Source organism: Harpegnathos saltator, unplaced genomic scaffold, assembly GCF_003227715.2.
Source record: "Harpegnathos saltator strain DR-91 unplaced genomic scaffold, Hsal_v8.6 scaffold50, whole genome shotgun sequence".
In the NCBI taxonomy this organism is placed as follows: domain Eukaryota; kingdom Metazoa; phylum Arthropoda; class Insecta; order Hymenoptera; family Formicidae; genus Harpegnathos; species Harpegnathos saltator.
In genome coordinates this window covers 677,043-749,131 of record NW_020230316.1, presented here as the reverse complement: position 1 = coordinate 749,131, position 72,089 = coordinate 677,043, and the positions used below count along the sequence as shown (strand labels likewise).

The 72,089-nt window shown below is 45.3% G+C and overlaps 3 protein-coding genes across 3 annotated transcripts; all 3 read right to left on the bottom strand.

The window, feature by feature from the left end:
* Window positions 1-15,578: 15,578 nt before the first annotated feature.
* LOC105190293 (uncharacterized) lies at window positions 15,579-17,290 on the bottom strand. Its single transcript, XM_019844690.2, has 3 exons — window positions 17,221-17,290; window positions 15,896-16,091; window positions 15,579-15,744 (listed from the first exon to the last, which is right to left on the bottom strand). Exons 1-3 carry the CDS (start codon window positions 17,288-17,290, stop codon window positions 15,579-15,581), a joined length of 432 nt encoding a protein of 143 aa, XP_019700249.2.
* A 4,151-nt stretch (window positions 17,291-21,441) lies between these two features.
* LOC112589413 (uncharacterized) lies at window positions 21,442-41,251 on the bottom strand. The gene is made up of 8 exons (XM_025302592.1): window positions 40,432-41,251; window positions 39,603-40,379; window positions 38,606-39,507; window positions 38,013-38,509; window positions 37,597-37,972; window positions 22,157-22,339; window positions 21,769-21,879; window positions 21,442-21,606 (listed from the first exon to the last, which is right to left on the bottom strand). Exons 1-8 carry the CDS (start codon window positions 41,249-41,251, stop codon window positions 21,442-21,444), a joined length of 3,831 nt encoding a protein of 1,276 aa, XP_025158377.1.
* Window positions 41,252-48,336: 7,085 nt separating this feature from the next.
* LOC105190291 (uncharacterized) lies at window positions 48,337-50,193 on the bottom strand. Its single transcript, XM_011152992.1, has one exon. It carries the CDS (start codon window positions 50,191-50,193, stop codon window positions 48,337-48,339), a length of 1,857 nt encoding a protein of 618 aa, XP_011151294.1.
* Between the last annotated feature and the right edge of the window lie 21,896 nt (window positions 50,194-72,089).

Here is a 72,089-nt window from a genome sequence, read left to right as displayed (position 1 = left end):
GGGGTGCACAATCGTCATTGTAACTTCAACGTGGTAACATCTTCAACGCCCACGAGACAGCCATATCAATGATGAATAGTAGCGTGAAGATCGAGAGTCGTGGAAAGGTAGCGGAAGAGATTGCGAAAACGAGCGAATAGATCCGCAAGAAGTATTGCGCTTTGAAAACCAGTAGAATGGTGGAAAATGCTGCATTGGAGAGACACTTTGATCCTATTATTGAATCTCTCAAGCAATTTTTTTTGTTCACGCAGGGGAAATCCATCATGGATACCCTCTGCCCTTGGGGGGGCCGAAAGTTATGTCGGACTCCTATCGACTAAAACCCCTGCGGGATGCCTACCGCCGGACCGTGGTGGGGGGGAGTCAGGGGCTCACTACCTAAGCCCGGGGAGCGCCGCCCTCTCCGCCGCTCCCTGCGGCGGACTCCCGGGCGACGCTCTCTCTCGGCGGCCTTCTTTTTGGACATTACGTCCTTGCCAAAGTAGGCCGCCGCTCCCCACCCTTCCTCGCTCCCGCACATGGCCTTGACCATGCGCGGGAGCTAGACTTCACCCTCCCGGCACCCCACCGCCCGGGCGAGGACACGGCGCTCTGGAGCCCAGGCCTGGCACTCGGCCGAGGTGTGCTCCACCGTGTCCTCAAGCTCCGGACAGTGGTGGCATCGGGTAGTGGATTCCTTGCCAATCCAGTGCAGGTACCGAACGAAGCAACCATGCCCGGTCAGCACCTGCACCAGATGGAAGGCGAGTCCACGTCCCGCCCTGCCCACCATTTCGGGTAGGCGGACAGCCTCGGCCGTTCGGAGCCCGAACCCACCGGGTATGGGACAACATGTCCGACCACTTCTCCAGAAGCCGGGCTCTGGCCTGGGACCTCAGGGCCCTCAAGCCCCTGGCCGATAGCTCGCCCTTCTCGCGGAGCTCCCGCACTTTCCAATAGAGGATACACCTCTCTTCTGCGAGGAGCTCCACGGGAGGGGAACCGGCCAGGGTGGTCGCGGCCATATTTGAAACGGTGCGGAACCCTCGGATGGCCCGCACGACCACCGGTCGCATCGCCTGACGCATCGGGTTTACGAAGCGACCGGTGGCTGCGAGCTGGGGTGCCCATATGGGCGCCCCATACAGGGCCATTGAGAGAACCACACCAACATATAGGCGGCGAGCCCTCCAGTCTGGGTCCCCCTGGGCGCGCATCAGGCTGGCCACTTTTAGACCTGCCTTGCGCACCCGGGGGGCCAGCTGCTTGAAATGAGCCCTAAAATCCCAACGGCCGTCCAACGTCAGGCCCAGATACTTCATCGTGGGCCCAACGCGGACGCGGACTCCATCCACCAGCATCCGGGTCTCCGGCGGCGCCCCACGACTGCCGTCGGCTTCAGTCTTATGGGGCGCCACCTCGAGACCCAGGTCTCGGATGGTGCCCACCATCGTTGCGAGTGCCGCCTCCGCTAGGAGGCGGGCTTCCCCCCAGGCCCTTCCCCCGGCCAGTACTAATGTGTCGTCTGCATAGCAGACGACATAGCAGTCCAAGGGAAGGGGAGTGCGCAGCACCTGGTCGAACGCGATGTTCCAAAGCAGGGGGCCGAGGATGGACCCCTGCGGAACCCCGCGCTCCATAGCGCGCTGACCTTGGATCCCGCCCTCCGTCAGGAAGGCGAGGTCCCTGCCCCCGAAGTAGGCTGACAGGATGCGCCGGAGATAAGCGGGCACCCCATGATACTCGAGGGCCCGTCCTATCTCTGGCCAGGGCAGGGTGTTGAACGCATTCTTGATGTCGAGCGACACCGCGAGCAACATCCCGCGCCCTTCCTCCACGACCGTCCGGGTCAGGTCCCGGACCCACTGGATTGCATCCATGGTTGAGCGTCCGGGTCTGAACCCGTATTGACGCTCGTGGAGGTTCGGCCCCTCCAAGGACATATGCTGGACGAGGCGGTCGGCAATAATGCGCTCAAGCATCTTGCCCACCTCGTCCAGCAGGCATATTGGCCTATAGGCCGACGCGCTCCCGGGCGCTTTACCCTCTTTCGGAAGGAGAACCAAATTGACCTCCACTCTGGGGGGAATACCCCCTCCTTGAGACACCCGTTCATGACGGCCCGCGTGGCCTCGAACTGGTTTCCTTCACCGAGGGCGAGAGCCCAGGCGTGGCCAGGAATGCTATCGGGGCCGGGGGCGTTCCCCCTGTCCCCGAGTCTCTTCCTGACCCCAGCGAGTTCCTCTGGATTGACCTCCAGGCTCTCGTCCCACTCGCCGTTCCGTAGTTCGGGAACGAGGACCTGGGGGGCCCCCTTCCACCTTCGGAAAGAGGGTCCAGGAGCCCCTCGAGAGCCTGGCGGGGGCGCCCACGGACGGAGCTTTCCCATGGTCCGTTTATAAGGGTGCCCCCACGGATCCTCATCCAGGGAGCTCACTAGTTGCTCCCAGGCTCTTCGCTTCTCCTCGGCGGTGGCGGTCTTGAGGGCTTCCCCCTTATTGAGGTAATCCTCCTTTGCCATTGTGGCATCCCCATCTCGTCGCCAGGCCCGGGCGACACCCTCTTAGCGTAGACGCAGGAGTCGCGGAGCTCCGCGAACTCCTGCGTCCTCCAATAAGCGGCCCGGCGCCGATGGGGATGGGACCGGGGCATCGCGACGTCGCACACCGACGCGACGAAGCCCGCTATCTCCCTAGCTCCCTCCTGAGGGCTAGGGTCCCACTCACCTCGCACCTCGTCGAGATGTCAGGTGGCCACAAGGACAGCCGCCTGAAACCTGTCCGAGTCGAGTCGACTGAGAGCCCATTTCTTGAGGAGGGGAAAGTCCCCCTCCCCAGGGCGGCAGTCCAGCACCCGCGCGAGGGCGGGGAGGCGGAGGGCACACACTACATGTCGGTGATCCGACAGTGTTTCGTCCTCCGCATCTACCGTCCATTCCCGGAAGAACCGGGCGGCCGAGGGGGAATCCCAGGTCAAATCAATGACCGGCTCCCCCCGGCCGCACACAGGTGCTGCTGGACCCCCTGTTCATCAACAGGAGGTTCAATCCCGCCGCCCAGTCGATCACGACCCTGCCCCGGGGATCCCCTTGCCGAGGACTGCAACCCCACCCTACAAAGTTGGCATTGAAATCCTCGGTAATGACTACGGGTCGGGGGTGGCACTGCCGTACCACATCCCTGATCCTGTCAAGGATCCCCTTGATTGGGGCAGGATTGCTGAGACCGGCCTTATTCCTGTGATGGGGGAGATACACCCCCACTACAGTGATGGGACTCCAGTCGACCGCCACATACGAGGCACCCGCCTCCCTGAGAGAACAGGGAGGGGACCCCGTTGCAGGCTCGACCACCATGGCCACCGAGCCATCCGGGCTGCCAAACCATGGATTGTTGGGCGGCATCCAATGTGGCTCAGTGGCTACCCCTAGCCCGGCCCCCAGTTCCAGGATCCTATGTACCTATAGGTCCTGGGCTTGGTGGCGGCCGAGGTTAGCTTGTAAGGCCCGGAGTAGCGTGAAGGCTAGGCCTTTCACGTCTCCTCCGGGCTGCCTGCTTCCATCCCCTCTTAAGAGACCTCTGACAGCATCGTCGCTTCAGTCTCCCCGAGGGGGCTTCAACCATGGTGGCGTCAATCACGGGCACCTCAGCGGAGGAGTAGGGGGGCCCTACCTAAGCCGCCTCCTTCTCTGGGGGGTACGAGGGGTGGCAGCTGTCGGGGGTGCCGGGGGTGGCGCGCTCACCGACTCCCTTATATCTAGGGCCGTTGAGGTTGTGTCCTCCGACACCACCCGCCTCATCTTCCTTCCTGGCCTAGGGTCCGGAGACCCCTCGTCCGTAGAGTGAGGGGACTTGTCCTCTGCCCCCCTCTTCGCCCTTTGTGGCAGCGCCATCTCCTCGGGCGTAAATGGGCTCTTCTCCTCGAGGTCCGAGTCCTTCACGGGAGTGAAAACTGATCCTGGAGTGGGGGTCTCCTCCCACTCCAGGTCCCCCGTTGGGGAGGAGACCGGCCCGATCCCCTCCCATGCAAGGTCCCCCGTTAGGGAAGAGACCGGCACGATCTCCTCCCTCCCAGAGTCCAGCGTTGGGGAGGAGACTCTCTCGGTCACCTCCCATTCCTGGTTCCCCTTTGGGGGGAAGACTGGTCCGGTCTCCCCACTTCCTGGGTTCCTCGTTAGGGAGGAGATCGGTTCGATCTCCTCCCTTTCGGGGTCTCCCGCTGAGGAGAGGACCGAACCGATCCCCTCCTTGTGTTGCGCGGGGCCTAGTGTATTGGCGGAGGTTCGGGCCTCCCCCGCCTCAGTCTCCAGTTCCCCTGCTGGGGGGGAGGCCGGACCAACCTCCCCCTTCTGCACCTCCTGTCCTTTCCTCCTTGCTCCCCTCTTCCTTTACCAGGGAGGGGGGGCTTGCAGGCAGACCCTCCTATCTTATGATCAGAGGGCCTGCCCGCCTCGGCGCACACGAGGCAGTGCGCCGCCCGCCGCCTTGCAGCCATTAGCAAGGTGGCCGGTTTTACCGCAGCGATAGCAGCAATCGCTGCGGTCGACGGCGCTCGTACACCGCTCGCGCGCATGACCTCGCTCCACACAGCGAAAGCACAGTTGCGCGCGAGCAGGCAGCGCCGTCACCCTGGCGCGGGTCCACCCCACTGGAACCCGCTCCGCGGCAGCGACCTTAGCGGCTACCGCCAACGGACACCGCACCACAACCGCTGCTGTCCCTCGCTGGGAGATGTTCATCTCACCCACGGAAACTTCCCCGGATGAACATCCCTCAGCGAGGGCCACTGCGGCCGTCACTTCATCTGCCCCGGTCGTCGCGTCCAGGCCTGTGAGTCGCAGTGATGCAACTTTCGTTGGCCTCTGGACACGGTAACCGGGGCCTTTATCCGCCGTCAGCTTGCGGAGCTCCTCCGCAAGCCGGTCGGCGGACGCCCCGTGTTGAGGCCAGGCACCTCGATCAGGATTCCGCCTTTCAAGGTCTGGCGGACCCTCAGGGAAGATTTAATTCCCAGGTCCGCCGGCCTTACACGGCTTACACGGCGCCTGGCCTCTACCATGAATTCCTGGTACTTGTCACGGGGGCAAGTGATGCTGACGGCCGGCGATCTCGGCGGCTTCGGTCTCGCCTACCTCGCAACCTGCCCCCCTTTCCTGGGACCGGGAGTCGGTTTGGAAGGAGGAACATTCTTCTTCCTCTCCGCCTCCTGGTTTCTTCTCTTCTCCTTCCTCCCCACAACCCGTGTCCACAGCTCCCCGCTGCTGTTCCCTTGTTGTGGGGATTTGCCAGTAAGGGACTCCAAAAGAGCTGCCGGCAACGGGTCCAACGCCACTCTCCCCAGTTCCTGCGCCGGGACTTTTATCACCTTTGTCCCTTGGTTGTTCCTCGCCTTCTTGGGGGGAGCCATCCCAGGTCCCAGCCGAGGTCGCAGCCGAACTCTGGTTGGCTCCTGCGGTGGTTCAGCCGCCTGTGTCTGCTCTCTCCTTCTCTGTCGCCTCCTCCTTTATCGGTCCTCCTTCCCCTTTGACTTTCCCTTTCTCCTCTCCGTGGCCGGCTCCTGCCCTGCTGGGTGAGTGTGAGTCGGTCGCTGGGGAGTCCCAGGTACCGTTGATATGGCCCTCGTTCTAGGGGTCGACGTCGGAGTCTCCAGTTTCCTGGTTGGAGCCGCCCCATGTTGGCCCTTTCCTCCACCAGGCGACCAACCCGCCCAGTGAACTCATCATGAGCAGCTTGTCCCATCGGGATCCTCGCCCTCTCGTCCACAAGACGGACGATATGTCCCGTCAGGAGGTCGTGGGAAGCCTGCTGCTCCGAGATGAGTTTGGAGCTGGCCAACGAGTTGCCCAGCTCCTTCCTCACCCCTTGTACAGCAGGCCTCCAGGCCGAGGTGGGGGCTGCTCCGGCAGGTTATCGTCAAAGGAATCCTGCCGGAGGAAGCCCCCCTCCCGATTTCCACCGATGAGCTGGAAGAAGACTTGTAAGTAAGTAAGTATTATCTTCCTTCTCTTCCCCCGAGCCGCTCTTTCCTTCCTTGGCCTCGTAGTTTCAGCCTCCTCCGCAGACGAGCTGCTCCCAACAGCCTCTGCGTATAACCTCCTCTTAGGAGGCGAGGGGGACGAGGGAAGGGGGACAAGAGTGGCCCTGACGGAGGTCGCCTTGGCTGCCGCCAGTTCCTCCTCAAGCCGCCTGATCTCTACCCTTTGCCCCCTCGCCTCCTCGCGGAGTTCCTCTATCTCCCTTTCGTACTCCTTCTGCAGTTCCTCTCCGCCGCCTCTAGTCGCAGCCCTAACGATGAGCGTTGACAAGGCGATCTGCGCAGTGGTCAGGGCGCGGTTTATAAGGCCCAAATATGTGCCCTTTAAGTTCTTCGACCTGCGTACCGAAAGGCGGATCGCACCCAGCGCTCTGCCCACCTCCTCAGCCAGTTGCGCTGGTCTGGCCGACCTCAGCTCCGCCTTGCAAGCAGGATCCCTGTAAATTTCTTCGGCAGGGCGACCGTCCTTAAGGGAACGGAAGTACCCTCTGTCAAAGATTTCACGAGCCTCCCGCTCGTATCGATCCAACTCTTCCTTCTTCTTCTGGAGCCTCTGCCTCTCTAATTTATCATTAATGCCTACCCCCTTGAACGTGGTGGCAGGCCTCCCCCTCTTCTTTCCTTCGTTCCAGAGCAGGCACCTCCACGATCGAGGAGCTTCCGCTACTCATCGTGGTGGTGCCGTTAGCCCTTTTCATCCCGCCGGTGTTATTGGCGGTGGCCTTGTCCCCGCTGATGACTTTGGTGGCCTTAGGCGTCGGCTCTAACCTCCGCAGCACTACGAATCACCGGTCTCCCGGCGACTCACCCAGACACATCTCTCTTCCCCACAGCTCGCGCTGCAGCACCCTCCTCATTCCTGCCTCCTTTTCAGCGAGGGGACCCTCATTTGGGGCTCCCCTGGATGGGGGGCTATTTTTGCTGTTCCGCGCCCCCTTTTTACAAAGTGGGTCAGACCTACTTACCCCCGATACTTGACTTGCGTCAAGATCCCAGGAGTCTACGTCTCTCGATGGGTGGCCGCTCTTATCACCTGTCGTGCTCACCGCGCCCGCAATCGGAGCGGCGCTCCTGGCTACGCGCCAGGGAGGACGGTGGTGTGTCCTCTTTAGACGGTCCCCCAGTGGCTAGCCCACTGGGGTCCGCCGCTACTACCTCCCCGGGGGTGGGAAGGTGAGCATCTGCCTCTCTCAAGCAAATCGCGGGAAGCAGCGCTAATGTGGAAAGTAACGTTGATGTTAAAACTGAGCCACTATCAATGAGTATAAGCGAAGAAACGAAGAGTATAATATTAAAATCCGAAAAAAGATAAAGCGTAAGGCAAAACTTTCACCAGCCGCATTGACTCCGCTGAAACGGAAACTATTAAAAGATCCTCCGATAGTTCCTACATCGACGGGAGCTCTACAATATGAGGAACCACATGAACCTTCATCGATCGACAATCTATCCATTGATGATGATGAGAATGTTTTCGAAACCTCCGATGATCCGGTAGTAATATCCGTTAGACGTCAGTTGCAAACGTACAAAGGACAACAAACTTTACATGATTATTTTGGTCCGCTGGGTCAAAAATATATGGGAGCTGTGCTAAGTAGTGGAAAAGATAACACCATAGATTATGTTTACGATGTACGTCTTAGTAACGATGGAGCGATGCTCGATGATAAACGTATTGTGACGTCGCGACCTCTCTTCCCGGACGCGCGTCATCTTCGCTCTCTCGCGGGGGCTGCTCGCGAGCGCTCGCCGATTTACTGGCGCTGGGCGAGCTGGCTTGGACGCGCGTCCTCCTCGCGTCATTTTCGTTCGTTTCTGGTGTGGTTGATCGGCGCGCCCTATCGTCAGTGAACGCTCGGTCGTGCGTGTCGACGGCGGCGACTGGCGGGAGAGGCAGGTTCTATTTCACGAAATGATTCGCGATCTTTTCCAGTGAATGGTCGCCGGCCGACGACCGTTTATTCTCTTTTGTACACTTATTCCTAAATCCGACTTGTAACCGGTGAAAACACAGAAACTTAATTGTAGAAATTCTACTCGCCGGTGACGAAGACGTCGTCGGACCGAGCGAATCTGGACGATACACTTATCCTAGCGGTAATACGGACCAATTTGTAGCCGGTGACGGCACAGAAACTTGATTGTAGAAATTCTACTCGCCGGTGACGAAGGCGTCGCCGAACCGACAGAATCTGGACGGTACACTTATCCTAGCGGTAATACGGACCGACTTGTAGCCGGTGACAACACAGAAACTTATTTGTAGAAATTCTACTCGCCGGTGACGAAGACGTCGCTAGACCGAGAGAATCTGGACGATACACTTATCCTAGCGGTAATACGGGCCGACTTGTAGCCGGTGACAACACAGAAATCTACTTGTAGAAATTCTACTCGCCGGTGACGAAGACGTCGCTGGACCGAGAGAATCTGGACGATACACTTATCCTAGCGGTAATACGGACCTACTTATAGCCGGTGACAATACAGAAACTTATTTATAGAAATTCTACTTACCGGTGACGAAGACGTCGCCGAACCGAGAGAATCTGGACGATACACTAATTCTAGCGGTAATACGGACCGACTTGTAGCCGGTGACAACATAGAAACTTAATTGTAGAAATTCTACTCGCCGGTAACGAAGACGTCGCAGGACCGAAAGAATCGGGACATTACACTTATCCTAGCGGTAATACGGACCGACTTGTAGCCGGTGAAAACACAGAAACTTATTTGTAGAAATTCTACTCGCCGGTGACGAAGACGTCGCAAGATCGAGAGAATCTGGACGATACACTTATCCTAGCGGTAATACGAACCGACTTGTAGCCGGTAAAAACACAGAAACTTATTTGTAGAAATTCTACTCGCTGGTGACGAAAACGTCGCCGGACCGAGAATCTGGACGATACATTTATCCTAGCGGTAATACGGACCGACTTATAGCCGGTGACGGCACAGTCGAAATTTTCTACTTGTCGGAGACGAAGACGTCGCCGTCTCGAGGAAATCAAACCGAATCGCGTGCCTGTTTCCTCCTGCTGTTCCTTCCTCGGTCGCTATTCTCGGGGATGCTGGTCGAGGATGCTTCTAGACTCTCTCGGTGATACTGGTCGAAGACGACTAAACTCTCTCGGTGATACTGGTCGAAGACGACTAGCCACAATCTCCCGATTCCGGCGAGAGCGCGGAATTTATATCTTATCTCTCGTAATCGGGGGAGTCGACTCATCCCCCAGATTCTGCGTAATCGCGCGCGATTCGCGCCCCGATGATTCGGCGGACCGTCTGGGACGAATCTCCCCGAGCGCCTACGGCCGGCTCCGGGTCGCTTCGGCGGCTTGCCGCTGCCCGGATCGTCGGGCTAATCGTGGGGGGTCGCGGCAAGGTTCCTCGGGCGACGATGGCTCGACGGTCGCCGACCCGATTGTAACGGAGGAGAATCCGTCACCACATTATCCTTCGCTACAGTATCGATGTGGACAGAGACGATAATATAATCATAGACGAAACAGGATACATTGGAACACCCGGTCTTTACGAGCTAATATTCAAAAGAATCCCCGACGATTCTGTGTACACCGAGGCTGATGTGCAAAAATACAAAAGTATACTATTGGCGACGAATGCTCACAGACGCAGGTACCTCCCGCAAAATCCGATACTCGGTAACAAAGGGCACAAATATAAACATATAATCGCGCCCCTAGTGTCACATGCGTCGAGCGATAAAGTGGCCGGAAAAGGTTTATACGCATCGCAAACTATGATGACCTTAAATGACAATATCGATTACGTGCATTGGGATGATCCCAACAAGCTGATGGATCGTCTGCGATTGCTTGACGCTTCGCGCCAAGTTGGCAACAACGCTCATGACAACGAAATTTTATCGATTATCGAAGAACTCCGCGAAGCTGGTCTTATTATAAATTAAACACCGCTGCACTGACACGAGTCAGTCAGTCAGTCAGCCAGTCGGTACAGCATCGGCACAGCTTGCTCCGAAATGTCGATGCATAATTTTGGAATGTTGCCAGACAGCAATAGTTCTCCGATCGAAGCGCATCAATGGAATGAACACGTAAAAAATTACGTACATAAAAATGCCCTTCGTTTAAACGATGCCAAAGTTTTTGATGCAAAATCGCGCAAGAGAAAACATGTAGCGCAACCTGAAGCCGACAGTGACGTTGCAACCAAACGATATGTGGAAGAATATGTTGCAGGTGTGAAATATCATTTAAACAACGTTGCAACCAAATGATATGTATATGAAAATGCCCTTTGTCTAACCGCCAATAGTAAAGGTTTTGATGGCAAATGTTTTGATGCAAAAATGCACGCGATACATAATGTACCGCGGCCGGAAGCATTCAATGATGCTGCGCACAAATATTATATGGATGAGAGTATAAAGTCTGTAAAACTTCTGTTGCATGAGAGTAACGTTGAGAAGAAGCAGTATATTGATGAGAATATAAATGCTGTAAAGCTTCTACTGCATGAGAGTAACGTTGAAAAGAAGTAGTATGTAGATGAGGATGTTAAAAAATGAAGGATTGGCTGGAAGACTACCGAAAGAAAAGCATACAGAGCATAAATAGCATTCATGAGAACATAGACTAAATTTTAGACTTGACACGTTCAGAGATAAAGCAATCAAGGGAAATATAAAAGTAGAATATTACAGAATATACAGTTAAATTGACATATAGTATCGACATAAGCGAGAGATGAATCATCACGAGCTGCAATGTCGAAGCAATCATCAAAATTTAATAAAAAGAAGAAAAGTTCAGAGAAGCCGCTCATCAGTAACGAAAAGCATCGGTTGGTAGAGGAGTTGCACGCTCCAGCGAGAAGATATTTTCCCCGTAGACGCGTCATAGTGCGCGGATACGATGAGCTTTGGCAAGCTGATTTGGTAGAGATGCGTCCTTACTCGCAATTCAATGGAGGCTACCACTATATACTCACTGTTATCAATGTGTTAAGCAAATATGCGTGGGCTGTACCGATGCAGAACAGGAGCAATAAAGAAGCAGTCAAAGTATTCGCCAGAATATTTCAAGAATCTGGAAGATGTCCGAAAAATTTGCAAACGGACCACGGAAAAGAATTTTATAATGCGGATCTGCAGAAACTCCTTACAAAATATGGTATCAATCATTATTCTACGTACTCGGTAATGAAGGCATCTGTTGTGGAACAATTCAACCGCACGTTAAAGAACGGCATGTGGAAAATGTTTACGTTGAATGGAACATACAAATGGATCGACTCGTTACCGCGCCTTATCGCGGAGTACAACACACGGAAACATCGAACTATCGGCATACGTCATATCGACGTGACACCCAAGATCGTCGATAAGCTCCTACATACAGTCTACAACAATGTAAAGATCGCGGCACCTGTGAGGTTCAAAGTGGGTGACTCGGTACGCGTGAGTAAATTCAAAACTATCTTCGAGAGAGGTTACACTCGGAACTGGACCACCGAAGTGTTTAAGATCATCAAAGTACAGGCGACCAATCCGGCGACCTATCTGCTTGAGGATTCTCGCGGAAAGTCTATTGCCGGAGGATTTTACGAATACGAACTGCATCGCACTGCTAATCCTGACGTTTATCTCGTGGAAAAGGTGTTGCGAAAAAGCGGCGACAAGGTTTTAGTGAAATGGTTGGGATTTGACGACTCGCACAACACTTGGGTACACAAAGAAAATGTATTGTAACCAATTCTTTATGATTAACATTTTTTATTACAATATCCTATTATAAACAGCTTGTAATAACCCATCTCTTTATTATAGTTAATAATATTTGTTACAAACAAACAAATATATGTACAATGATCGCTTTTCATTTGCAATATACATATATGTGCAATGATCGCTTTTTTATTTTACAACGGTATCCTGTAATGACCCCATGGTAAAGTGTCTGTTGAGTCTAGTACGATATACCGCTTGTCATCATGTGGACTTGGAGCAGTTTTCAGTTCGGATGCGGTGTAGACTTTATGCATTTTGGATCGTATGCATGACTGACGATGTCGCATTTCGACCTCGTCCCTCAGACACCGCATATAATCATCAAACGTTATAGTTCGCGCTACGACGTTGGTCTTGACGCCTTTCGCCTTCTTCGTGTCCTTTTTGCTGTCTACTTTTAGCGCGTACATCTTTGCTTTGAGTCCGACGAATTCCGTCATAATCGCTCCGTTTTTCATCTTTGATCAGACTCGGCACCTTCTTGTTGACAAGCGGTATACCGTACGCGTTATCAGCGGGATAATTACTCGTATCAAACTTAGAAATATCACGTTTCATGTGCTCGAAAATACCATCAGATTGGATATGGTAAATTAAACTGTCAGTATTGGTATACATTACTTTACATCTGTTTTGATATAGGGGAGACATGTATTCGTGATGAAATTCGTACAAGCAAGTCTGGGATATGTCAAGGATACACATACCCACATACATCGGCTTATTGAATTTCACTTCAAGTTTACGCAGCTCAACGGCGATTAAATTTTCCGAGAAGACACTTCTGCTGTGAAAATTTGGTTTTACGATCATTGCCTCAGCACTGCATCGTCCGTCCCATTTTGTTAACAATTTTACGTCTACGTGATTGCGAACGTTTTCCATGGTTTTGCCGAATACTGCGTTGTTCATCAATTTGTACAAATTTTTTTCGAAATCGTTTGTCGCGCGTGTTCTAAACTGCGTGTTAAGTTCGATATAATTGCGGAGCCATGGGGATTGAGAAAATTTGAGTATGCGGTGCATCTTTACAATACGAAGACCATGACGCGTGCACTACTGCAGGTTGCGATAATGAATCTCATAACGCTGCTTATCGCATAAGGTTATGAGAAGCTTATCCTGTTTTTTGTTCGGCGGTTTGTCCCGCGTCGGACAGAACGGTAGATCAGCGTGCGCGTCGTGCAGGTTGCGAATACTCCAAGTCGACTTCCAGAATGTAATCTATGGGTGAATCTAGAGCGATTGATGATACGTCGAAATTCGATATATTATCAACCCATCGAAATTCGGCGTATAGCAACTGTTGACACATTGCTCAACCGTGCAAGTTATTTACATCGAAGTACATCAAGTATGATGATGGCCGCAATGGATCATAAGACTGCATGTACTTGTTATTGGCCTTTGCGTATTTACCGGAACATTGACTGAGACCACCGCGAATACCGCGCTCGATGAACATGACCATATCGATATCAGTGAGCAGTTCGAAATTAACACCCGTATGCTTCAATATAACATCCCACGTAAAACCAGGCAAAGTGTAATACGAGGGTTGCCTTTTATATTTCGGGAATAGAGAACAAAGAAAGGAAATTAATTATCGTACAGGGGTTTATTGTTTTTCAAAATATTCTCCATGAAGGTCAATACACTTTTGCATGCGCTTGAACCAATTTTCGAAGCACTTTTTCCACTCCGATTGAGATACCTCCAAAACATGCATTTTGAACGCATCAACCGCTTCTTCAGGCGTCGAAAAACGTTGACCTCGTAATTTATTTTTGATTTGCAGGAATAAAAAGAAGTCATTGGGTGCCAAATCAGGGCTGTACGGCGGATGACCCATCAATTCGACTTTTTCAGTTCTCAAATGTCTCTTGTTTGAGCCGATGTGTGAGAGCTCGCATTGTCCTGGTGGAGAATGATGTGTCTTCGGCGGTTGGTTTCCCTTATTTTTCCGAAGACTTCTGACAAACAAATGGTTGTGTACCATTCAAAATTGACCGTCCGACATTGCACTAATGGTACAGTTGCCACGTGTCCGGTTTTTCCGAAAAAACAGGCGACCATTTGCTTCGTAGTGCTTCGTGCGCGAACAACTTTTGTTGGATTTGGCTCATCTTGAAAGATCCATACAGTCGACTGCTGTTTACTTTCGGGCTCATACGCATAGATCCATGATTCGTCACCTGTTACGATATCATAGACGTGTTTTGAAGCACCGCAATCGTATTTCTTGAGCATTTCTTTCAACCAATCGACACGAGCCTTTTTCTGAACGATTGTTAAATTATGTGAAATCCAACGCGAACAAATTTTTTTGACAGCCAAATGTTCATGCAATATTGAATGTATGCTGGTCCCACTAATGCCCAAGGATGCTTCAATCTCACGATAAGTCACATGACGATCTTGCAATATCAGTTCACGCACAGCATCAATGTTTTCTGGAACAACAACCGATTTTGGACAACCTTCACGAAATTCATCACTAAGCGAACTACGGCCACGATTGAATTCTGTATACCATCGATATATAGTGGTTTTTGATGGTGCTTCATCGCCAAAAGTCGAATTAAGTTCATCGGTGCACTGTTATTGAGATAATCCACGTCGAAAGTTGTAAAAAATAATCGCACGGAGATGTTCACGACTTAATTCCATTTCTTGGCCGACATCAATTTTTCATGTCACTGTAAACAACACAAATTGCGCATGGACATCAAAACGTTCTGAGTAAGTATATTAACAAAAAGTCGAACTTTACGTTAGGGACGTCGGTTGTCAGATGGCAGCACCTAGATCGTCCATTCCCGAAATATAAAAGGCAACCCTCGTAATACGCGGGATCAAACCCATAACTTTTGATGCAACTATTGCGGAAATTTTCAAAAATATCAGCCAGTAACAAGACATCAATCTTCAGATACAAGTCGCTATATTCGCTCAAAGTTTCAATGGACAAACGCTGCCAGATGTTCGTAGCGTGCGCGTAATCGCTCTCGGATACCGTGTCACCTGTCAACGAACTGTAAAATGACTCGCGCGGCGGTAAATACCGATCCTGCAGCTTGTCTGCATAATCAAGGTATTCGTACGGAAAGACACCCTTTCGCGTCAATAAATCAAAGTCCTTGCCGGACAAATTTAAAAATTCGGATTGAATAATTTTTAATTTGTCGTTGTCGAGAAAAGACGCCAATTTATCGAGACTAGTACTGAGAAAATTGTACGAATCGATGAACCGCAATTGTATACAATTTTTCCATTTATTCCTACTATCCGTCATGTTTCCTACAGTCTTTGTAAACGAAATATATTTTTCTTTGGTTATCGGTAGTACAGTGACTGAACCTTCGAACGCGGTTGCTATATCTTTGATGATAAAGTACGAATCATAACTGGATAAGTTGTGAAAGACCACAGGAATGCAATAACTGTGTCGGTAATTTAGATTGCAATTGGAATGCGCAGGACCCCTGTACCGTTCAGTCAGGTGGCAATGATCAGGCACGCGTGTATCGTCCTCCGGGAATGATTTCTCACAAACATGACACAGTGTAGCGTTCCGAAATGTCTCCCACTGTTCTTTCGACAAAGTTTCTATGGGGACATTTGCGGACAAAATACCCTTTAGACGATGTGTCAGTTCTTCAAGTTCTTTGACAAACAATGAGATGCAATTCGGATCGCGGCAACATCGATACGCATATAACGACTCATCGTAGGAACATCGCACGTAATACGCTATGTTACTAAATATGTTATGACGTTAATACGCATACGAACTCGTTTGTTCTTCCCTCGGTGTCTTCTCCAGGATGCATTCCAAGTCGGCGTAAACTACAAACGGGATCTGCTCTTTCCTGCAGTAGTTGATGAAGCTGAGCCATTTGTTGTCATAGTTCGGCAGTATGATGGCGCAGTCATTCAATTTACTACAGTCTATAGTGTGACATTACAGTTTTTCGTTTGTATAAAAATAATGTAAACAATTGTAATGAAAGAAATGATTATTATGAGTTTTTCTTTATAATGTATTTTTTGATATATTGTATTCATAAAATATCATTCATAAAATATCCTTACCGATCACATATATATTTCTTGCATTTGTTTTTACTTAATTGTGAGCTCACAAGGCGAGACAAATTCTTAATCCACATGAAGTGTCCCACGTTGTGGTCTTGTGCATCTTGTATATATAACAAATTTACATGCTGCTTCTTCTTATCAGTGCATCGTATCGGAACGATCGTAAATGATTTTTCTTGCTTCTTTTTATCTTATATAATGTATACAGGGTTCTCAAAAAATCTTCGAACGATAAAATATCTCGAAAACAATCAGTCTTTGGAAAAAATGTTTCAGGCAAAAATTGTAAAGTTTAAAATGATCTATTTACTGATCTTATCAGTTTGCCTTGGCTAGCGTCAATAAAGTCAGGGCAAAGTCACCTTGAACTTTTCAAATGGAACGTCCTACTTTTTTTTGGCATATTCTTATAACATATTTCAAGAGCTTTCAAAAACACTACAACTGTTCCGTACGGCACGTGATGCCGTACGGAAAGTCGGTGCGAGTCAACGCTGCAGGGCGGGCGGCCTGGTGCCGGGGCGTTCTCGCTGGCGGCGGGGGACTCGGGTTCTCGCGAGCGAGCGCGCGGGACCCCCACTAGGTCCAACCGCGGCCGCTACACGGCGCGGCACGCGATTCCGCTGCCCGCGGGCAAGATTCGACCGCCCGGATATATAACCAGGCGCGCGATGCCTGGTCCTTGCCTTGTCTTGTCTTCTGCCTGGCCAGTTTAGGTAGCAAGTAGTGCTACACGTTAGTGCATCGTGTTACTGGTGATTACCGACGCGCTTTCTAGGCTTCCTAGGGCGATCGGGTATTTCGTTTCAGATTCGAACCACTGCTCTATAGACTCTGCTGAGTTGAAGGTGGCGCCGACACACCCTGCTGGGTTGAGGCAAATGGTTCGAATCTCGTTTTGTGATCTCGGGCTCACGGCGTTGCCGTGATCTTAGGAGCGACTCGACCGTCTCCTCGGAGCTTCGAGCTCCCTTATTGCCCAAGTGTCCGTAGGGGGCCTTGGCGGTTTTGGAGCGGCTCGGTCGCAGTCCTAGAGCGGTCGCGCTCCTTCGTCCAAGTGTCCATTGGGAACTTGGCTTTCTCGCAGGAGCGACTTGGTCGTCCTGCGAGCCGGAGCTCTCGGAGCTCCGTTTCCACGCGTCCTCGGGACCGTGGCTGGCTATTGGCCATTACGCCCGGAAGGGCAGGCCATCCGAAACGACGGAGGTCGTTTCGTTGCACGTCCTTGGCGTGCTTCGGGTGCCGCGCACCGTTGACGTCACGGACGTGTGTCCTGCGGGACTTGCGTAGGCGACGTTGTTTCGCTTGTATATAGCTACGTTTAGGTTCTTCTGCGTCGTTCTTCTGCGTTATTCTCTTCTGCGTTACTACTGCGTCTATTGCGTCCATTGCGTTTACACTGCGTGTCACTTTACGTCGGCACGTGCGCGTGCTTCTTCTCTCTTGTTCTCGCCGCCGTCCCTGGGCATGGCCCAGTCGGCGCGCGACGTTGCCTGATCAGCAGGGTCTGTGATCGCCTTGCGAGGCCCCGGCCTTTGATCAGGACGACCGGACGGTCACCGAGCGGACTCGAGCGAGCCTAGACGCAGGCGGACGTCGCTCTGCGATCCCGTACTTCCAGCCAGCTCTCCGGAGCTATCATATGTTCGGGCTAGTTCCGAACAACAACAAAGTATTGTTTATTAAGTATATCCCGAGTTATGAAGCTTCAAAGTTACAGTACCGTCGGCATTAGCATTACCCAAGGTGTACCGCGTGGAGATTGGACGATCGGATTTACACCTCTTGTGTGTGTGCGTGTATGTGTGTGTGTGTGTGTGTGTGTTTGTGTGTGTGTGCGTCTGCGTGTTATGTAACAGAAATAAGGACCCCACGGTTCGTCACTCCGGTAGTATTTCTGATTCTAAACCCTTCCTGCTGTAAAGTGACTTTATCTCATCTTTTAAGATGTGTAAGATTTTTCAATTAATTAAATGTTCAAATTGTCTTCCTTCTACCATTTGACAATGAGATAAACGTTCATAAGGATAGCAGTATTTCAGTAATAATTTGGCCAGTGATTAATCACAGTAAATTTTTCAGTAATTCTTAGTACTTTATTTTCGTAAAAGAACTCTTAAGAAAATCTACTTTAACGAACTAGGAATAAACTACAAAGCTTATTAAGAGTTTAGTTTGCAAGGAGTTTATTTTGGCAAATTGATCTACTAACATCAAAGGCGATCATTAGTGAACATCGGACACCACGAGGACTTAGAGCTAAGACTCGTGCATACTGGTGGTTTTCGAAAACGTTTCTTGCTCCGTATATTCTACAAACTAATCGTATTCGCTTACGTCTCGACCTTTATCTGTTTTGTTCTTTTTTCGTTCTATAATTTCAAATTTTTATCTGAAAAACGTTGATCGGAAAAGAAAGGGTTTTGCTGCTTATGTATCGAGGATTTAGAGACCGTGTTGGATCATATCAGGAAGTAGCTGATCTCTTCAATGCTACACATCCTGATCGCAATCATATTTCTAAGTCTATTGTTCAGTACACAGTGACACGTTTTTTGGAAACTGGAACAGTTCAAGACCGACCTCGTAGCGGAAGACCAAAATCCGCAACAAATGATATGAGTTTGGATGTTTTACTGTCATTTCAAGAAAATCCTCATACATCTGTGCCAAGAAAAGCGCAAGCACATGATATCAGTCAAGGTAGCATTCTTAACATTTTAAAAAAGCATAAATATCATCCTTACAAAATTGTTATCGCTCACGATCTTATGAAAGATGATTTTGATAGAAGAATTCAATTTTGTAAAGAAATAATGAATCGAATTGATGATAACTTTTTGAATTTTATTGTTTTTTCAGATGAAGATATGTTTCAAATAAACAGTTCTATTAATCGTCACAATTGCATATACTGGAGTGATGAAAATCCACATTGGATGAATGATCTTCGCACACAGTATCCACAAAAATTGAATGTCTGGGCAGGAATTTGCAGTCGCGGTATTATTGGTCCATTTTTGATAGATGGTAATTTGAATGCGGAGAAGTATGAAAATTTATTGCGAAATCATATTATACCCGATATACGAAATAAATTTGGCGCAGGTATGCAACATGTTTGGTTCCAGCAAGATGGAACACCGCCTCATTACACAATAAGAAGTCGAGAATTTCTGAATCGTTCTTTTCCTGGTCGATGGATAGATAGGAAGAGTGCTATTGAGTGGCCTACTAGATCATCTGATTTGTCTCCTCTAGATTTTTTTCTTTGGAAATATCTCAAAAACAAGATTTATGCGACAAAACCACGTAATTTGGAAGACCTTAACAATCGAATAATGCGGAAAGCATCTCTCATTACTTTAGAACAAATAAACGATGTGCTCAGTCATTTCTATGAACGTTTAGCTCATTGTCAAATGGTAGAAGGAAGACAATTTGAACATTTAATTAATTGAAAAATGTTGCACACTTTAAAAGATGAGATAAAGTCACTTTACACAACAGAAAGGGTTTGGAGTCATGAAATACTACGGGAGTGACGAACCGTGGGGTCCTTATTTCTGTCACATAACATGCAGACGCACACACACACGCGCGCACACACACACGCACATACACACACATACACACATACACACAAGAGGTGTAAACCGATCGTGCAACCTCCACGCGGTACACTGTGACGCCTGGCGTGCGTCCGTGCGGGTCCTTCCCGCTAAGGAATATTATCGAGGGGTCTCGGCGAGGCGCGGCTCGCCGGAACCCACCGGCGGGAAGGGATCGCGCTCAATTAGTTGCTCTAATATCGATTTAATAGTTTTATTTAGAAATGAACAATGCCGAGGTATAATGAGGGGTGAGTGCGGCCGGTGGGTGGTCGCTTGTAGAGTTCCGTCCGCGGAAACGTTCGGACCGGTGGGCTGCCCGTGGCTTTTCGGGCCACGTATTCGCACGCTGGGACTCGGTCGAGACTATCCGTTGGGATCTTTCCGTTGTTTAGGGCGGACGAGCACCCTTGTCTTGAGGTGGCGAGGACATGCGCCACCGGCAGTGAGCGAGTACGCTCGCTCAGGGAGCGTGGCGAGAACGCTCGCCCGGGAGAAGTCGGCGAGGACACTCGCCCTCGGGATGGCGAGTACGCTCGCTTGTAGAAGGTGGCGAGTACGCTCGCCCTGGAGAAGTCGGCGAGGACACTCGCTCTCAGGATGGCGAGTACGCTCGCTTGGAGAAGATGCCGGAGAACTCTCAGGCGGGTCGGTGCCTCGTCTTGAGGCATCGGAAGACAGGTCCTCTTGCCAGTCGCACGGCGTCTTACATTGGCCGCCCGTGCGACTCTAGTTCGTTCCCCTTCCGTACCGCGCGACACGGGGGGGCACATGATGGTCGCATGCCGCGCGCGCCGAGGCGGTCCTTGCCTCCACGCGCGCGCCGCGTGCTCGCTCGCTCCTTTGTTCGCTCGCTCGCTCGCTCCCGTCGCTCGCTCGTTCTTATCGCTCCTCTCGCTCGCTTGCATCCTGTGCAGGGTGCTTTCCCGAGGACTGCATTCGGCTCAGCCCGATACGTAACGATCGTATCGTTACAACACTTTGGGTAATGCTAATGCCGACGGTACTGTAACTTTGAAGCTTCATAACTCGGGATGTACTTAACAAAAAAATACTTTGTTGTAGTGTTTTGGAAAGCTCCTGAAATACGTTATAAGAATATGCCAAAAAAGTAGGGTGTTCCATTTTAAAAGTTCAAGGTGACTTTGCCCTGACCTTGTTGATGCCAGCCAAGGTCAAACTGATAAGATCAGTAAATAGATCATTTTAAACCTTACAACTTTTGCCTGAAACATTTTTTCCAAATACTGATTGTTTTCGAGATATTTTATCGTTTGAAGACTTTTTGAGAACCCTGTATATGGGACGTTCCGCGTCAATGGGATCACCGGTTCCCTAAAAAATTGACGCATCGGATTGGAACGTGTGAGGGCTTGAATTGTTTGTTTACTTGAATACTTTCAGAAGCAACATGGCCTTTCCGGAAATTCATAGTGGTGGCTTCCAGGTGGCACTAAATATACCGAAAGACGCATGAGAACCATAATATATTTTCAATCAAATCATGAGAAACTCCGAATTTTTAACAGAAAATACGAGAGTTCATATATTTTGATCCGCTAAGTCCGAATTTAAGACCAAAATTTACCTTAAACGTCGCAATTCTTACCTAATCCCCAAAAACTGCTCAGAAACCACAAAAACGATATTAAACGAGTATCACGATATTGTGTTAGATATAGAGCCATTCAAAATAGATTCTAATACTAGTATTTGGTTCATCGAACCTAAATTATATGCTACGATCACCATAGAACGTTGTTCTCAAACCACAGAAAAGGACCTCAAAACCCTTAAAAACGATCAGAAAGTAAGACTGTGATGCTGTCCAGCCGGTTAGGTAAGACCAAACGTTGTTAGACCAGTTAAGGCAAGACAGAGCTCAATTAATTATGCCTAGTTTCATGCACCCTTACAATTTTTTGCTTCTCAAGCGATGTTCCGCTTTCGGCAATTGAGATATTTCTCCGATCTCGTATGCCACTGTAACCATAGGTTTTTGAGCACCCGAATATAGCATTGCTTGCAGTCAGATTGAGGTATGATTGCGTGAGCTATTTGCATTCTCGCAACAGGTGGAGTGTTGCGAAATCTCTGAGCAAGAAATTGACGTGTATTCTCATGATCTTCTTTACTATAAAAGAAAAAAATCATGTAGAGAGATCTTTTCTTAGCCCATGAAAAAAGAGTTTTCGCATCAAGAATTGTTTCATTTGGTGCAGATTGTAAGCTTGCTCGTGTAGCTTCTCTCTTCACAATTGCACCAACATCATCGCAGGAACCTTTTCCGTGCGCTGTTCCGAAGAAGTGCCATTCGGCATCTATGTTGAAGTCTGTCCTATGATGCATTAAATTAGACATAGATGTCTGTACGAGAATACAAATAGCTCATGCATTCATACCTCAATCTGTTCATACATTGCAAGTAATGCGATATTCGGGTGCTCAAAAACCTATGGCTACAGTGGCATATGAGATCGGAGAAATATCTCAATTGCCGAAAGCGGAACGTCGCTTGAGAAGCAGAAAATTGTAAGAGTGCACGAAACTAGGCATAATTAACTGAGCCATGCTTTGTCTTGCCTTAACTGGTTGAACAACGTTTAGTCTTGTCTTAACCGGCTGGATAGCATCACAGTCTTACTTTCTGATCGTTTGTAAGGGCTTTTGAGGCCCTTTTTGTGGTTTGAGAACAACTGTGACGTTCCAGGGTGATCGTAGCATATAATTTAGATTCGATGAACCAACTACTATTAGAACCTATTTTGAATAGCTCTATATCCAACACAGTATCGGGATACCCGTTTTTTATCGTTTTTAGAGGTTTCTGAGTCGTTTTTGGGGATTAGGTAAGAATTGCGACCTTTAAGGGCAATTCTGGTCTTAGATTCGGATTTAGCGGATCAAAATATGAGCTATCGTATTTTCTGTTGAAAATTCGGAGTTTCTCATGATTTGAAAATATATTATGGTTCTCATGCGTCTTTCGGTATATTTAGTGTCACCTGGAAGTCATCACTTTGAATTTCCGGAAAGGATGTTGCTGCTGAAAATATTCGAGTAGACAAACAATTCAAGCCCTCATACGTCCCAATCCGATGCATCAATTTTTGAGGGCGCTGGTGATCCGGCGGAACGTCTCATATACTAAATTAATGTTTCTTTATGTCAACAAGAATATTTAACGTTCAAAATTTATAATTTATTTATAACATTGGAATGAAACAGACATTTGCCAAAATTTTTGCAGTGTCCACTTAATTTTGTCCACTTTTTTTATTACAGTGAGGAAATCCTCATGGATACCCTCGCCCCTTGGGGAGGGCGGGGGTTATGTCGGACTCTTACCGACTAAAATTTCACTGGGGTGTTTACCAATCGGGCCGGAGTAGGAGAGCCGGAGGAACTACGTCAACATTCCCTCCCCGACACCTTGGCCCTGGGGCTTTACTAGGAGCCCCTCGCCCTAATGCCACGCCCCTTTTTTGGGAGTGGACGCGGCGCCCCGACCGGTTTTCCGATTGGATTGGCACTCCTCCTGATCACAATCGTGGAGGGAGGGGACACCCACGCTCTCTCCTAGCCTCTCCCCCTACTTAGTGGGCGGGGAGTGGGACCCCGCCCCAACCGGGTTACCCATTCTCCTTGTCCACCCCTTGCCGACGCACGGGGGTAGCTTATGCCCCGCTTTTGCGTACGTAGGCGGTCTCTGTGGGGGGGGCAGTTTTCTCCTCTTCGAAGGAGAAGGCTGATCCCCCCGCATGACGTTCCCCCAGAGTCGTTGCCCCCCCTGGCGCACGTCACCGCCTCCGCCGTAGGACTCGGCGGGGACAGCTCGGCGATCTCCTTCCGGGACATCACGTCCTCGGCGAAGGACACCGCCGCCTCTCAGATCTATTCCCTCTCAACCATGGCTCCTACTAGGGCCGGGAGGGAGAGGTCCGGGTTCCATCGACTGATTGCCCGGCAGAGGTCACGGCGCTGCTGCTCCCACGCTGAGCAATGCTCCAGCGTGTGCTGCGTCGTGTCCTGCAATGCCAGGCAATGGCGGCACCGCTCCGTGGACTCCTTCCGGATTATGTGTAAGTACCGATCGAAATATCCATGCCCCGTCAGCACTTGCATCACCCGGAAGGTGAGTCCGCGTCCTCTCCTATCCTTAAATTTTGCGAGACAGGGGCGCCTTTTGTTCACGACTTTTTTTATCATGATGGGGAAAACCTCATGAGTACCTTCACTCCTCGGGGGGGGGGGGGGATGAAGGTTATACCGGGCTCTTATCGGCTAAAACCCTACCGAGATGCCATTCTTCGGGGATCCAACAGGGGTGGCCGGAGGAACTGTGTTAGTACCAGTCGATTCTCCAATCGTCCCTCCCCATGGCCTTTTGGGCCCTCCGCCTGACGCCACATTGCGCTTGCGCAGTGCGGTGCCCGGCCGGAATAAGCACGGTCGTGGTTGGGCCGGCCCGAGGGAGAGGGGCATCCGCCCCCTCCCTTCCCCCACCTCTATGTGAGAGGTGGGGGTTGGGAGAGCAGGACCCAGCCCCGACCAGGCTATCCTGCTCCCCCTGGTCTCTCGCGTTTACTCGCGGGGGGTCTGGTCATCAGGGCGGCTGTCGGATGGAGGAGCTGAAGCCTCCCCCCGGACAGCCACCGACGATCCCTCCTTCAGGCGCGTGGACGTCCCCGCCTCTGCCGCTTCCCCGGCGGCATCTACATCAGTAGAGTTGGGGGTCGGCCTCTACGTCAGCGCCCACCGCGCCGGCTGCCGCCATCCCCAACTCGGCGCGCCGCCAACCAGCACCTTTTGTCCACGACTTTTTTTTTGGTAACGCAGGGGAAATCCTCATAGGATACCACCGACTCTTGGGGGGGGGGGTCGGGGGTTATGTCAGACTTTTACTGACTAAAACCCCTGCGGGATGTCTACCATTCGGACCGTTGTGAGGGGAGATAGGGGAAGTACTCCCGTATTCCCTCCCCAACACCCCGGCCCCAGAGCTCACCAGGAGCCCTTCGCCTCTAGTACCGCGCCCTGTCCCACAAAGGGAGTCCAGGGCGCGGTCCCCCGACCGGTTGCTCGACCGGGTTGACTTTCTGGTTCATACTGGAGGGAGGGGACATCCATCCTTCCTCCGCGCCCCCTCTTGCCCCTCAGGGGGGCGGAGGCGTGAAGCCCAGCCCCAACCGGGCTTCCGCTCCCCCTTCACCTACCCTCACCGACGCCCGGGGAAGGCGGGTGGGTGTTACGCACCCGTCACCCCTCCCCCCATGCGTCCGAAGGCGCGTCCGAGGCGGCCGAGGAGGCGGCCTTCGGCGAGCCGGTGGCCTATCCTTCTTCTCGGCCCCGTAGTAGGGGCCGACGGTCCCTGGAGCGAGACTCCCATTCGGCAGCCTCTTTCCGCGACATTACGTCGCGACAGAAAGAGGTCGCCTTTCCCCATACCTCCTCGCTCCCGCACATGGCTTGCATCATGCGCGAGAGCGAGAGTTCGTCCTCCATACACCCCACTGCCTGGGCGAGGACACCGTGCTCCTGGCACCGAGGGCAATCGAGAGAACCACTCCAACGTACAGGCAGCGTGCGTGCCACAGCCGGGCCTCCCTGGTTCTGCATAAGCCTGGCCAGAGCTAGGCCTGCATTCCGAACTCGGGGGGCCAGGTCCCTGAAGTGGGCCCTAAAATCCCTTCGGCTGTCCAACGTCAGGTCCAGATATTTAATCTTGGGCCCGACGTGGACGCGGACTTCGTCCACCAGGACCAGGGTCTCCAGCGACGCACCACGGCTGCCGTCGTGAAATAACACGGCTTCCGTTTTTTGGGGGCGCCACCTTCAAACCCAGGCTCCGGATGGTGCCCACCACCGATGCCAAAGCCACCTCCGCTCGGAGGCGAGCTTCTCCCCAGTCCTCCCTCTGGCTACCACTAAGGTGTCATCTGCATAGCAGATGACATGGCAGCCAAGGGGAAGGGCGTGCGCAATACCCTGTCGAACGCGATGTCCCATAGCAGGAGGCCCAGTACGGACCCCTGCGGGACACTGCGCTCCATGAGCCGCCGGCCTTGGACCCCGCCCTGTACCGGATAGGCGAGGTCTCTGTCCTCAAAGTAGGCCGCCAGGATGCGCCGGAGATAGGCAGGCACTCGATGATATTCAAGCGCCCGCCCAATTCTTTTTGTCCACGACTGTATATATATATCTATATATATGTAAAAGAGAAGTGATAATATACGAAGGCTAATGATAAGGAAGGAAACGTATTATTTTTTAATTTTTTTATTTATTTCTCAACATAGTCTCTTTTCATCTCGATATACTTAGTCCAGCAATATTCCAACTTTTTCAAGCCATCCAAAATATATAATTTGCCGATAAATAGGCCTCTGTTTGGACGATGACTCCCTTGTTTGATGTGAACCGCTTTCCAAGCCATTTTTTCATGTTTGGAAACAAAAAGAAATCGCATAGGGTCAAATGTGGAGAATAGGGTGGATTCGTAGCATAATTCGACCAGTTTTGCTATAATGATTGCGGACGAGTGCGTCTGCAGTTCAACATCTAATTGGCCCAATAAATCAGCATAGTATTGCCCCGTGATTGTCCTTTCCTTCTCCAAATAGTCAGTGAAGATGATGTCTCGCGAATCCCAAAAACAGTGGCTATGACTTTTTCGGACGATGGAACCGTTTTCATCGTCTTTGGAGCAGGTTTGCCGGATGAAGTTCATTGTTATGACTGTTCTTTCATTTCTGACATGTAGTGATGGATCCGTGTTTCGTCAATCGTCATGAAACGCTGCAGAAACTCTTTCAGATTGCGCTTGAACATGTTCAAACAGTGTTCCGAAGTTATTATGCGATTCCGTTTTTGCTCCCCTGTGAGCAAACACGGCATCCATCTCGCCGACAGCTTTTTCATGCCCAATTTTTCGTGTACGAAATTTTGTACGTGTTCAATTGAGATGTTTACAATGTCAGTAATATCTCTGATCTTCACCTGGCGGTCTGTTAACACGATATTATGGATTTTGTTGACCATATCCTCCATAGTTCACATTCCTCCATACTTCAATCGGACGGCCTACGCGCTCTTTATCAAAAACGAATATTCGTCTACGCTTGAATTCATTAAACCAATATCTAATGGTAGTCATCGAAGGTGCATAGTCCTTATAAACAGCATGCAACTTCATTTTGATTTCCTCACACGTTTTCTCATAAAAAAAAGGAATCGAATCATTGACCGATATTGCTCTTTTTCCATAGTTGCAAACAAATACGAACTTGCCCACTTTCAACAGCTATCAAAACACAACTACTCGACAGCTGTCTGAAATTGTGACAGGCGTCGTTCGAAAGATGGCGTTACACGATGGTATACAGATTTTGCGTCAGTCGCCTATCGGCACTATCTGTCATTAACACGTTGACTGCCAACTACGAGATATCTCGTAGGTTGTTTACTTGCCCAGGACGCCTACTACGAGTTATCTCGTCCCTTTAGTACTTGCCATATTTGTATAGCTACGAGAAAACTCGTAGCATAACAGTGTAAATATGAATAGATGGCCTCAGGAAAGAGAATAAAAAATCAGGTTTGGCTTAAATGAACAGAAAATACAATTATACAAAGTTTATTCAAAAAGAAAAAGTTTATACAAGGAAATAAATTTTTATGTTTTGTGATAATTTTTAAACATGTTTTTAAAAAAAAAAACTTTTTTTATGCTTTTTGATTATTACTATGTACTATTATTAAAGTTTTTAATAATATAACATGATTAAATCAAATTGGCTCTTTAGACCGGAATCGTGAAAAATTCCGTGGCAGTCAACGTGTTAAACACGGTTTATCATACAGCTCTCGTATTCTATATATAAATATAAAAATTTTATTTATTTACTTATTTCATTTATTTAATCTAGAAACAACCCTTCGCTGTAACAACGCAGTTTCTTTGTATGGTGTTAGGCGGTTGCCAGAGGCTTTATATTACTGCTTGGCCAGCAGACGACTTAGCAGAAATTGTAAGTAAATAATAAACTAAAGATTTACCCTATTAGCATCTATTAGGTGCACAACTTAATTTCAGCCCTAACTTCAATCGATGATAGTACCTATTTAAATTCATATATCATTATTGCCGTATAGTCATATCGAAGTGTTATACTTAAGCTTTAAAACGTACTAGAACAGTTGACAGTTCTACTAACATAATCTAAAAAAGCAATTGTGAAAATAATGTTCGAGAAGGAATTTGAGACACTGCCTCCTTCTTCCCTTTCAACTAAGGAAAGGTGCTCCTGAAACTCAGGAAATGATTTGTGCGGCTTTAGGAGATGTTATTTCCTACAATAGGGAAACAGGATGACACTTGAACAATTTTGTCTCCTACAATTTGTGTTTTTCAAAAATTTTTAACAATGGCGATTGAGATTGATTTGTTGTTCTATTAAGAAATATAGTGCAAAATTTATAATAAATTGTTTTGACAATTAAGAATGTAATGAAAGAAATTATGAAGAAAAAAATTTGTTTCAACTTTCCTCTCTACCAGGAAGAGGTGGGACAGATCGTTGAGAGAATTGGGACAAAGTAAAAAGTAACTATACTTTAATCATGAATGCATATATTAGTTTAATTACATATAGCACATATGAAAGTAATTCATACATACATAAATATATATTATTATTAACAAGACATAAATTATAATGGTTGCCTGAATAAAACAAAAAATTAAGTTATTTTACTTTAAACAACACATTCCTAAGAAAGTTCTAAATAAAATAAAACAGTTTTTAGAACAAACAGTAAAATTAAAATTACAGTTTCATAAACATAAAATGGGAATTAAGCAAATTAGGCAATTTAGCAAAGTTTTAACTCTTTACGGTTGTAAAGAGTTACTTTACGCTCGTAAGTCGCTCCTATGGTAATCTTACTGGTCAGCATTATTTCTGGGTCGCGCGCACTCAGTCAATTATTGCCTGAAAAACTATATAAAAACCATAAATTTTAATCAAATGGGTTTGTTCAAGTTATGTGCATATTATTTACTACCTTGGTATTCGATATTCCATTTAGATTTACTTATAGTTTTACTTACTTATAGTCTTTGGTGTGATATATTTCGAAACAATCGTCGATATGTAATTCCGACTTTCATACGCATATTGCAGTAATATAAAATTTATAATTACCTTGCACATCTTATTATTCACTAGGCTCTTCTTTCTTTTTAGACATTTTGGGATATAATATTTACAAGCGTAAAATATAATGTAAATACTAATGAGTAAGCAAAAGATGAAATAGTAAATATCAGTAATACTTCGTCTGCTGCCTGTTCGGAAAAAACGATTTCAACTGACAGAAAGAACGACAGTAGTAAGGGGGTAGGTATGGCTCGTCAAAACATTTCCCTTCCACTCGACCTCTGGTGTCACTAGGCTATACCCACCCGTCGCCGGAGGTTGAGTGGAGGGGGAACGTTTTGACGAGCCATACCTACCTCCAAGGTCTGACTGGTCAATTTTTTGACATATACAAATTATGGGCGAAGCTAGTGAATGGCGGAAATTTAAATTAGTTGATTAAAAATTAGCATAATTAAAAAATTAACATATTCTAGAAATTAGCATAATCTAAATATCAAAATTTTATTATTCATATTGGACGTTAGTGATTCTAGCTCTTGATCAGCTGGTTAATTTACATATTACGTTTGGAAAAATCTCCTAAGCATTGCGAGGCTCGAGAACCTGAGACCTCAGGCTCTTGAGTCAAGCGCCTTACTTACTGCGCTACTGCTACTCTTTGATAGAAACTGGTTTCACAGCGTGCATATACGGAGGGAGTATGTGTGTGTGTGTGTGTGTGTGTGTGTGTGTGTGTGTAGTTGTAACGGGGACCAAGTAACAACTTGCTTCCGTTACTACCGTGACGGTGATGACGATCAGTCGTTATACAGCCGCCGACCGCTGCGAGCCCCCTCAGATTGCACCGACTACCTGTGCCGCGGCACTTAGGCTCTAGCAGGCGAGTTTTACCGAGTGTCATTAGCAAGATGCTCGGAGAAAAATCCCTAGTAAGAAGTAAAACTCGAAATCGCATGCGCCAATTTCGAAGAATTCGGAATTAACCCCTCGATTACTAACCGATTACCCCCAGCAAGCAAATTAAAGATATAACCCGAACGCGCGACGAAATCGAGTCTTTCGGAGCAGAACTTTCAGGCAGCAGCAGCACTAGTGAGCAACACCGCTCCAGAGCTCCCAGAGAGACAAGAACAGGCAGAGAACCAGAAAGCCGACGACGAATTTAATACCAGGACACGGAACATGAGTGACGAAATCCTGAGTGTGGCCCAAGGCCGGTGAATAGATTTTCCATTTCCGACCGAACTACCGGGAAGGTCTACGAGATCCGGCACATCGGGCTCATACGGTAGATCACCTCACGACGAGTCGAGCCAGCACGAAATTGTTACCGTATGCATCAGGAAATTTCTACGTATCCGACCGTCTGACAAGGAGACTTACGGAAGTGTAACTCACCGATTTTAATGAAACTTCGCATACTTGTAGAACATCGAAAAATAATCGACACGTATTTCTTTATTCCGTGAATGGTGCGGGTTTAAGGGTAGAAACCATCCTTTGAACGTTAGGGGTGGTCTCCAAGCATAGACAAAAAACAATCATTTAATTCAGAAGAAAAAATACTTATAGGGAGGTTTTAGTACAGCTGATTCAGAGTATGGCGTCAAAATTACAAAATTCAAAATGGCGAATCCAATATTACGATTACATCTCATGACAAAAGGGTGGTTTTTAAAATAAAAATCAGAAAATATTACGTAAATAAATTAATAGAAGAAATGCTTTGAAAGCTTCTCATCTGTAAAACTTTTTCTAAATAATGTATGAAAGTTATTAGTGAGTAATTGAATATTGAATCATTTTTGTTTTTTTATATGCATTTATATGAAAGTAAATTAAATCGGTCGTTTTCATAATTGAAGTTTGATAGTTTGGCAACATATATAGTTATTAGGTCTTTAGATTCTTGTGCATTGAGCTTGATTGCCAGAGGCAGCGAAAAAATTATTTGGGTTAATGATATATTTTTCCAGATATTTTTGGGATGTTTTTTTTATAAGAGTTTATATACATATATTATAGAAGTAATTTTATTTATTTTAACCTAAATTTGCCAGTTGTATACTTGAGTTATATTTATGTGAAACACGAATTCTACACATTTTATTCAATCAATTTTAGAGTACAGCATTGTCTAATGCATTTTTATTTGAATCATTAGATGAATCCATCAAAAATTAAGTGTCTGTTCTGTACACAGAACAAACTTCACATTCGCACTGTCTTTTCGAGTATTAGGGTCATCAAATAGCTTGCAATATTACTCGTTAATGCTTGTATTGTTTGGTTGGAAATTTCACAGTTCACAATGCTTGTCTATTTACGATACGCATGATCCACCAACGTTACCGATTTCCCAAGTCAAATTTCTATTGGCTATCCTAAATCACAGAGATCGCGGCCGCCAAACAGCTGACGCGGCGGACGACTGGGAAACCGCGATCTAACCCGCCGCGAAGCCAACAACAAACTTTGTGTCTCGAGCCGATGCCGCCTTTCCTAATTTAAAAAAATAAAAAATAAATATAAATATAAACATAAATATAAAAATAAATAAAAATATAAATAAATAATAAATATAAAAATAAATATAATAATAAATATAATAATAAATATAATAATAAATATAAATATAAACATAAATATAAACATAAATATAGCTCAAATAAATAAATGACAAACTTAAGTTAAAATAAATAAAATTACTGTATGTATATAAACTCTTATAAAAAAACATCCCAAAAATATCTGGAAAAATATATCATTAACCTAAATAATTTTATCGCTGCCTCTGGCAATCAAGCTCAACGCACAAGAATCTAAAGACCTAATAACTATATATGTTGCCAAAATGTCAAACTTCAATTATGAAAACGACCGATTTAATTTACTTTCATATAAATGCATATAAAAAAACAAAAATGATTCAATATTCAATTACTCACTAATAACTTTCATACGTTATTTAGAAAAAGTTTTACAGATGAGAAGCTTTCAAAGCATTTCTTCTATTAATTTATTTACGTAATATTTTCTGACTTCTATTTTAAAAACCATTCTTTTGTCATGAGATGAAATCGCCATATTGTATCCGCCATTTTGAATTTTGTAATTTTGACGTCAGATTCTGAATCAGCTGTACTAAAACCTTCCTAGATGTATTTTTTCTTCTAAGTTAAATGATTGTTTTCTGTCTATGCTTGGAGACCACCCCTAACGTTCAAAGGATGGTTTCTACCCTTAAACCCGCACCATTGCCGAAATAAAAAAATACGTGTCGATTATTTTTCGATGTTCTACAAGTATGCAAAGTTTCATTAAAATCGGTGAGTTATATTTCCGTAAGTCTCCTTGTGAGATAGGACGCAGTTAGCCGCCGCCTTAGAAAACGTATAAGTATTTGTCTGTCTGAGTCGGATAACAATTAGCCGCCGTCTCGGAAATGTTACGTCCAGCGGACTCCGCGTACTTCAAATTTATTTATTAAGTAAAGCGAATTAATTTTATATTACTCATTATATTAGGTTGTTGCAGATAAAGTAGCCATTTTTTAATTTTTAATTTAAATTTTTATTCGACACACTTTATATACACCTGGTCAATCGAAATAGTCTCCCTCCACCTCAATACACTTCCCGCAACGTGATACAAGCGCATCAATGCCCTTCACGAAGAAATTAGAAGAACAAGATGCAAGAAATTCGTTGAACGCATTTTCCACGTCGCTTTCTGTTTGGAATACCTTTTCACTTAAAAAGTTATCCAGATGCTTAAACAAAAGGTAATCAGTTGGAAAAAGGTCAGGAGAATAAGGAGGGTGAAGGAGAACTTCGCATTTGTATTCTGTTAATGTTTTTACAGTTTTTTTTGCAATATGCGGTCTAGCATTATCATGGAGCAATAATATACCGCGTCTATTTAATAACGCCGGCTGTTCAATACGCAGTTTTACCATCGCAATGTCAATTTCTTGGCAATATTTGTCAGCATTTATAGTTTCACCGTTTTTGAAAAAAGAAAAATGCACAATACCCTTGGCAGACCACCATACAGATACCATAACTTTACGTGGATGAAGGCTCGGTTTCGGCATGTGTTTTGGAGCTTGATCAGCATCTAACCATTGGGCAGAACGTCGACGATTATCATAAAGAACCCACTTTTCATCACAGGTTACTATTCGATTCAATATTCCTTCACTATTGTGCCGGGAAAGCAAAGATGAGTTGATTTCCATACGGCGAAGCTTGTCTCTCTCAGTCGCTTCATATGGTACCCATTTGTCAAGCTCTTTCACTTTCCCCATGGTCTTTAAGTGTCGGGAAACAATAGAATAGTGAACGTTGATACTGTGTGCAATATCTCGAACTGATAAACGCGAGTCTGCTTCAACCATGTCTTTCAAAACATTGTCATCAATCACTGATGGTGCATGGCCGCGAGGCAAATTATCGAGAATTGTATCACCAGACCGAAACTTTTCAAATGCCTAATGGTTCGATCACTTGCAGAACCTTCCCCAAAAGCAGTGTTTATGTTTCGCGTTGCCTCGGCCGCACTATGACCAAGTTTGTATTCGTACAAGAATATTATCCACATTTCCTTACTTTCCATGTCGAAGAGACAGCGATTTTCAACGATATAAACAATGTGATAAAAGTAAGGTTATGCGTGCGAATTTACGTGTGGAGCATATACTTTTCAAATATCACGCATTCAACGACAGCTGCATGAAAAGGGCTGAACTACTCGACCGGGAAATTTGAATTTTGAAAAATGGCCATTTCATTTGCAACAAGTTTCTAGTGGAAACGGAATTTTGTTCAGACCGCGAGGATTTCGAGATCGAATCAGTATCATCGAATGCGCAAGACCGTCCGGATCACGTTGTTCGACATGTCGACATAAATGCTTCAAGACTCTCGTTCTTCTCTTTTGTTCCTTTCTAGATCTTCCTAAGAGTCCACCTTCCATCTTTTACTCCCCGACAACCTTGAGTCCCATAGACGACCATAGACTATAACCTCTCTAATATATAATAATAATATGTTTATATGCTCATACCTAACGAACACGTTCCCACGATTTCTAGGTGGTGTGAGAAATCACGCCATATACCGACAAAGGGATTCTCGTAGTTCAATAGTTTTAAGAAAAGAAAATCACCTGATGCCGGGTGGGCCTAAAGTTCGCGAGTCATGAAATAGATATTCCTCGTTTCAAAAGGTTTCGAAAGGAAGAATTTAGAAAACATTTAGCGTGGTTGACGAATTCAATGGGCAAATAAATCGCGAATACGGAGAGATAGGTAACGACACTCTCGGTAGAACAAATCCGCCGCCGCCAGATCTAAGATCCTGAACCAACAACCCTATCTGCCAGATACAAGCCCTTATCCGCAGTCTGTACCTAGCGATCCTATACTTAAAACATTTTATTACTTTATTACGCTCACACGATCTCGACTTTCCTCATATCCCCCTAACTGTTACTCCGCGGATCCTACGGTACATCACTGGAGAGTGTATACCCTCTCTGCTCATATCCTCAACCAACGAAAAAACTTAGAAATACGTATTCACCTTCCACTCACTACTCTAGAAACGAGGAAAACCTATCCCAAAAACAATACTACCCTCTTTTATCAACTCCAAGACTAAGAAAGGAGTAGACTATTACTTATTCCTCTTCTACCTCCTAACTCTGTATTTTCAAAGGCCAAACATTCCCCGAATCCTTCGATTTCCTCTAATCAAAATAAAAAATCCAAAACTGGAAACTCCACCCTATCTCATCTCCACATCCTTCTCAGCACCTTATAAATACCCTCGCGCTCTGTGCCTCTTCCTCTTCTTCTTTTGGTCTGCTTGACGCCATCATCACGCTTGCAAATACCCTTCACGCCATCCCAACGCTGCACAAGTTCAGACCCAGAGACAAGGGCTGTCTCTATTTGGCATCCGAACCAGGAGTTAAGGCCGTCTCCAGCTAACAAACCATCTTTTTCAACTTCGGTACAACATACTCCATAAAATATTAAGTTCCTTTTATTTTTTTCCTCATCCATTGTTTCTTTCCTACAGTTCGCCACCTTTTTTTGTTCCCAACATTATTCGTGCTCGGAGCTCTTGTTTTCTAGTGGAAACGGAATTTTGTTCAGACCGCGAGGATTTCGAGATCGAATCAGTATCATCGAATGCGCAAGACCGTCCGGATCACGTTGTTCGACATGTCGACATAAATGCTTCAAGACTCTCGTTCTTCTCTTTTGTTCCTTTCTAGATCTTCCTAAGAGTCCACCTTCCATCTTTTACTCCCCGACAACCTTGAGTCCCATAGACGACCATAGACTATAACCTCTCTTCCTCTCTTCAGCCCTTCGCGGATAGCTTTTCCTCCTTACCTCCCCTTCACAGTATCACCGCCACGACCCAGTATCCGGAGTTTCCACGCGGTCTTGCTCCGCGGCCTTATCTCAATCTATTCTTTCTCTTCCAAATCATCTTCACCGCGAACTTCACCTTCGCCTCATGTTTTCTCGTCACTGGATCTCTCCACATCGGAACACGCAAGGCATTCTTTAGGATAACCGAGGTTCAAAACACGCAATTGATTTTTCTATATACAGGGTGTATCTAAGAGTATGTTACAAATTTTAAGGGCGTATTTTAGGGGTCAAAATAAGAAAAAAGTTCATTTAAACATGAGTCCAAAAATGCTTTCCCTTCGAGTTATAGCCTTCTACAGCGTACGATAAATTGCCCATGCGGCCGGTGTTCTAAACATTCTCCATTTCTCTTTCTCTTCCTCCGTTTTTTGGAAACAATTGGTCTGAGAAAGAATTTTAGAAAGAATAGCTTTTTGAACGTTCTTTTCTCCTGAATCAAATTGTTTCATTCATTTTTCAATACGATGAAGAATGAAAGAATATAGCCATTTGAATATAACCAATTGGCACCCACCTCCATAACTCCTCTTTAAAATCGGACCAAATTGTCAAAACCATATAAAAATGAAAGTCACTATTAATTATTACGCTGTGCAACATTTCGACGATCTTCTTCCCCCCAACTTTAGCAGGCTATAACTCGAAGGGAAAGAATTTTTGGATTCATGTTTATAGAAACTTTTTTTCTTATTTTGACCGTTAGAATACGCCCTTAAAATCAGTAACATACTTTTAGTAATGTATATACATACTGTATATACAGGGTGTCCCATTTTAATGTCCCACTTCAAATAACTCTTCAGTATTGAAGTTTCAAGGAAAATGATCTGAATAAAAGTTGTAGGGATTTAAATGAACTACCTTATGATGACCTTGATTTTTATCTTGACCTCTATTTTCAAGATCATTTGAACGTGAACTTGCGTTTTTCAAATGGAAACCCTTATTTTTTATTACACTGCTTTTGCTACTAGTTAATTTGAGCAACTTTTGTCTAAAACATTTTTTTATTTGTCTAATATTTTTTAAGATATTTGAGGAAAATTGATAACTTTTTAATATTTAACTTACGATATCTCGCTAATTATTTGTCGGAAGAAAAGTGGTATTAGACTTTCTTGCTTTATTTAGTCTCAAGAATATATTGTTACATTAACGCCCTGATTTTTGTTAATTTGATGATTTTCAAATTTCCAAAAATCAGTAAGTATAATCGATATTGTATATTGTGTTTATTTACCATGGTTTAAAGCGATCAGGTATTATTATTATCCCCGCTTATTATTATCTATTCGCGCGCTTTTGTCTAAACGCTTAACGCGGCCGAACATCGCTACGGATATTATGTACGGGGTTTAGTTACCGCAATTCAGATTAAGCAAGAGTCGCAATTCGGATTCTTTACGAGGGTGGTCCTTTCTAGCATCCGAGCGCCGCGTAAACTTCGTTCAGCAGTCAACCACACAAACTCCATATCAGGTCTGTAAATATGAAACCGGAATTTGCCCATAGATGCCCCTAGCTGTCAATGTAGTTTAGGGTTTTTTGATGTCCTCTTGCTCTCTCGACGATTGCAAGTGGAGGGTAGGTCCTAAATCAACCTAGGCGTGTTCTTTTCCTTTGTAATCTTTGTAATCTTTATTGCGCATGTGCCTGCCAGTCGCAGAGCACGTGAATCACAGATGTGGCGTATGCGCCTCGAAGGTACAAAAGTCGTTGCTCTCGCACGCATACAGGTCACAGCGGGACTTGTATATGTGTAGACAGACAAGGGCCGATGCACCTGCCTGCTTCCTCTCGCACACACGCGTCTGCGTGTCGGAATCGCAGTATCACACGAGAAACAGGCGAAACAATCGAAGCTAAGAACTAGCGACTGTGTTCAATGTGCTCTGTGAGCGCTTTCAACGGTTACTACTACCGTTGCTCTTTTTCCCCGCACGAGTGAGACTTGCGCGCGCTCTATAGCGCCGCACGGAAAACGGATGCGTGCGCCTTGGGGAACTCAAAGTCCCCACAGGTACTCCCCCCCTCAGTACCTCTCTAGGCAGAGAGGAACGAAACTTTTTCTTTTCGCGTATGTTTTAATTTGTGGCGCGGACAAAGTGGACGGACGCGGATCATTGGTTTTCAGCTGTTCGGAGCCGTTATCCTCCAGTACAGTGAACGCGGGTTTTAGCGACTCTGTTGACAAAGTTTTTTCCTCACCATTGATGTCCACGAGGAATACGCGGTCTGTTATGCGCCTGATTACTGGATGAGGACCCGAATACGGCGGATCGAGCGGCCGGCGAACAGAGTTAATGCGACGGAAGACGTGCGAACAAGTGTATAAATCTCGGAAAACGAACGGTTTCGCGTTTGTGTGATGAACTGTTGCAGTTGGACGGATCTTACGAATATATGCGCGGAATTTTTCTAAAAATATAAATGGATCAGCCGGTGGATCCTCATGAACAAAAAATTCACCCGGTAACCGTAGTGTTGTGCCGAAAGAAGCTTTGCTGGAGACGCTTGCGGATCCTCCTTCATGCATGCTCTTAGGCCAAGAAGGACGGTTGGTAAGATGTCTGGCCACGGTGTTGGTGCGTGGCATCTCAGCGCTGCCTTCAGGGTGCGATTCCAGCATTCGATGAGTCCGTTCGCTTGAGGATGATACGGCGTAGTGCGAATCCGAGGTGCGCCAATCAATCGCGCTAACGACTGGAAGAGTGCAGATTCAAACTGCGTTCCCTGATCTGTGGTGATCGTCAGTGGAGTTCCGAAGTTGCATATCCAGTGATTGAAGAGAGCGGATGTTACAGTGTCTGCTTCAATGTTCGGTAGTGGAAGTGCAACTGGCCATCTGGAAAAACGATCTATGATTGTGAGGCAATAGCGGTTACCTCGTACAGGCGGTAGCTCTATCAGGTCCAAATGGATGTGATTGAATCGGTTGTCCGCTGCTTCGATATTCAGGCTGTGGTTTGTTGTGTCTGCTGACTTTTGGTCGCTGGCACGGTAAACACTCGCGTGCCCAGCGAGAAACATCTTGGTTGATGCCTGGCCAGATGAGTTTCTGTTTGATGCACTTCAGCGTTGAGCGAGCGCTCGGATGAGCCGGACCATGGATGATGTCGAATGCCTTGCGTCGAAGTGGTTGTGGTAGGTACGGTCGTACGATGCCCATCGATACATCACACCAGATGTCTTCTTCCTCGATCCGAAGGTTCGGCTCGAGCGACGTGGATCTTACGATGTCTGCGAGTTCTGGATCTGCTTCTTGCGCGTTTGCAATGATTTTCGCTGAGAGCGTGCTTGGCATCTCAATTGCGCTGATCCTGGAGAGCGTGTCTGTAACCACGTTGTTTTCGCCTCTCACATGGACTATGTCCGTGGTGAACTGCGAGATGTAGTCCAGTTATCTCAGCTGGCGTGGCGAGCTCTTTTCTGCCTTCCTGCTAAAAGTATATGTTAGCGGTCGGTGGTCTATCCGTACCTGGAATACTCTTCCTTCAAGTATGTGCTTGAAGAATTTGACGGCAGCGAACACAGCAAGAAGCTCTCGGTCATATGTGGAGTACTTCTGCTCGGTCGGAGAGAGTTTCCGTGAGAAGAATCCAAGCAGCTGCCAGTGTCCGTCTATCTGCTGCTCGAGTGACGCGCCTATAGCGGAGTCAATAGCATCGGTCGTCAGTGTGAGAGGTGCATCCGGAGCGAGGAAGGCTGAGTGTGTGGCAGCTGTCAATGCGTCCTTGCATTTCTGGAACGCAGCCTCTGTCTCCGTTGTCCAGTGAATCTCTCGCTTATCCCTCTTCTTCGCATCCTTCAGGTGTCTAGTTAGCGGAGCTTGCTGTTGAGCGGTATTCGGCAATACTCGACGGTAATAGTTTACCATCCCCAAGAAGCGGCGTAGATCTGTGATGGTCTTGGGTTTTGGGAACTGTTGAATGGCTGTTACCCCGTCGAGTGGTGGTTTAAGTCCAGTCTGTGAGACGGTGTAGCCGAGATAACGCACAGAATCCTGTCCAAAGAAGAATTTGGTCGCATGGACTGGAAAGTTGTTCTCCTGGAGCACTCTGAGAACGGCATCGAGATGTTGAAGATGTTCTTCATGACTGTCTGAGAAGACGATGATGTCATCCACGTAGCATGCAGCAAAGTTGATCCCGCGCAGTATATTATTCATATGCCGTTGGAACGTTTGCCTGGCATTTCGGAGTCCAGGCGGCATGCCTAAGAATTCAAACAGGCCGAAAGGTGCCGTGACAGCGGTTTTGGGGGCGTCCTCCGGTGCAACAGGAATTTGATGATACGCTCGGATTAGGTCTAGCGTGGAAAAGACCTTTTTCTCGTGCAACTGTTGCAGGATGTCCTCTATTCGTGGAATCGGATATCTGTCTGGAACAGTTTGAGAATTCAGACGCCGATAATCACCTGTTGTGCGCTAGCCACCTTGGTTTTTCTTCACCATTGTATCGGACTCGCCCATTAACTGCGTGAAGGTTGCACGACCCCGAGATGCAAGAGAAGGTTGAAGTCTGCCTTGGCGGCTGCCAATTTGTCACCTAGAAGTCGTCGTGGACGCTCAAACACTGGAGGTCCTGTGGTTTCTATGTGATGTGCGATCCCGTCAAAGCAGATCGCTGAAGGAGTTGGCCTTGGTGCGAAGACTGCAGCGTGCGAGTCCAGTAGTGTGGCATATGCCTCTCGGTGTGGTGAGTTCGGAAGATTGTGCTGGCTGGTTGCGGAGACACTAAAAATGGTTGTTTCACATACCTGACCCTGTGTGGCAAGGCTGGTTTTTGAATCCACAAGGCCTTGTCGAGAAAGATCAATGATTAGACCGTAGTGTGAGAGAAAATCAGCTCCGATGATCGCTGAGTTCACATCAGCAATGATGAACGACCATTTTAATGCGCGGCGAAGTCCGAGTTCGAGGGTGAGCGGCTGCTGACCAAATGTGCAGATAGCTGATGAATTGGCGGCGAATAGTTGTAGCTCGGTAGGAGTGAGCTTCCTGTGCACGCACTTCCGAGGAATCAGCGAAACAACGGATCCAGAATCGACCAAGAAACTAATGTTCGTGGTCCTGTCAAAAACCTGGAGTCTTTTCTCATTAGGCGCTGCTTGCTGTCGCCGATTGCCTATGTCGACGGCAGCGACGTCAGTTTCCCGTGCCATTTGCATTGGTAGCTTGGAGTGTAAAGCTGCACGGCTGCTGGCATCGTCTCGCAGCAGCACCGAAGCGGCGGTGGTAATAGCACCACTGACTGGTTAGTTGCTGAGTATGGCTGTTACGAGAGCGCGACCTGGAACGTGTACGTTGACGCTGGGTGAGCTGTCCTTGGTGGACAACAGCAGGCAGCAGGCGCTCAAGTAGAGTCGTCAGGTGTGCGACGGACTGTTGCATGGTGGTTACTGCTTCTCCTAACCGCTGAATGGTTTGAGTGTCGGCAGCTCCCAGTCTACCTGGTGACGGTGAATGGTTCTTGCAGCAACTGCAAGAACTTGAGATGTAGAAGAGTCTTCCATGAGCTCGTCTGCAACTGTTGAGAGGTCCTCTAAGCAGGTTGTCCGAAGGATCTTGAGGACTCGCTGTCCCGGGTGGTAGAAGTGCTAGCCAGCGCACTCGCAGGATGTCCTGTGACATTCGGTCGCCTGCAAGCGTCCTCATGTGACGGAGGAGTTGCGAGGGCTTGCGGTTGCCAAGCTCCAAGTCTGTGAGTAGACGGTGGAGCTGCTTGTCTGCAGAGTCTGCGAAACGTGCAAGTAACTGCGTTTTCAAAGTGACATACTTGTCAATGACAGGTGGTGATGCCAGGATGTCCGCTATTTCCTGAATTGCTTCAAAGTCGAGTGCACCGATGACGAGGTGATACCTGCCGTCATCAGAGCGGATACGATGTATCTGAAATAGTGATTCTATTTGCGCGAACCACAGAGCTGGCTGTTGTTTCCAAAACGGTGGAATTTTACACGCTGTGATAGACTCGATGACATTGTCACTGAACGGAGGCCCCATGTCAATGAGCAGCTCCAATTGGGATGCACTCCCATGAGGTAGTTCGATGTGGCTTGGCCCTGCCGGTGTGACGGGTGGCTGCTCCAGTCCCTTGGACGGAGGGGTGTGATGTAGCGACATGTTGTCTCTGTTCGGATTCACGGAGTGAATACGATTGTACGCAGTTTTTTTCTCGAGGTACTGTTAAAAATTGCGTGTGCGGTTGTCGCGTTGCAAACAGGCGCGAAAAAGTGTGTAGCATTTGATCAGAATTTTTTACTGTTGCGGAACTGCACGTGTCACACTCACGATGACTGCATGCGCAGAGCAGAGTCTCAGCCAATCAGAGTCCGTCACGCATGCGCCGATGATCACCACGCGCACAGCACCGATTCTCCGACCAATCAGAGTTTGTCACGCATACGCCGATAGTCACTACGCGCATAGCACCGAGTCTCCGACCAATCAGAGTTTGTCACGCATGCGCTGATAGTCGCTACGCGCACAGCACCGAGTCTTCAACCACTCACAGCTCGATTCTGCCCTTCATCGAAGCGAAGCTGTCCGATGGTGGCGGAATCACCCGATGCGAACAAATGTTTCTAATTTTTGGGAAGATTGAATTTTTACCGGTCGGCAAGGTGACCTCAGCCAGAAGGTCCGTTGGAATAGGCACAATGTCTCTCTCTTCTTCCGTTGCACTGCGAATCTTGTCCGGTTACCAATTTAGGTGTTGGGGTCACCAATTTAGGGGGGTCACCAATTTTTGCTCCTCTTGCTCTCTCGTCGATTGTAAGTGGAGGGTAGGTTCCTAAATCAACCTAGGCGTGTTCTCTTCCTTTGTAATCTTTGTAATCTTTATTGCGCATGTGCCTGCCAGTCACAGAGCACGTGAATCACAGATGTGGCGTATGCGCCTCGAAGGTACAAAAGTCGTTGCTCTCGCACGCATACAGGTCACAGCGGGACTTGTATATGTGTAGACAGACAGGGGCCGATGCACCTGCCTGCTTCCTCTCGTACACACGCGTCTGCGCGTCGGAATCGCAGTATCACACGAGAAACAGACAAAACAATCGAAGCTAAGAACTAGCGACTGTGTTCAATGTGCTCTGTGAGCGCTTTCAACGGTTACTACTACCGTTGCTCTTTTTCCCCGCACGAGTGAGACTTGCGCGCGCTCTATAGCGCCGCACGGAAAACGGATGCGTGCGCCTTGGGGAACTCAAAGTCCCCATAGTAGTTACCGTCAAACCGCGTCATAGGCGCCATTTCCATTTGTTGACATCTGACAAAGATTTTCAACTCACAACAATATAAGTTTCATACAACAGCATAGTATGTAATAGTGTTGAACATGTCGAATTTTATGCCTGGAAGTTACGATTTGCGGACAGCATTGATTTTCTGTTACCATTTGAAGAAAACTGCTACAGAATCGCATCGAATGCTTGTCGAAGCTTACGGTGAGCATGCTGTGGGTAAATCACAGTGCTTCGAGTGATTTAAGAAATTCCAACCTGGCGATTTTGACGTGAGAAACGAAGAATATGGTAGACCACCGAAAAAGTTTGAAGACAGCGAATTACAAGCATTATTGGATGAGGATGACGCTCAAACGCAACAACTCGCGGAACAATTAAATGTGACACGAGGAGCCGTCTCCATACGTTTGAAAGCCATGGGAAAGATCCAGAAGATAGGAAAATGGGTTCCACATGAACTGAATGAAAGACAGCAGGAAAACTGAAAAACCACTTGCGAAATGCTGCTCGCCAGATACAAAAGAAAGTCATTTCTTCATCGAATTGTGACTGGCGATGAAAAGTGAATATACTTTGAGAATCCTAAGCGTAAAAGATCATAGGTCACTCCAGGCGAACCATCGACATCGACTGCAAGGCCAAATCGCTATGGACGGAAGATAGTGCGCTATTTGGTGGGATCAGAAGGATGTGATCTATTGCTGCGCCCTTGCGCGAGAAAAATAACACGGAATTAACAAAACGAAAGAAGCTTTATTTTAATTCGTCCGTTCGTCTTGACAAGACTAGAGCGACTTTCTCTCATCTCTTCTTCTTTACTTTATTTATTTAACAATCTCCTTGACAACAACAGCTGTCAAACAATCTCTACTCGATTCCTTTGCAGTCCACTCCCAGGAGCGTGGGGATAACATGTTCCCCAAAGACACGGGCGCAGCACTATTATGAGCTGCTAAAACCTTTTTTTTTTTTTTTTTTACGAGGAGGAAATCCATCATGGATACCCTGACCCTCGAGGAAGGGTCAGGGTTATGCCGGACTCCTACCAGCTAAAACCTCCCCAGGTGGCGCTGCGAAGGGACTGGCTTCGGGACCCCGGAGCCACGTGATTGCTTATCGAGGCCCCGAGTCCAGGCTTACTTCTGTCCCTGAGGGGTAGGGTGGGGGAGGGGGGAAGCTAACCCAAAGGTTCGCTTCGACCACCGCTCCCCAGGGGAGGGGGGAAGCCCGAGGGCTCGCTTCGACCACCGCTCCCCTTTCCCGCCCCTCATGCCTCGTCTCTTCGATCAGGAAGGGGGAAGCCGGCCGAAGCCCGCTTCAACCACCGTTCCTGACCAGACGAGGCGCCGCTAATACATGTTGTGCGGACGGCTGATCCACCTTCTCAGCCGGCCGCCCTACGTTGGAGGGCTGGTTGGGGCACCGGGAGTCCCCGCCCGGTGCCCCATCCTCCTGCCCGGCGGTTACGGGGGGAAAAGGTCCCCTAGCCGCTGGGCACTCCCACCTCCGCAGAGGAATGAGAGGGAGGGTCCTAATGACCCCCCCTTCCTTCATATCCTTTATTTTGGACCTTTTAATAAGGGGGGAGAGAGGTGTTATCTCCAGTAAGAAGAACCTTACTGGCATCCTCCTGTTCCCCCTTGCTGTCATCCGACTCCCACTCTGGAAGCCGGAGGAGCGCGGTTGGGGAGTCGGGGCCTGAGTCCCGGTCTCCTCGCACTCCTTTCGTCTGTCGGAGCTACTGTGGAGGAGGTTGGGGGCCGATGCAACCGCTGTTGTTGTTGCATTTCCCCTTCCTCCTCCCGCAGCTCTTCTTCTTGTACTTGCTCTGTATGAGGCATCTTTTCGCCTTGGGGCCCTTCCCATTTGCGATGGAGGGGGAGCAGGAAGGGGAGGGGGTGGAGGCGGTGGTGGACCCATCATCCTCCTTAGTGCATCCTCATCTGACGAGGATGCAACCCCTCCCTGCTTCTGCTCTTCCCCCCTCTCCATAGGCGGTGTCTCTCCCGCCTTCTCCTTTTCCTCCCCTTTCCTTCTGCCCTTCTTCGCCGCTCTTCTGCCTCCTCCTTCTGCGTCATGATCGATTCGCAGAAGGAGGAGAATGCATCCCATTTTTTCTCGCTTTCGAGAATCTTCTCGATTATGGTCGGGAGTGACAGGTCTCGACCAACTACCCGGATCATGACTCCGCGCTCAACGCCCCAGGCGGGACAGTCCTGGAGCGTATGTTGCGCGGAATCATGATCGTGTCCGCAATGGTGGCAGGACGTCGTGCGCTCTTTTCCTATACGGCACAGGTACTCACCAAAGCAGCCATGCCCGGTGAGCACCTGTGCCATTCTGAACGTCAGAGTCCCGTGGGCCCTCCCTACCCACTCCGGTAGGAAGGGCCGGACGGCCTCGACAGTCCTCCTCCCGTACCTGGCATTAGCCAGTAATCTTACCCATCTCTGGAGGAAGACCTGTCGAGCCTGGTGCTTCATGTTTCTCACGGCCCTGGCGAACAGCTCTCCAGCCCCGTTCTTAGGAGCTCACGCTTCCCGCCGTATGTGTCTATACGACAGGGCCATAAGCTCCAGGGAGGGCATGCTCGCCAGAACCGTCGCCGCCACGCGAGATACAGTGCGGTAGCATCTAGCCACCCTGACCGCCAGCACCCTCTGTACTTTGCGCATTTGCGCGCGCATAGGGCGACTGGCGGCCAGGGTTTCCGCCCATACCGGTGCTCCGTAGAGCGCCACCGAATTTAGGACTCCTGCGTGGAGGCGACGAGCCTTCCCGTCTGGCCCCCCGACGTTGGGCATAAGTCAGCCCAGCCTGGCAGATATTACCCTTAGGCGGGGGACCAGCCTGTTGAAGTGTTCTCTGAAACACCAGGTGCCGTCCAATATGAGGCCCAGATACTTCATCTGGGCTTCTAACGGGACCCTGACTGTCCCTATCCTCACCTGGGCCTGGGGCGGCTTCCATCTCTTGGGGCGAAAGAAAATAGCTTCAGTTTTTCTTTCAGCCACCACCAAGCCCAGGCTGCGGATGGAGCGCACGACTCCTGCCACCGCCAGGTTTGCCGTGTGTACAGCATCCCCCCCAGTCGTAGGCTAAGATGAGCGTATCATCTGCATAGCATATAATGCTGCAGCCGGGGGCGAGGACTGTTCGGAGGACTGAGTTATAACCGAGGTTCCACAGTAGCGGGCCCAGTACCGAGCCCTGTGGAACCACGCAACTCATTCCCCTCTCGCGCACCGCGTCATCGGCGTCCATCCAAGTCAGACGCCGACCCCGGAAGTAGTCCTCAACAACGGCCGTGAGGTAGGGTGGGAAGCGGAAATGGTTCCGCATTGCCTCCACCACCCTACCCCAGGGCAGGGTGTTAAACGCGTTCGCTATATCGAGCGGTATAGCAACCGCCACCCTGCCCTCCGTCACGATGGCCTCCGAGAGGGACCTGAGATGCAGAATTGCATCTATGGTTGACCTTCCTTCTCGGAAGCCATATTGGCCGTCGCTAAGATCAGGACCTTCCTGGGACATATGCCTCTGGAGGCGGGCAGCTATAACTCGCTCAAAGAGCTTGCCCGCCTCATCCAGGAGGCATATGGGCCGGTACGCGGAGGGGGAGTCCTCCGGTTTGCTCTCTTTTTGGAGGAGGACCACATTGGCCCTCCCCCAGACTGGGGGGAACCTTCTCTCCTTGAAGGCGCGCGTGAACAGGTCTGCGAACTTCCCATTCATATACCCTGAGGCCAGGGTGAGTACGCGGCCGGGGATGCCATCCGGTCCTGGAGCTTTCCGGCTCTTGACCTTCTTGACAGCCCCGGCCACCTCCTCCTCTGTGACCCGCGGTACCTCCCCTTGGTGTTCGGGGGATGGGAAACTGTACGGGATGATGGGGTTATTTTCTCTCTTCGGGAAGAGAGTCCCCATCACCCGTTCCAGGAACCGGGAGTCAAGCGTCACCGTCAGAGGGGGCGTCCATGGTCTCAGCTTTTGCATTACTATTCTATATGGACGCTCCCACGGATCCGCATCTAATGAGAGGAAGAGATCATCCCACCCTCTTCCTCTGGCCGCCCCTATGGCTTCTCTAAACTCTATCGCTGCCTTGTTGAACTCCTTCCGGGCGGTCAGAGTGGCCTCAGGGTCTTTTGATTTTGATTTCGCTTTTCCCTGTTCCGCGCCCTTCTAAACTCCCGTCTGAGGGGGACCGACCTGCACCTCAGCGCAGCTATATGTTCGGTCCACCACCAGGCGGTCCGTTTTGGGCAGGACTTGACTCTAGGGATGGAGGCATCGCACGCTAGTGCGAGTATACACCTCCATATTACCTCCATGACCTCAGAGTCAAGGTCCTGCCCTTCTCTCCGTCGTGGCCAGGTGGAGCCCTCCAGGGAGATTTCCAGATTCTCCCTGTCGAGCTGGGCCAATGACCATCTACCAGGTCGGGGTTCCTTCTTTTGGTCAGGCCGCAGGCCATTGGGGGTGACGGACAGCTCCATCTCTATCAAGAAATGATCCGATAGAGCTTCTAATTCGTCCGCCACCCTCCAGGTCCGCACTCTCCTCAGGGCCGCGGGGGTTGCCCATGATAAGTCAATTATTGACTCCCCCGCGACCCTACAAATGTGGGTTTATTCCCTTCATTGAGGATATGCAGACCTAGGCCCGCAGCCCAATCCACAGTTACCTCCCCCCCGCCTGTCATCGCGCCGGGAACCCCATAGTTCTGATTTCGCGTTGAAGTCTCCGGCCACGATAACAGGACCTGGGAGATGTCTTTGAATGGCATCTCCCATTTCTTGGAGCCTGGACCTATACCCAATTAGGTCCAGGCTCTTTGTTGGGGGGAGGTATACCCCGACCACGGTGATCACCCCCCACTTGGTCACGACATATCCCCTTCCACAACCCACAAAGGTTGCGGGGGGGTCGCTCGCTCTCCATACTATAGCGACAGAGCCCAAGTCGTCCCCAAACCATTTTGGGTGGTTTCTGGGGACACGGTAGAGCTCTGCCGCTATACCTAGTCCTGCACCGCGCTCCGCCATAGTATGCTCAAACAAGGGTTGAGCTTGGCGGGCGCGGTGCAGGTTTCCTTGTAAGAGCCTAGTTGACATTTTTGTCAACTGGGCTAATTATCACCTTCCCTCCTGGTAGGTCTCCTTCGTCACTGCCTTCGCCTTCTACCGGGTGAGGGCGTTTTTCCCCTCATTTTCCATCTACTTCCATATTTTCTGTCTCCAACGGATCTGGAGGTGGAGGGATGGTCCTTATTCTCTGAGGGAGAAGGGAGGGTTGCGGAGGTTGTGTGGGTTGTGATTCCCGATCCCCACTCTCCTCCAACTGCTTCTCCCCTTCCTCTTCATTTCCCCCTTCTTTCCCCTCGGTAATGGCGGGAGAGTCTTGCGGTGCTGGTGCGAGTACCGTACCCCCTTCTACCGCCCTTCTTTGGGTATTCCCCTTCCTTTTGGGGGGACGACAAGATGCTCCCCCCATCCTATGGTCCGATTGGACTCCTGCCTCTGTGCATATTTGACACCTGGCTTTTGCCTCGCAATCTCGAACCAGGTGCCCGGGTTCGCCACACCTATAGCAATTTTGCCTGCGGTCAACATTATTTGTGCAATTTTGTTGTGTGTACCCCCTTTCGAGGCACTTGAAGCACTGTAGGGGTCTGTCCTGCAGCATCTCCGCTTTTACTTGCGTCCATCCTATTATAATTGTTTCCTTCCCTGCAATCTTCTTGGCCGCTAGCAATGGACATTGGATCCATATTGTCCTATATCCATTTTGAGCTATCCTTATTTTTCCAGTTTTGACATCACTGGTCTCGCATCCCCCTATTCTCGCTACTCCTTCCGCAACTTCCCTTTCAGAGGTCGAGATCTCCAGTCCTCTCAAGCGAAGCTCTCCCATTTTTTGGGGTCTGCTTACCTTTGCCCTGTCAGTTAGGACCTCTCTTTATTTGTCTGCCAGAATGTCAGCTTGCCTCCCTCTTTCTTCCCCTGGGATCTCCAGGACTAGCGCTCCAGTCGCGCCAATCCTGGTCCTCATTTTTTCGATCCCGATGTTTGTCAGGTCGATTTTACTTTTAGCTTCAGCGAGCAGTTCCTTGTATCGGCTCTTGTCCGCTGTTATTGTGGCAGCTGCAGTGTTAGGAACTTTTCGCTTTGCTTGCTTCCTTTCCTTCATTCCCTTATTTCCTTCCTTTACAATCCTTTCCGTCTCCTGCCTTTTTTGGTCCTTTTTGTCTTCCTTTTTTTCTTTTCTTCCCAGTACCTTGGTCCATGGAACCTCGTTCTCAGGTGTGGATGTTCCTACTTTGTTCTCCGGCATCAGGTTCTTCGTTCTTTGAGATGCTACGGGGGTTCCCCTTTCCCTTCCCGTATTGTTGCTATCTCCTTTATTGCCATTCCTTCCTGCCCCTTGATTGGGAGTTCCTCTTTGTCTCTCCTTTTTCCCTTCCTTCTTCTTTTCACCAGTCCTTTGTACTGTCCATTCGTTCAGAACTTTCAATACCATATTGGTGATCTTTCCTTTCAATCCTTCCTCTTCCTTTTTCCCAATTTCCTCCGTCCTTTCCATCCTCACTTTGTTGTTAAATGGGACGTTCTCCCTTATCTTGGGGCCAACATTTCGTTTCCCTGCGACCCTGACATCATTTTGTCCTTTCCCCACGGGGTGTATCTTCCCTTTCGGAATCAATTCTTTCTGGATCTCTATCACTCCGATAGGTGCTTCCTCTTCCTCTGACATATCCACCAGTGGTGGGCTTATTCTTCCTTTTGCCCATTCCATTCTTTCCTCCTGTGTTTCCACGCAGGCGGGAGGCGAGGGGGCACCCGCAAGTAGCTGTGGTGCCCTCTTTATACTCCCTCCTGCGTTTCCATGCTGTTTCGGAGGCGAGGAGGACACCGCCAACTGCGACGGCGCCTCCTTTATACTCCGCAACAGTTCCCTGACTTCCTCCAATTCCTTCTTCATATCATTCAATGATGCCTTTAGGTTGAGATTCTCTGTTTTGAGTTCCTCTATTACATCAAGGTTCTCTCCGCTTTTGTCCTTAGCCATGTAGTTGGCCATCAGGTTGGTGTCCACGGTTATGGCCGCCGCGGCGTCTCGAAGGACCTTGACGTACGTCCCTTTTAAATTCTTGGATTTCACTGAGAAACCCAAGACCTTCATTGATGCCTCCATAACTGAGGCTGAGATATCCCTGAAAGAGGTCTCCTCCATTTCCTCCATTATCCTTTTCACCTCAGCCTTATATTTCCTGTTTGCTGAGCATGTTTGGAATTCATCGACCGGGTTCTCAAGGCCTTTCAAGAGTTTCTCTTCCTTCGCTTTTTCCAGGAGGACTTGATTTCTTGCCATAAATTCTTTCTTCTTCCTGTATTCTCCCGTTGTTTCTGTTCTCCCTCTTCCTCTTGTGGCCTTTTTGAAGAATTCTTCTTCGTCTGTCTCCCCATTTTCTTTCTTAGGGATATCCCACTTCCCTCCCACAGGTTTTTTGTTATCGCCCGTCCACTCATCTCCTGAGCTTTCGTCGGACGTCGACTCATCAGGATCTATTGGCGATCTAGACCTTCCTTCATCGGTCTTCTTCGCCCTTGCGGCATTTCTGGACTTAGCACTTCTAAGTCCTCCTCTCTTTGCCACCTGGTTTCTGCCAGGTTGGCTATTTACAGCAACTTCTGTTGTTGCCCTTCGTCGATGGCGATCAGATGTTGCCATTCCGCTCGTGTCCATGGATGTAGCCAGGGTCGTCGTCTTTTGTTCCATATCTAATGAGTCGTTGTGAGAATTAAAGTCAGTCATTGTGGTTTGTAACCCCTCTACACGGCTCCGGTGCCCGGGCATGCCCGCATCCCCCCGGAAAGGGGGAGCCTCCGAGTTCCCCCAGAGGAGCACCATATGACACGAGCCGACGGAATATACCATCGTCGGCATAGGCCTCCCGCCCCTAACCACCATTTCTGGTGGCCAGACCGCTTTCGGGGGTCCCACACCGATAATGTGGGCACCGTGCAGAGCGCCGCCACGCGGGGGGCCCCATGGAAGGAGGTAGTTCACCGGTGTCGCACCCCACCGGGAACGCCTCCCCCATGGTAGCCAGCGTGCTCGCGCCGCCCGAGGGTCCGCTTTAGGGTGATGCGATCGCATTCCCTCGGGCACAGCACACAGGGGCTCCGGCCCCGCCTCGGAATACGTCCGAGCGGCCCGGAGCACCCCTCCACCCCCCAGGTACCGTGAGGGGTTCCAAACCCTCACGGTGTGCAGACCCGGGTGTGGGTACCTCTCTCCGCCTGACCGTGGCCAGGACAGATGAGGGAGAGGATCATTCCCTTTGGCTGCCGGAGCACCAGCGTGCAATGCCTCCGGGGATGAGTCCTCTAGATAGCGCATGAAGGTGTCTCGACCCCGACCTCGGAATAAGTCCGAGCGGCCCAGGACACCTCTCCACCCCTCGGGTACCATGGGAATAGTCCCATGGTGTGCAGACCCTGGTGTGGGATCCTCCATTCGCCTAGCCGTGGCTGGGACGAATGAGGGAGAGAAGTCCTCCCCTCTTCGGCTGCCGGAGCACCGGCGTGCAATGTCTTGGAGGGTGAGATCTCTTAGGACACGATAGGGCACCCCGACCCCGACCTCGGAAACGTCCGAGCGGCCCGGAGTACCCCTCCGCATCTCAGGCACCATGGGGGGAGGATCCCCATGGGGTGGAGCCCTGGATGCGGGTGCGTCCCTCCACCCCGATCTAACCATAACGGTCCGATCGAGGTGGGAGGAAAGGGTTCTCTCTCTTTGACTGCCGGAATACCGTGCAATGCCTCGGAGAGAGAGGTCCCCTTCCTAGAGCGAGTGCAGAAGAGGCCATTCCTGTCGGCTGCCGGAACACCGGCGTGCAATGCCTTCAGGGATGGTGATCTCCTCCCACCCGCTCTGTGACCATATTGGTCAAGGACCAGGCTGGTCACTCAGCCCGGTCGGGTGCTCTTGGTCTAGTCCCTCCGTACAGACCACTCCGGCATGGTAGAACCTGCCAGGGGCCGAGACCCCCGCCGGCACAGCTCTGTACATCATTGGGACCTTCAAGCCTCCCCACCACATCAAGGTGGCACCCACGGAGAGGATAAGCTGCTAAAACCTGGCGAAACCGTTCATACTGAACGCTACCGACAACAAATGATCGATTTGAATCAAGCTTTGTGTGAAAAACAACCAGAATATCGAAGAAGGCAACATAAAGTGATTTTGCTTCATGATAATGTACCAACACACACAGCAAAACTGGTCAAGGAAACGATTGAGGCGTTTAGTTGGGAAATACTTTCGCATGCGGCTTACTCACTCACCAGACTTGGCTCTGTCCGATTATTACTTATTTGCATCGATGGGACATGCACTTGCTGGGCAGCGCTTCACTTCTTACGAAAATGTACGAAATGGCTCGATGACTGGTTTGCCTCAAAAGAGCAAGTTTTTTTGCCGTGGCATCCACAAATTGTCAGACAGGTGGGAAAAATGCTAGCGATGGGCAATACTTTGAATAAAATATTTTTTATCATTTTCATACAATAAACGTGTATTTTCTATACAAAAATTCCGGTTTCATATTTACATACGTGGTATTATCGTAGCGCCTGCGAATGTCACCATTGTAATTTTTTTTCCTTTGCTTTGTATTTTCTTTGCACACGTTTTCTCTTTATTTTATTTTCTGCTATACATATTGGTTTTTAATTACATATTGGTTAAATAAACGGGCCACGAAAGGGGCTCGGGACCGTTACCTGGCAAACAGACCTGAGAACGAATTCTTCCCGCTCATTCTGCTTCGTTACCCACACCGTCGCACGTCGGCCGACTGAAATCGGCCGACTGAAATCGGTGGCGAGCGATCGGAAACTATTAGAGAGGCCGATCACTCGAACTGGGAGACGCGCGTGCGGTGTTCAGGAGACGGAACACGCAGCGAACGGAAAAGAAAGGCACGCGCATTAGCGGAACCGTTACATAGTTAGTGCCACATGCGAGAAGTTCTGGAAAGAATCTTGTAGACCCTGCCGGGGATTCAAATCTGGGACCGCTGTCTCTTGAGTCAAGCATCTTATAAGCTACACTACTGTTATACCCTGATGGAAACTAGTTACATTGTATACTCTCTGTATACAGATACAGAGAGTATCGATGACACACGAGAAAAATCTTGGAAAATTCTATGTCCTATGAAACTCGAACCTCTGAAACCCTTGCTCTTAAGTTGCGTGAGCTTGTGCGAGCATGTTCGAGCAGGCGACGATAATTTCGAAGACAAAAACTACTTAACGATTAGTGAAAGACGATACCTCCGGTCTATATCTACCCGAATATTTTTACCTGTGACGGCCCCTCGAACTCGAAATGTTTACGATGGGATTTGTTACCTCGAACTAGAAAATTACAGGGAAGAGAAGAGAGGTAAAGAGAAAAGAATGCACAATATTTTTCATAGAATTATTGGGTGTACAAATTATTAGGTTGTTCGGAAAGTTCGTTTCAAATTTTTGAAATAAATTAAGAGCGCAATATTTTACACAAAGAGGAACTTACACTAAGAGGAACTTTATTGAAGCAAATATGTACCGTTTTGTTCAACGACCTTGGCCCATCTTTCAGGAAGCTGCATGATGCCTTTGCTCCAAAATAAAGGTTTCTTATTGGCGAAGAATTTATCAAAATGACTTTTGAGGACTTTCAAAGACTCGAATTTCTTGTCCCGAAGAAAATTTTTTAAAGAAAGAAATAGATAGTAGTCAGATGGGGCAAGGTCGGGAGAATATGGAGGATAAGGAAGAATGTCCCATTCGAAGTCTAACAGCTTCCTACGGATAGACATTGCGACGTGAGGTCTGGCGTTATCATGATGGAAAACAATTTCACGCCTGTTGGCCAATTCAGGGCGCTTCCGTGCGATGGCAGTCTTCAGTTCGTCCAGTTGAAGGCTGTACTTTGCCGCGTTGATGGTTTCGTTTGGTTGAAAAAGCTCATAATATACCACGCCTTTAAAATCCCATCAGATACTCAGAAGAACCTTTTTCGCGTGAAGCCCCGGCTTGGCCACTGTTTGCGTAGACGCGTCGCTGGTTCCGCACGACCTCTTGCGGTTAACATAATTGTATAGGATCCAACTTTCATCGCCTGTTATGATCCTCTTCAAGAACGGTTCTTTTTCGTGCCGTTGAAGCAGCATATCGCAGACGTTCACACGTTCCAGCAACTGCCGTTCATTCATTTCGTGTGGTACCCACACATCCAGTCGACTTGAGAATCCTAGCTTCTTCAGATGGTCATGCACGGTGGAAACAGACATGTGCAGAGTGTCGGCGAGTTCTCTAACTGTCACTCGAGGATTTTCGTGCACGAGATCCATAAGAAACGTTTCATCAACCTCCTGAGGCCGGCCTGAGCGAGCTTGATCTTCCATGTTGAAATCGCTAGCTTCGAATCTTCGATACCATTTTTGAACTGTCTGGTGAGTGACGCAGGCATCTCCATATACTGAGAACATCTCATTCAGGGTCTGCGAAGCCGTGAAGCCACGTTTAAAACAATATAGTATCACATGACGAAAATGGGCTTTTTGGTTCTCCATTTTTCAAACTGATTTCTGACGAAATAGTTGCACTTAGGAAGATCTGCGAAGTTTCCTTAGCAGGCTCATAGATCCGGGAATGTTTGTTGACAAACATAAAATCGTTTAGAGCGCCCTCGTTCTTACTGATTACATAGAAATGTGGAGCGCGCGAAATTTGAAACGAACTTTCCGAACAACCTAATAGATCGGTCCGTTTTCAAAAGATGGCTTCGGCTGTTATGAATGGTTCATAGTGACTGCCGATTTTGGTGGTTTCAGAGAGGTTAGACATCTGCCAATAATATTCAGTTTATATCGCTTTGAGTTTCATACAAAAACCTTGCTTTTTATAGTGTTGAAAATGTCGAATTTTGTGTTAACCAAGCAGCATTTGCGGGAGGTTTTAATTTTCTGCTTTAATTAGAAGAAAAGTGCAGCTGAAGCCCATCGAATGCTTGTTGAAGTTTATGGTGACGCTGCTCCAACTGATAAATCATGTAGGGAATTGTTTCAAGGATGGAGATTTCAGCGTCGAAGACAAGCCTCGCTCTGGACAGCCAAAAAAATTTGAGGACAAAGAATTAGAGGCATTACTCGAAGAAGAACAGAGTCAAACGCAAGAGGAGCTTGCAGAATCATTGGGAGTGACTCAACAAGCCATTTCCGTACGATTGAGAGATGGGAATTATTCAAAAACAAGGAAATTGGGTGCCTTATGGACTGAAACCGAGAGACGCTCGGTCTCATGTCGCAGAAGTCGTAAAAAAATATTTGGAAACGTTCAAATGGGATGTTTTACCGCACTCGCCGTATTCTCCGGACATTGTTCCTTCTGATTACTGGTTGTTCCGAAGGATGCAGCACAATTTGGCAGGTCACCGATTCACTTCTTTCGCAGGTATCGAAAATTGGCTCCGAACTTGGATCGCCTCAAAAAACGAGCTATTTTTTCGAGATGGAATTCGAAAATTGCCTGAGAAATGGAAGAAAGTAGTAGCCAGCGATGGAAAATACTTTAATTGATCTGTTTATTCATTTTGTTTTGAAATAAATACATCTTTTAACACAAAAAAGCGAACCGAACTAATTTGTACTCCCAATAATTCACATTTTATTTTTCATGATTAAGATGATGTGTTTATTATAATTACTCGTACAATTTTAGTTAAATAATTCGAAGTAATTTTTTGGGATACAATGGGAAAGTATCTAAAAATGTTAAATCTTTTAGTTGCCGGCATACATTTTACTCGATTTCCTGACAGGTTGCGACGAGTGTTTGTTTCACGTCACACTCGTTTATTGACGTCTTCGTCTATGTTTTTCTTTGGGAGTCTGAGTTCTATTTTTCTTATCAGAAATCGGACGCAATCGTTTACAAGTTTTTCAAACGATTATAATTATTTACATCGAGCGTCAATACATTTTGTTATAAGTTCTAGACCATCAAAAGATGTTGTCTGCATTATTATGTTTACCATGTAGATTTTTCGTTTCTTCATCGTTTGCTGCTGTGCCTGGGATGGGTTGGCATCCTCTTTAATGTTGTGTTCACCTGTACCGTTTTCGTATTTTCACTTACCATGATCATCCTTGCCCCGTACCTTGTGATAAAGGTGATGGTCATATCGTTGATATGGATTAGCTCCGGTATGACCTTGGTTACCGATGCATATAGCTCTCATGTCCCAGAGTCACCATACACAATCTTCTTAAATTCAGTGTTTGCGTTAGTACTCGCCATTATGTTTCTCACAAAAATTTATTATCCTAAACAATATGGAAACGGGCGAAAACACGAAAACTGATATACTTTGTCGTAACGAAATAAGTGCCGAGGCTGAAGAAGCTCAAATGATTTGAGCCAGACACATCGGGCTTCTTATAGGAAAAAGAAAAGTAGAGAGGGTAGTTGCGTAGGCATACAACAAATAAATTATTCAATCCAGAATGTTCTACGATTATTCTACGATATTTCTCAAAATAGAATGTACGGGCCCTGCAGGTTCTTATAGGTTTTATATCGTAGGAGGGTATTATATTTGCCGAAACAGCGGATGATAAAATATCTTTAGGGCCTTTTATGTAAAAATTTTCAATCGAACCCTATTCTAGTCAAAACCGATTATATTGCCGTCCTCGCATCTAAAGAGTGACTCCAAAAATTGCCTGTTTTCTGGACCTTGCATTTGGAGCCAAATTGTGTGCTAAATGAAAGTTTATGATGAAATATTACTCCTAGAAAAATTTCAAGTTGAATTCCCTTCTCAAGATTGAGAAATGAGGAGTCAAAGTGGGGTAAAAGGATTGAAAAATAGGTGATAGCAGACTAAAGTAGAAGATGTATCCATTTCGAGTCGGATGTAAAGATATAGTGGATTTTCCAAACTTTAACACATTTATATGCACAGATACGCGTGTATAATATGAAAAATAAAAAAGGCGCCAAGTATACGCGTCCCAGCATTTGTTCCGCAAAAAAATCCGTATAAAAAACACTGATTTTTTAAAAATTATTTTTAATATTACAAAGAAATAGAGACGAAGATAATAGTTCTCGGATATATAATTAACCGTTCCATATAGAAAATCCCGTAAAGGACTAATTTCTAAAAACAAATTCCAAAAGAACGTTACAAAATATAAAGACAAAGATAATTATATTATAGAATATTATGGAATCTAATATATTATAACCTGCCAAAAACTGTATCCTTGCATAAAAAGAATGTTCAGGGAAAATTATTAATACGTTTTGTACAATACGTTATACAATAACGTTTTGTTAATACGTTTGTACAAAAATTGTTACTTTTTAATACCTTATAACAAAAATAATGAAACCAAAAAATTGCGTCACTTGGTAATGCAAAAGTATGTTATATAAAACATAACAAACGATGAAGCAAAAAGAACTAATAGAGTAAAAAGTTTCTAGAATTAAAACATATGCGTTTTATAACCAAGAATAAAGAAATTATTATATTATACAAAGAATTTAACCTTAAGAAAATCATATTTATTAACATTACAAAAAGTATCTATTGTCTAAAACTTAAAATATGTAAAAAATAAGATTAAAAATACAAAATAATTTAAAAAATTGATAAATAATCAAATAATAATAATAACAAAAATGAAATAAACAGAATAATAAACATAATAAACAAATGAAAACTAAAATTAAGATTTAGACAAAAACACTTAGCGTGCCCTTGTTTACGTGCTCAGGATGCATCAGAACAAAAGTCGTATTAAATTGTACATTTCAATCTTCCAATAATATAATATTAACGTTATTTTTATGTATACAAGGGCACGCCAAGTATTTTTGTCTAAATCTTAATTTCAGTTTTCATTTTTTTATTATGTTTATTACGATTATTATTCTATTTATTTCATTTTTGTTATTTGATTATTCAGCAATATTTTTAATTATTTTATAATTTTAATTTTATTTTTTACATTTAAGTTTTAGTCAATACTTTTGTAATGTCTGTTACGTCCTGCGGCACTCCGCGTACTCTAAATTCGTTTATCAAGTAAACGCAAATTAAATTTTATATTATACGACCAAATGTTCATGTTCCGTGATCCTCCGAGCACAGTGACGTCACATACACAGATTTCTCTTTTTTTCTCTCTGTTTTAATCACCGAAGTTTCACTATTTCTGTCAGAAAGATCTGCTAAGTTATTTTAGCCAGATGTTTTTCTCTCCAAATAACCTTGAATAACTTCCTGTTTGGAACAACAATTTTCTTTGAAGACGGACCGACCCGACAATCTTTCATACTGTCATATGACACTACTAGTTTTTGATCTTCGGAAACTCATGCGTTTTTCCACGTTTATTCATACATTTTTATTGCGCGCAACCTCTAACTAAACCTAGTGAAACTTTGAAATCTTTTACTGCCATAGATATCCGATCCTTTATAATATTGATCTCAGATCTTCCTAAAATTCCAATTCTTCGAAAAGTTTTGCAACAAAATCCTATACCCATATTTGAACATAAACGTTAGAGCCCTGATGCAACTTCCAAAACCCCATCTTCTCGACCGAGATGACGTTTTGAGTAAAACGAAAAGGCTATGCCACTTTTCTTCTCGACCGACCCGCAGCCAGGACAGAATCTTCTTTTCAGTACCCCTTCAGGGTCTCTTAACAATCTAGCCTACTAGTGGCTTAGACAGATCAGAGTTTCGCCAGTTGTTAATTATTCTGTGCAACGACTTCGTGCATTTTTGGACCATCGTGAACAATCCAGCGGAAACCAGCTTCCCATTCTTGGTGCAAACTTGGGTCAACCGCCCTCACCTACACGCAGCAATTACACTCTCCATTTTCGACAAATAGCATAGAAGCAGTAAGTTATTTATACTTTCTTTTGCCTGAGTGATCCCTTTCTTTTCATTTTTTTTCTTCTCTCTTTTCTTTTCCTTTTCTTTGCTCCCCTTTTTCTAGCCCCTTGGTATTCCGCCTTAATTGTGAAATCCGGTTTCAGTGGCCCAATGTAGCAAATCTCATACGGACGTATCTACCACGGAAATTTGCGCAAACCGCTAGGATTTTAAGATAGAATTTGTGACACAAGACCGTCCGAATTACGTTATCTGTCATACGAACCAGACGTTGTAAGATCTGCATGTTCTTCTCTCCTGTTCCTTCCCAATTCTCCCCCCGGAACTCCTCCTATTCCTTACTCTCCGACATCCCTGAGTCCTACAGATGACCGATCTCCTATAGGCTCTCCTCTACCTTGGAGCCCATCTCCGACAGCTTCCCCTCCGTCCTCACCTCTACGAGGTGGTACACGTGGTTTCCACGCAGCTTTACTCCGTGGCCTCATTCCTATTCATTCTCCCTCTCTCTCGGAAGCATCATCATCGCGTTCTTCCCCCTCGCCTCGTGCATCTTCGTCACTGGATCTTTCCATTTCGGAATATTGTCCCGAATAACCGAGAACCATTGTCCTGGTTATGCATATATATATATACATACACATAATAAAATCTTACCAATTCTATCTCATTGTAAACTTCCGCCTAAACATCAATAAAACAAGTTATTTGTAATTATAAGCCAACCTCGTCTTCCAACTAATTATTCTCAACAAAAATTCTCCCTTCCCTCAACTGTCGCTCACGGTCCTATCCTAGGTAAAAGGATTCAAGGAGTTCCTTGACCTAAATAAAGGACTACCGACGTACGTCCGTCAGATAAAGAGGTCATTCCGATCCTTGATCTGCACCGCAGACTTGCGAGTACGTCGGAGCTTGTGAAAGCAAGCGTCAAGTTGCGTTCCTCTTCCAGGACGTAACATGTCAATAAATATGACTTTCTTAAGGTTAAATTCTTTGTATAATATAATAATTTCTTTATTCTTGGTTATAAAACGCATATGTTTTAATTCTAGAAACTTTTTACTCTATTAGTTTTTTTTTGCTTCATCGTTTGTTATGTTTTATATAACATACTTTTGCATTACCAATTGGCGCAATTTTTTGATTTCATTATTTTTGTTATAAGGTATTAGATGCGCAACTAAGTTCCCGCTATTTTTCAAGAGATGGCTCCAGTAGTAAGTGCTAGTCGATTATGACATAACCAAAACGTCATGAACCAACCTTAGACATATGGTAAACAAACCGCTTTGACACATTAGTGATTTTGTTTTTGCGTCATATACTTTTGGTTGTGTGAAAATGTCTGATTTTGTGCCAAATAATCGTCATTTGCGGGAAGTGTTGCTTTTCTTCTTTCATTCGAAGAAAACGGCGGCTGAAGCGCATCGAGAACTCCAAAAAGTTTACGGAGATGCTGCTCTAAGTGAAACAACGTGCCGTGATTGGTTCCGTCGCTTCAAAGACGGTGATTTCGATGTTGACGACCGTTCGCGTAAAGGAAGGCCAAAACCTTCGAAGACGCTGAATTGGAGGCATTGCTCGATGAGGATCCGTGCCAAACGCAAAAAGAGCTTGCTTCAGCATTAGGAGTTACCCGCCAAGCCATTTCTAAGCGATTGCATGTGTTGGGAATGATTAAAAAACAAGGAACTTGGGGTCCTTATGATTTGAAGCCAAGAGACGTTGAGCGTCATTTTTTCGCCTGTGAACAACTGCTGCGGCAAAAAAGGAAGGGTTTTCTTCATCGCATCGTTACGGGTGATGAAAAATGGATTCATTACAGCAACCCAAAGAGAACAAAATCATGGGGACTGCCCAGTCATGCTTCTACGTCGTTGGCTCGGCCGAATATTCACGCTGCGAAGGTTTTGCTGTGTATTTGGTGGGACCAGGGCGGTGTTATTTATTATGAGCTGTTGAAACCGAACGAAACCATCACTGGGGAACGGTATCGAACTCAATTGATGCGATTGAGCCGAGCACTGCGCGAAAAGCGGCCACAATACGAGCAGAGGCACGAAAAAGTGATTCTACAGAATGACAACGCTCGGCCTCACGTTGCCAAACCCGTTGAAACCTACTTAGAAACGCTCAAATGGGAAGTTCTACTCCACCCGCCATATTCCCCAGATATTGCGCCGTCCGATTATTACTTGTTCCGTTCGATGGCACATGGTCTGGCTAATCAGCAGTTCCGCTCATATGAAGACATCTCAAAATGGCTTGATTCGTGGATAGCCTCAAAAGACGAACACTTCTATTGTGACGGTATTCGAGCTCTGCCAGAAAGATGGGAAAAAGTTGTCGCTAGCGATGGGCAATATTTTGAATGATTCATTTGTAACCATTTTTTCACAATAAAGTTGCATTTTCATCAAAAAACAGCGAGAACTTAATTGCGCACCTAATATTAAAAAGTAATAATTTTTGTATAAACGTATTTATTTTCCCTGAACATTCTTTTTATGCAAGGATATTTTTTGGCAAGTTAAAATATAACATTCCATAATATTTTATAATATAATTATCTTTGTCTTTATTTTTTTGTAACGTTCTTTTGGAATTTGTTTTTAGAAATTAGTCTTTTACGGGATTTTCTATATGGAACGGTTAATTATATATCCGAGAACTATTATCTTAGTCTTTATTTCTTTGTAATATCAAAAACTATTTTTGAAAAATCAATGTTTTTTATACGGATTTTTTTTTGCTGAACAAACGCTGGGACGCGTGTATTTAGCGCCATTTTTTATTTTTTTTTCGAAAAAAGTAATTTTGTTTGGATTTCACATTTTTTTTACAAATATGTGTGTATGTATGTGCATATATTTACGTTTATATGTAGATATATTTATTTATTATTATTATTATTAAAGGGAATAGGTCCTACCACCACCCCCGTCGTAATTTTTGGCGTATATTATCTGACGTTCCTCTTTCCTGATGTTACAAAGCATATTATTATCTATATATTTTATTATTTGTATACATTATTTATTATTTATCAGTTTTCCTTAAGAAAAGTATATAAACGTTTCTAGCACCTCTTGGCCATTGTCTTTTATTAATTTGCATATCATCAGCTTCGATCCATACATTAGAAGTCCTTTCTCTACAAATACTTATATAATGACTATTACCAATACTTGGTCCATGATGAAATATGGCATTCGTAACTTTATAAAATTGGCCAGCTATTAATACTTTAGTTGTTGGAGCAGCGCATATATTAAAGGGTAACACTAACCCTGAGGTTTCAAAAAATCGATTTTTTTTGCTTAAATCATTAGTTTATAATCTTAAGAATATAATACAAAAGGATTTACAACGAAATTCAAACGGCATCATAGTGCTAGAGCCGATTGAATGAAGCATTCTTTTACGTATCTCAGTGAGCAGCTGCAGGCAATTCAAAGCGGCTCCGCTTCTTCACCGCTACGCAGGTATATAGACCTATTATCTGCCGAAAAATAGTTTCGAGTATTATAATATAGATGACACTATCTCTATTGAGTTAGCTGTATTTATACGACGCCATCAGTACTCAGCTGAAAATCGTGCACGTCGCATCGTTGGTGTGTTTACCAAAATATTTTGTACAGTATGAGTGATAAAATATACGTAGGTGGGAAAAAAGGTTCCCATGATTTGCCTACGCGTGTCTCTCGATCCAATATTAAAGGGAGAAAGCCGCTGAATCGATACATGTTGGAGAAGGAAAGCGACAACATTAGTACGTTTGCAAAGAAGTTGAAGACTTCGCGTGAAGAGTGCTACATAGATGTTAATCCAATCTTTGAGTACCGTTTCATCAATTTTCTGACCGTTTTCTCTACCTTGTCTCAAATATTAGTGTGCAAAGAGTGCAAAGCAAACATAAAGTTTACAGATCAAAGCATGAGAGGTTTGGACTATAAAATCGCCGTACATTGTGGAAAGTACAGGCCAACTATCATCAATGCCGTTCCTATTATACAGAAACACGTCTACGATATTAATCGTCGCATCGTCTTCGCTATGAGGCTGCTTGGAATCGGTCTGAATGGAATTAAAAAATTTTGCGCCTTCATGAACTTGCCGCATCCAATTTTTCAGTCTTTCTACGACACTGTTGTAGAAAGTATTTCCAACGCTACTGCAGCTGTTCGTGAGAAGTCGACGAAAGAAGCAGCTATTGAGGAAAGACGACTCAGTGAAGAAAATGGGCAAAATGACGGATTGACAGTGTCTAGTGATGGCTCTTGACGTAAACGAGGATTTTCTTCTCTATTCGGAATTGCAACATTAATTGGCTGGCACACAGGAAAAGTATTAGATGTAATAGTTAAATCTAAGTATTGTAAAGCATGCGAATTCTGGAAAAAAAGAAGGAACTGCTGAGTACAAAGATTGGATAGAAAATCATGCAAACGAATGTCAAGCAAAACAATTGGGGATCGTCCGGTAAGATGGAAGTAGATTCAATCGTCGAAATGTTCTCTCGCTCTGAAGAACTGCATGGAGTGAAGTATCGTTATTATATTGGTGACGGAGACAGCAAGACGTTTAAAGGAATTCTATATTATGAACGGCACGAAAATTTTCCTATGTTTAAAAAAGAATGTGTAGGCCACGTTCAAAAACGAATGGGCACCCGCCTGCATTACTTAAAAAAAATACGAAAGGCCTTGGCGGCAAGGGAAAATTGACAGCAAACTTAATTGATGAACTGTCGGTTTACTATGGATTAGCAATAAGGCGGAATAAAAATTCAGTAGAAGAAATGAGGAAACAGATTTGGGCGACGCTACACCATAAGCTATCCACCGACGATCATCCGCAGCATCATTTATGCCCTACCGGCGAAAATTCATGGTGCTCGTATGAAAAAGCAAAGGCCACAAATGTTGCTAATTATAAGCATAAGACTGCAATGCATACTGAAGTTTTCAAAGCTATAAAACCTATTTACGAAGAACTGAGTAGAGACGAACTTTTAACCAGATGCGTGGGAAGTTTCATTCAAAATAGTAACGAAAGCTTTAATGCAACTGTGTGGTCGATGGCTCCGAAATTCGTTGCAAGTGGCAAAAGAGTCCTCGACATAGCAACAGATTTGGCTACTTGCTATTATAATGACGGATACAACAGTATAATGAAAGTAATGCAAGTTTTAAATTATATCAAGTTGGGCCCTTCTTGTGAGCCCAACTTGTTATAATTTCTGTCAAGAAGCAGATGCACGTCGCGTCATATTCGCCGAACGGTGCCTCACAGACCAGGCTAAAGATGCGAGAAGAGCTTCATTATCAGAACGAAAAGAAGCTGATGATGCAGCAGAGTATGTGGAAAGACAGCTTTATAGTGCAGGTATCGCTGATTAAAGGTGAATTAACATATCTCAATGTTATACGCAAAATATCAGTTACCAAAACTTTAAACGCGTTTTTCTCAAAACACACTTTTTCAAATTTGCGTGCAACGCTATTCTTACAATTTTTATCCGATTGACTTCAAATTTTTACATGATCTTCTTCTATATATCGTGCAACAAAGTACGTAGGATTTTTGCGAAATATTGAAAACACTTTTTGCAATCACAATTTTTGTATAACATTTTCGACCAAAAAATGGTACTTTTTCTAGAAACAGCTGTCATTTTACAAAAAAAATGGATATTTTTAAAACCGCTACGTACTTTGTAACTTCAATCAATATAGAACATAAAAATTTTTCGTTTTTTGTTCTAGTGTAAACCATTTCGGAGAAATCGTCTACGCAAAATGACGTCTTCAAAAAAAGTCGATTGCGGAAATGTGCCAGTATGCCGTCATTTGCGACAATTATAAACAATAAAAAATTCTTTTTTATACTTAAATACATGCACAATAAAGTGCTTTATGTGTTTTTTAAATACAGCTATTCATTTGTCCAAAAAAAATTCCTAAACTTAGATATGATTTTAGGGCCTCAGGGGTGGTGTTATCCCTTAATTGTAGGTATTTTCATCAATTTATCATCCTGTAATGAAAATAATATTATACGTATAACAATTATTTTTTGTGTCAATATTAATTCATTTTTAAACAACAAATCGTTTCCTGCACATTGTTCACATGATTCACTAAACGATTGATACCAATGTGAGAACGTAACTTTAATCAAATCTTGAAGTTTATAACTTTTCTTTTTCAAATCATTAATAGGAATTGAAATAATTGTGTTATTATTTGTAATACATTTTGTATTATTACAAGATTTACATCGACTTATTGTATTTACCTTATACTCCAATAAATTTCTTATATAATCATATTTTGCACAACGAATTTTAAAAAATTCATATGCATCTCGTTCTTCCTTACTGGAAAAATAATTTTTAACTATTGCCGTATTCCGTATATACTCAGTTTAGCAAACCTATTTTCATATTGATGCGCTAATTTACCTAAAACATTAACTTATCAGAAATGAACAATTGTTTCCTAATATCATCTAAATGTAACAAATATTGCAGTACTGCATTTGCATAACACGAAACTTTATCTGTATATAGTAATAAATATAACTGAACCTTTTATGTTGAACTTGAGAATATACTCTAATATATAGAATACATGTGCATCAGATAAGCGACATCGAACTGTCAAGAAAAGGATCTTCAATATTTGATGAAAATATTACCAACTCAGTATTTTTTATAATAATTCATTATTACTTAAATTACCAGAGTGGTAATAAGTAGTTTTTGAGTAATGGATGAACGTGAACTTAAGACGATCTTAAGTATAAGACCGGACTATGAATACGGCTCATTGGAACGACACAACGCACGACGTACAACGCACTTGTCCCAGTGGAACGATTTGATTGGTTAACTCGGTTCTTCAATCAAAGCGTTGTTACAAATATATGGATGTCACATATGTATCACTTAACTGAAACATTTAAATCAAACTTTAAATAATTATCTGAGTATTTTATAAATAATTAGAGAAGTTTCAGATGACAAATATTAACTGATGCGTACCTACGAGGTGTGTGAGAAAAGTAATAAAACTGACAACACTGCGAGCGATCTAGCAACGCTGTGTTGTTCTACTTGTGTAGACCGGTGTGTTCATCCCTTCCAGATGCTCAGTCCGAGTTTCAGCTCCGTACAGTCATCACGTGATTTTTGAGAGCGCCATAAGTGAAGTTGTTTTTGTTGTGTGTTACGAAAATGGAACAGCGGAATTTAGAGCAACGTTATGCCATCAAGTTTTGTGTTAAACTTGGGGAATCCGCGAGTGTGACTTTTGAAAAGTTGAAATAGGTCTATGGGGGACCTTGTCAAGAGCATAAGTTTTTCGCTGGCACAAATCATTTTTGGAAGGCCGAGAACACGTTGAAGATGAATCTCGCTCAGGGAGACCTTCAACTTCAAAAACCAACGAGGCATTCCTCTTATTCCACAGCCCCCCTATTCACCTGATCTGAGTCCTTGTGACTTTTTTCTTTTCCCGAAATTAAAAAATGTCTTAAAAGGACGTCATTTTGGGTCTCTGGAGAATATTCAAAAGAATGTGACCGACATGTTAAAGGCCCTACCAGTTGAAGCCTTTCAGCGCTGCTATCAAGACTGGGAACTACGACTCCGCCGGTATATAGCTGCCGAAGGGAACTACTTTGAAGGGGACAATATTGTTGTTTGAAAAAAATAAAAACTTTGGTAGATAAAAAATCAGTCTCATTACTTTTCTCACACCTCGTAAGTCAAAAAATGGATCTAAGTATCTCACATATAAAATCGCTTCGCTCTCATATGCACTTAGCGCATGTCTTTTTGTAATTGTAATTGATGACAGACAAACTGTCAAGACTCAATAATCATCATACTTTAGATAGTGTTTAGAATAGGACTTACATATATAACAGGAAAGTATAAACAAGTGAATTCAAATGTTCAATTTCTAACATTACAAGTCAAAATGTCTACATGAGGTTGTCAATTAATTGTTGAAAGCAGCTGTGTTCCGATGTTGGAGAGGCTGCACGCGCATGCGCGACAATCTCTATTCGAAAGAGAGAGACAGAGAGTCTCTGTCTCTCTCGTTCGAATAAAGATTTATCACATTAAGGGGATCCTGGAGCGGCGACCGAACTCCAATGCGATTGCGCCCTTATCTGAGCGGAACTAATAATGTCGGTAATAATATCGACACTTACAATTTCGTTTTCGACATTTATCGACATGCACATATAGACACGTTCCCATGTATATTGCGAAAATATACATTGGGTGCGTTCACAACACTCAACAGTTGCGCAACTGTAGAGTAATTCGTCAATGTTATTGGTCTAAATGTAAGGACCAATAGTCACTAATCGCTCACTGAGCGGTTTTCTCCGCTGAACGCACCCATTATGAAAACATACAGCATACAAAATATATATTATAGTTCTTCAATATTCGCAATGCATATCGAAATATAGTCTATATATAAAGCAATCATTTAGAACACGCATAAAAAGAGCAGTGAGAAATAGAAAGCCTTTTGCATTGTATTCTATGTGTTGAGACATAAGATATCTTGAAGTTTTAGTGTTTTATCGTTCTGTATAAGTATATAAACGATATTACAGCACATAAGTATCTATTTTTGTCACATACATATTTAGAAAACAATTCCATAATATGGCTCACACTGTTTTCGCTGTTTCTTTCGGTGCATTGTCAGAGAAATTTGCATGTATTCAACATGCAAATAATATATTTACAAAACTTGTTTTATGTAAATTATACGTATAATTTATACGTATTCGTTCTTCGGTACGATTCGTTTTTCGAATCAATATAAGTAAAAGGTTAATAAAAAGTATGGCATGCAAACTCTTAACTATATTACACAATTATTTATATATTTGTATAATTTAACGATACATATAAATTTACAAATATTTATAAAATATACCACGACAGTATTATATAAAAGAGAATATGGAATGGGCTCCTCCATCGCCCATTCCCGTGAGAACGCAATCAATATATTTTTTGTCGTCTCCCCGATTTTTGTATATATTGCATGAAGACATTTTTTCTCTCGAAGATATTTCTTCGAAGTTTTTTTAAGAATAATTTTTTATAGCCTTGGAAAAGGGAGCAGTCTATTGCCTTCTATAATTTTGAAAAAGTGTTGTCTCATGCATAATACATCCTTGGAGTATTTTTCATCGCAAGGATTTCCGCCTAATATTATAGTTGTAGCGAAAGCTGCAGCATAAATTCCACAAGACGTGGAATCCGGTTGTGTATCAACATTTTCAAAAATGATGTTACTTTCGCTTATTTGCGGATAACGGCGATGAATATAATTTTTTTCTTTAGCTACCAACTTATCGTACGTACAGTTAGGTAAACTGTCGTACACGCGAAGTTTGGTGCCATCGAAGAAAATGCATCGCCAATGATCACTGCAATTACCTCCAATGATTTGTAAGCTTTTATTGCTCTGACTAGCTACGATTATGTAAGGTAATTCTAAATATAGCACACTTTGTGTTTCAAATGCAAAAGTTTCTCTTACGACGCGTAAAAATCGATCCAACGATTCGTCATTTAACTTGCTGCATCTAGGCAAGACATTTTCTTTCACGACAGAAATAGGAGCAATCATGTCATCTAGAATATTTTTATGTCTCGCCATATCATCTGTTGTTAGATTTCGTTTGTCATTTGAGTAACTAACAATGACACAATCGTCATCTTGCTCCAAATCTAGAGAAGCAGTAGTTTGCAAAACATTTGATTTTGTTCGTTTGCTCTCTTGGATGCTTTCGCTTTCTATATCTCGTCGGTTAGTTTTTCGACTAATAATTTTTTTAATTTTTTTGCATGCTTGTTCTTTAGCTTCTATTATATATCTTGAATCTCTAATTGGCATATGCCTATTATGGCGGCTGTCCAAGATTTCCGGAAGCATGCATTCATTATAGAAGCGTGTCAAATAGGGCAGCATCTTATTTTTCCAAAAAGCAACGTCTTTGTTAATACGTAACGTTTTAAAACTTTTTGGCGTCCATATAACAAAAATGCAATAATCTCGCTACGTTATATTCAATTGCCCTTGAACCTGATAAAAATATCGGTGATTCCGATTCATTTCATCAGGATTTTTTCTATCAAAAATGCCTCTCAATTGAGGCAATGTCTTTACAGCTTCGTCTGCTATTAAATGCTCAGCTGACAAAGGATATTTGATTTCGACGAGACCATATTTTTCAATGAGTCCATCAGGAGAAGTATCTAAGCATGGATTTTCATCATCAATGAATAATCTGCAAATTTTTATTTCTTTATTCAGCTTTGCGCTCAATTCTTTCCTCGCGTTCTCTTCGTTTTCACGACCATATTGCATGGCTACGGTATCGATAAACGGAGGAAACAAAATATTTTTTACAGTCCCTGCGCAAGATGTTGTTGGTCTCATGCGACACACGGTTCCAAAATTGGATGCCGTCAACATTTCGCGTTTCAATGAATGCCATAATTCGGATTCATTTTGACCTCTCGTATCGCATTCAATTTTATCTCTGCCTTTACAATTTTCTAACAACTTTTCCACATGATTTTTTCGAAGTTGCTCGTAAAAAATTCAAATGGAAGATCTGGTTTTTGCGATCGTGGGCCGTAATAACGATCTGTTCCCGACACTCGTTTTATTTTTTTGATCTTCCATCTACTAGTCGAGATTCTCTGTTTTTCGCAACTTTTATCTGTCGCCCTTTTCCAATTTCTCGACAACGGGAGGGACACTTTTGCATATATCTTTATGCACTTGCATTAAAACTTGTTGCGTATTATACTGCACAACTGCCCCTGCAATTCTAGCATTGTAAGAGCCTCGTTTACGAAAATGAATGCGCTTTCCACCGATGTCTTTGCAGATTATCGAATTGAACGATTATTTGTTACATTGCATAACAAGCTATCGGAATGAGCGCTTATAAATCTAATAGCATCTTCTATTTTCGCGTACAGACCGTGCGACTTTAGAAATGGTACATAATTTTTCTCCATTTCGTCGCGGTCATCTGTGTATGTATAACCACCTTCTTTACATCGTTTATGCTCACCAAAAATATAGCTAGAAATATTTAAAACATCTTTTTGTAATTCCATAACCTTGTAATGGTGAGGTCGCTTTTCTTTCGTATAGCGACTGCTTTTCCCAATTCTCTTCGCATATTTACAATGTTGTTTTCTACAACATTTCGCATTTGCACAAAGCCACGTTTTCTTTGCATCTTCGGCTGAGTCGTTTGTGATACGATTCTCAGCTTCCTGCACAGATTACGAAGCAGGTGATTTGTGCATTCCACTTTCTTTACCATCACCTTTTGCTCGTGATATGGATTATTATTTATAATGAACTGATACACATTACTGTCACCATCAGCGACAACAGTTTCATAAATCAGTCCATACATTTCCAAACTACTTTTAGAACCTTCCGCAATAGCATCACTCTCCATGCTAGTGGAGCTTGCATTGCGGTCAAAATTTTTATAGCATTTATGAGCTTTCGGTTTGATAACTTTCCGCTCTGCCATATCATACACTGTGCAATATTTGTTGCGGATGCCGACGAAGAGAACTTTTTGTACGGTAACCTATTATAGCACCAACACCGGAAGGTGAATCGTATTTATTGCCGTACGATCTCTTCATCCAACTACCATCCGCTACAACGGTTATATATAGAATGCCGTTGATAATTTCATTTCTTTCTAGAGCAAGTTGCTTCTCAACTTCTGCAGCCGTTTTCATATTTTCGAAAGCTGTTCTTTGCAAATCATCGGTTAAAGTTTCACGATGTTTGATATATGTCTTTTCAGACATACAAGAAATATTCATAGCTGCACATAATTCTTCTAGCTACTCATAACCAATTCCGGTTGTAATTGTTCCAGCTACAGCAGCTGCATTAATATTTAACATTTTTGGTTCTGTGGGTTCTGACCAGATACTGGCTTCATAATTGCACATTTCGCATTTGAAAAACAGTTGCATCAGTAATCCACTGCGACGAGAATTTACGAGTTTCCAATTTTTAAATTGGCACTTTATTCCTCGTGCATGATTGTCGAATGTCCTGTGGATTTCATTCCACATAAAAGAAATATCGACAATGCGACGGCCCTCAAGCAAGCTTTCTTGGATATAAGAAACATCTGCAAGGGCTTTATTATCGATAACAAGAGTATCGTTATCGTCACACTTGTCAAAACTTTGCATATCTTTATTAGACTCCAGGCACTGCATTACCTGAGTACTAATTTTCGAATCCATCGTATCTGACAGTGATCCCAAACAACCAGTACCGAATACATCGCTTCTGATATATTTATTATTAATTAAGGACACTGATAGATCGATGGATTTTTCGTTTTTACCTTTTACAGGCTTTATACTCTTGAAGTCGTTTTCCCCTAGCTTCTGGGTCTGTTTTAGTAACTGTCGTCTGCAAATATAAATAAATGGATTATTACACTGTTAAAAAGCATGTACAGGTGTGTGTGTGTATCATCATAAACAATATTTTAAAAAATACATTCTCTAATAAAAAAGTACAGTCCTTCGTTTATAAAAGTTCACTTAATTAATAAAATTAATAAAATTAATAAAATTAATAAAAATTAACTATTATATAATACATTATGTTTTAATAACATAAATGCCATATCTTTTATTTGTATTAACCAGAGCGTTCATGCAAATCACATGTGTACAGTATTATACAGGATGTCCAAAACCATCCGTCCACCCCTTCTAAAATTTAGAAAATTATTTTTTTGAGGATCTGAAAATTTTTTATAGCTATATCGGGTACGCTCTTTTGATCGGTGATATTATCAACTTCCGAATCCGACCAGAAGTGGGTTATCCAAACTGGAAGATCGTTTTTTTAAATGGAACATGCATATCTTTTTAACGGATTCCAATTCTACGCATAAAGGAACGTAATTTTGGTTTGAACAATTTTTATTGAAAGCGTCATTCTTGATCTCTAAATGACCTTTACATTCGAGCTTGGGTCCGGTCCGCACAAAACGCTTTTCGAAATTCAGGGACCGAATTGTCTAGAAAATAATGTCAACTGATGTATTTTTCGATTTTCTGTTAGATAGTACTATTCTTTTCTCGACAATTCAGTCCCTGAAGTTTGAAAGGGGTTTCGTGCGGATCGGACCCAAGCTCAAATGTAAAGATCATTTAGAGGTAAAAAATGACGTTTTCGAAAAAAAATTTTTCAAACCAAAATTACGTTTTTATGCGTAAAATTGAAATTCGCAATAAAAATATGCATGTTCCATGTAAAAAAACGATCTTTCGGTCTGGATAATCCACTTCCGGTTGAAGCCGGAGGTTGATAATATCATCAATCAAAAGAGCGTACCCGACATAGTTATTAAAATTTTTCAGATCCCAAAAAAATTAATTTTCTACATTTTAGAAGGGGTGGACGCATAGTTTTGGACATCCTGTATACAATTGCCAGTCTCAACAGATCGCTCCTGGCATCTTTTTTATTAAGCAGAGTGCTTATGCAAATTGCATGTGCTGCACAGTATTATGTACGATTACCAGTCCCGACAGATCGCTTCTGGCATCTTTTTGATTAACCAGAGCGCTCATACAAATCGCATGTGCTGTACAGTATTATA

Coding starts and splice junctions, on each gene's coding strand:
- LOC105190291 (XM_011152992.1), bottom strand. CDS start 50,193: ATGACTGACTTTAATTCTCACAACGACTCATTAGATATGGAACAAAAG.
- LOC112589413 (XM_025302592.1), bottom strand. CDS start 41,251: ATGTCGCTACATCACACCCCTCCGTCCAAGGGACTGGAGCAGCCACCC. Junction 38,510..38,605: donor TTGAAGGAAGAGTATTCCAG/GTACGGATAGAC, acceptor TACATCTCGCAG/TTCACCACGGACATAGTCCA. Junction 21,880..22,156: donor CCCTTACAAACGATCAGAAA/GTAAGACTGTGA, acceptor ATTCTCGTACAG/ACATCTATGTCTAATTTAAT.
- LOC105190293 (XM_019844690.2), bottom strand. CDS start 17,290: ATGGACGCAATAGACGCAGTAGTAACGCAGAAGAGAATAACGCAGAAG. Junction 16,092..17,220: donor CGACGCAGAAGAACCTAAAC/GTAGCTATATAC, acceptor ACATTATATAAG/ATAAAAAGAAGCAAGAAAAA. Junction 15,745..15,895: donor AAGAAATATATATGTGATCG/GTAAGGATATTT, acceptor TATAGACTGTAG/TAAATTGAATGACTGCGCCA.